General features: G+C 44.9%; 1 protein-coding gene across 3 annotated transcripts; it reads right to left on the reverse strand.

Moving 5' to 3' along the window:
* Window positions 1-24042: 24042 nt before the first annotated feature.
* LOC134338100 (1-phosphatidylinositol 4,5-bisphosphate phosphodiesterase delta-4-like) lies at window positions 24043-42499 on the reverse strand. 3 transcript variants are annotated; one of them, XM_063033642.1, is made up of 6 exons: window positions 42312-42499; window positions 40553-40761; window positions 35213-35271; window positions 27336-27465; window positions 25518-25816; window positions 24043-24256 (listed from the first exon to the last, which is right to left on the reverse strand). In XM_063033642.1, exons 1-4 carry the CDS (start codon window positions 42445-42447, stop codon window positions 27381-27383), a joined length of 489 nt encoding a protein of 162 aa, XP_062889712.1. In that variant the 5' UTR covers window positions 42448-42499; the 3' UTR covers window positions 24043-24256; window positions 25518-25816; window positions 27336-27380. The 3 variants fall into 3 exon arrangements, with proteins under 3 accessions (XP_062889712.1, XP_062889711.1, XP_062889710.1); XM_063033641.1 differs by having other exon boundaries at window positions 26451-27465; XM_063033640.1 differs by having other exon boundaries at window positions 25518-27465.
* Window positions 42500-72089: the final 29590 nt, after the last annotated feature.

Raw genomic sequence — 72089 nt, forward strand, 5'->3', positions numbered from 1 at the left:
ATTTGCCCACTCACCTAACCTATCCAAGTCACCCTGCATCCTCTTAGCATCCTCCTCACAGCTAACACTGCCACCCAGCTTCGTGTCATCTGCAAACTTGGAGATGCTGCATTTAATTCCCTCATCCAAGTCATTAATATATATTGTAAACAACTGGAGTCCCAGCACTGAGCCTTGCAGAACCCCACTAGTTACTGCCTGCCATTCTGAAAAGGTCCCGTTTATTCCCACTCTTTGCTTCCTGTCTGCCAACCAATTCTCTATCCACATCAATACCTTACCCCCAATACCATGTGCTTTAAGTTTGCATACTAATCTCCTGTGTGGGACCTTGTCAAAAGCCTTTTGAAAATCCAAATATACCACATCCACTGGTTCTCCCCTATCCACTCTACTAGATACATCTTCAAAAAATTCTATGAGATTCGTCAGACATGATTTTCCTTTCACAAATCCATGCTGACTTTGTCCGATGATTTCACCGCTTTCCAAATGTGCTGTTATCACATCTTTGATAACTGACTCCAGCAGTTTCCCCACCACCGATGTTAGGCTAACCGGTCTATAATTCCCCGGTTTCTCTCTCCCTCCTTTTTTAAAAAGTGAGGTTACATTAGCCACCCTCCAATCCTCAGGAACTAGTCCAGAATCTAAAGAGTTTTGAAAAATTATCACTAATACATCCATTATTTCTTGGGCTACTTTCTTAAGCACTCTAGGATGCAGACCATCTGGCCCTGGGAATTTATCTGCCTTTAATCCCTTCAATTTACCTAACACCACTTCCCTACTAACATGTATTTCCCTCAGTTCCTCCATCTCACTGGACCCTCTGTCCCCTACTATTTCCGGAAGATTATTTATGTCCTCCTTAGTGAAGACAGAACCAAAGTAATTATTCAATTGGTCTGCCATGTCCTTGCTCCCCATAATCAATTCACCTTTTTCTGTCTGTAGGGGACCTACATTTGTCTTAACCAATCTTTTTCTTTTCACATATCTATAAAAGCTTTTACAGTCAGTTTTTATGTTCCATGCCAGTTTTCTCTCATAATCTTTTTTCCCCTTCCTAATTAGACCCTTTGTCCTCCTCTGCTGAACTCTGAATTTCTCCCAGTCCTCAGGTGAGCCACTTTTTCTGACTAATTTGTATGCTTCTTCTTTGGAATTGATACTATCCCTAATTTCTCTTGTCAGCCACGGGTGCACTACCTTCCTTGATTTATTCTTTTGCCAAACTGGGATGAACAATTGTTGTAGTTCATCCATGCGATCTTTAAATGCTTGCCATTGCATATCCACCGTCAACCCTTTAAGTGTCATTTGCCAGTCTATCTGAGATAATTCATGTCTCATACCTTCAAAGTTACCCTTCTTTAAGTTCTGAACCTTTGTTTCTGAATTAACTATGTCACTCTCCATCCTAATGAAGAATTCCACCATATTCTGGTCATATCATATTCCACCATCTGATGAGCCCTTCACTCCTGAAGGAAGAGACTTCGGCCTTTGGTTGGAATTGTACTCGGCGTGACTCTTTCATTACCCCAGCTCTGTGACGATTGTAACAACACTTGAGAACAGGTTTGTGTCAGCATTCCCAACCACCTGCCTTAAATGCTGCTGTGGATCAGCAGACAAGCTCCACTGGGATAGTATAGCCTTGCCCAGTGGTATCCAGGAGACCCTTGTTTTACATATCACCATGACCACAAAACAATGAACAGCTTGCTCCCTCTCTTCACCCATTGAATAATTCTCCCCACCAGACTGGAACTGAGTTCTCAGAACACTGTCAGTGAAAACAAAATGCCAGAATTAGTCAGTTAGTCAGGACCTTGGGCCTAAACCGCCTCATTAATTCTCAGACTGCTGGCTCTTCCTGTGGTCCAGTCCCAGCACTCTCCCATCATTGCCACAGTAAACAACATCGTGGTCTCTGCTATCAGCCTTGGTGCCACAGTCCGAGTTCACAGATGGTGACCCTGCCTGGTTGGCTTTTTGCGGAAGGGGACTGTGACCAACAACTCACTGCGGAAAGCCACGATCACTGTTTTGGCTCAACATGACGCTAACTTGTTTGCGAAATTCCTCTGCCTTGGCTGGATGCCGCGGATCTACAGATGGGAGAATGCTGTGGGGCCTTAGGCACCTCATCAGGACTGTGCCCTCTCAGGCAGAGAGAGGCACAAATCAGAGTATAGCTGGTCTAACACCAATATATCTGGACAAAAGTATGTGGTCAGGAAGCTGATGATGGAAATAAACACTCCATGGCTCAGGAAAACTGGAAGGAGGGAATGAGTGAAGTGTATCCTGGACCAACATATCTTCTCCAATACAGAAATTGTACATTCCTCGAAAGTGAGCCCATCGCTGTAGAATTGGTTCAGTGTGGAGCTGAGTGAAGCTATTAACACTGGTACAAGAGCCTGATGGTTAAATGCTAATAACTGTTCCTGAACTTGGTGGTGTGGGACCTGGTCACATGGTGTAGCTTCTGTACCTCCTTCTTGATGGCAGCAGTGAGAAGAGAGCATGGCCTGAATGGTTGGGGTCCTTGACGATGGATGCTACTTGCTTGCGGTAGCGCTCCTTGAAGGTATGCTCAATGGTGAGGAGGCCTTTCCTGTGATGGACTGGGCTGCATCCACTACATTTGGTAGGCTTTTCAGTTCATGGGAATTGGGTTTTCCGTATTGTGGTCATGCAACCAGTCAGGATACTCTCCACTGTGCACCCATAGAAGTTAGTTAATGTTTTACATGCCATGCCAAATCTGCATGAACATCTCAGAAAGTGGAGGTGCTGCTATGCCTTCTTTGTAATGGCCCTTATGTTCCTGGTCCAGGACAGATCCTCTGAAATGATAATGACAAAGAATTTAAGGTTACTGACCCTCTCCAGCTCTGATCCTTTGATGAGGACTAACTCATGGACCTCTGGTTTGCTTCTTCTTTAATCACAAACAAGCTCTTTGGTTTTAATGACACTGAGAGAGAGAGAGTTGTTGTGGCACCATTCAACTGGATTTTCAATCTCTCTTCTATGTGCTGATTCATCACCACCATTGATTTGGCCAACAACAGCGGTGTCGTCAGCATACGTGAATATGGCATTGGAACTGCACAGCCTCACAGTCATAAGTAGAAAGTGAGTGGAGCTGGGGGCTAAGCACACAGCCTTGAGTGGACCTGTGTTGATGGCGATTGTGGAAGGATTATTGCTGCCAATCCAAACAGACTGGAATCTGCAAGTGAGGAAATCGAGGATCCAGTTAGACTAGGAGGTATCGAGGCTGAGGTCTTGGAGGTTATTGATGTTTCAACTGTTAAATTCTTAGCTGTAGTCAATGAAGAGCATTCTGAAACATGTATCTTTGCTGTTGGGATGCTCCAGAGCTGAGTGAAGAGCCAATGAAATGGTGTCTGCTGTTGGCCAGTGGTGATGGTTGACAAATTGGAGTGGATCCAAGTTGCGTCTCAGGTAGGAGTTCTGTGTTTCATAACCATCCTCTCAAAGCCTTCATCACAGTGGATGTAAGTTCTATTGGACAATAGTCACTGAGGCAGGCTACCATGTTCTTCTTGGGCACCAGTATGATTGCAACCTGTTTGAAGCAGGTAGGTACCTGACACTGCCAAAACAAGAGCTTGAAGATGTCACTGAACATTGTGGCCAGTTGATTAGCACAGATCTTCAATACTCAGCCAGGTACACCATCCTGGCCAAATACATTCCCTGGATTCATCCTCCTTAAGGATGCTCTGACTTTGGCCTCAGAGACTGAAATCATAGGGATAGGGTTGTTGTGGGCTGTGGGAGTTTATAAAGGTGTCTCCATGTTTGGTTGGTTAAAGAAACATAAAAAGCATTGAGATCATCTGGGAGCAGAAACTTATTGCACATATGTCGCTTGGTTTTACTTTGTAGGAGGTGATAGCATTCAAGCCCTACCACAGCTGTTGAACATGTTCTGTGATGCAAGTTTGGTCTGGATTTGCCACTTCATATGTGAGATAGCTTTCTGGAGATCATACCCTGACCTCTGGTACTTTCCTTCATCACCAGACCTGAAAGCCACCAACCTAGCCATCAGCAGACTGGAGATCCGTTGGTCCATCCAGGGCTTCTGTTTGAGGAAGACTGAGTGATTCTGTGGGGACACATTCATTGTCCACGAGTCTTTATACAGTCCAGGAACTGTGCTGTATTCATTCAGAATCTCTGATGAGTCCCTGAACACTGTCCAGTCCACTGACTCCAAGCAATCCTGTATTCACTCCTCTGCCTCCCGCAACCACCTCCTTGTTGATCTAATCTCTGGTGCTTTAGTCTTTAGCCTCTGCCTATATCCAGTTGTTCAGACTCCTGAAATGCAGTCAACAGTCAGCAGTCCCTGCTGGTAGTGTAGCAGTGGTCGAGTTGTTGGGACCCCTGAAGAGGCAGCTGGTACTGATGATAATTGGGCAGAAATTTTTATCAAACTAGCCTGACTGAAGTCCCTGGCAACAATGTGCAAGGTGTTGGGTTAGGCTGTGACCCAACAGATGTTTCTTGTTTGCTAATAATGGCTCTCAATATATGAAGTGCTTGATAACATTTGTCATGGGTGGGATGTAAACTGTGGTCATGATCACAGAAGAGTAGTACCATCGGCATTTAATCATTTGCTGTTCCAGGTCAGGATAACAAGAGTGCAACAAGACCACTACGTCCGAGCATCACAAAGTGTTGATTATGAAACACAGTCATCCACCTCTTGTCTTCTTCAAATCAGCAGTCGGTGGTCCATCCGGTGGATTCAGAATCCCAAGGGCTGGATCGCCATGTCCGGAATGAGCCATGGCTCAGTGAAACAGAAGGAAGCAATCCTTCATTTCCCTCCAATACAGCAATCTTGCCCTTAGGTTCTTTTCTATCTTCTTCTCCTCTAGTGACTGCACATTAGCCAACATTGTGCTTGAAGAGGTAGCCTCATACCTTGATGCCTTAACCTGGCTTGAAATCCACTATCTTCCATGATAGCTGACCTTCACCCACTTTAAGGTGCATAATATCAACACTAAAACATAACAAGAACAACATTTCTTTTTGGAGTTTGGGTCAGGAGAAAGAAGCCAGAGTTCTATGAAAATCCTGCAAAAAGCAGTGGATATGGCCCAGAGCATCACAGGTAAAGCCCTCCCGACATTGAGCACATCTGCACGAAGCATTGTCGCAGGAAAGCAGCTGCCATCATCAGGGTCCCCCACAAACCAAGATCTGCTCTCTTCTGATGCTGCCATCAGGAAGCTGGTACAGGGAGCCTCAGGACTCACACCACCAGGTTCAGGAACAGTTATTACTCCTCAACCATCAGCCTCCTGGGGATAACATCACTTGCCCCATCAATGAAATGTTCCCACAACCAGTGACTCTTCATCTCATGTTCTCAAAATTTAATGCTTATTTATTATTATTTCTTCCTTTTTGTATTTGCACAGTTTGTCTTTTGTACACTGATTGAATGCCCAATTTGCTGCGTTCTTTCATCGTATCTATTATAGTAATTATTCTATTATGGATTTATTGAGTATGCCCACAAGAAAATGAATCTCAGGGTTGTATATGGTGACATATATGAACTTTGATTAGATTATGAGGACACTCAGTCCTCGTTTGTGTGGGCACGTGGTCAAGTGGTTAAGGCATTGGACTAGCTACCTGAAGGTCGTGGGTTCGAGCCCCAGCCGAGGGAATGTGTTATGTCCTTGAGCAAGGCACTAAATCACACATTGCTCTTCGACGACACTGGTGCCAAGCTGTATGGGTCCTAATGCCCTTCCCTTGGACAACATTGGTGTCGTGGAGAGGGGAGACTTGCAGCATGGGCAACTGCTGATCTTCCATACAACCTTGCCCAGGCCTACGCCCTGGAGAGTGAAGACTTTCCAGGCACAGATCCATGGTCTCGCAAGACTAACAGATACCAGTCCTCGTTTATTATCATTTAGAAATGCATGCATTAAAAAATGATACAACGTTCCTCCAGAGAGATATCACGGAAACACAGGACAAACCAAGACTAAAACTGACAAAACCACATAACTATAACATATAGTTACAACAGTGCAAAGCAATACCGTAATTTGAAAAAGAGCAGACCATGGGTACGGTAAAAGTCTGAAGTCCTGATAGCTCCATCATCTCACGCAGACGGTAGAAGGGAGAAACTCTCCCTGCCATGAACTCCAAGCGTCACAAACTTGCTGATGCATTGGAAGCACCCAACCGCAGCCGACTCTGGGTCCCTCTATACCATATAAAAAATGTTCATGTACTCATTATGACATTTAGAATTCAGTCAGATTAACTGGAAAATAAATATTAATCATTCTAACTTCCAATGGGGAAACTTTCTGCTGGAAGTCAGTCTGTCCAGGGTCTTTGGGTCTGGGTGCATCCTGTCTAATTTATTTGCCCTGCACTGACTCCAATCTGCAGCATAACAGGAGAAGAGATTTTAATTCTTGTTTTTTGTTTGGTTCACTTTGTGGACTTGTTTTCTTAATTTTTCTTATTACTGGGAAAATCAACAAATTACTAGATGGACTACATTGTGGTATTGAGGATTACCCCAGTACTGGATGGACTGCTGTACTCTACACCTCTGTAGTATTGGTCCACATTAGTGGTCACCAACCTTTTTAAGCCCAAGATCCCCTACCTCGACCTTAGTGAAAGGCAAGGTCTACCTACTAAATCGTTTAGAGAAAAAACAGCTCAGATTGTACTTCCAATTTGAGGCCTTTTATTTGGGCTAATTGTATTTGAATTACACAAAATACTTTTGTCAAACTTTCAAATTAATTCAAACAAGAAAACACTGTAACTAGCATATCAAACAGGCCATAGCTGTCTTTCATTAAGAATATTACAATATTTCACACCTTTAATTCTAAGTTTCATTATTTAATTTTATTTCAACACGAAAAATAAATGAATAAAAATTGACTGTTACACTCAGTGTGATGACTGGGGCTGAATACTTTCTGTTAGTTCCCTGAAATTTGGTTCATAACTACAGCCAGTCAGTTTGAGACAGTCTGTGAGGTGTCTGTCAGTAAGACAGCTCCTGTACTTAGATGTAATAATTTTCATCTGTGAAAAAGCAATTTCACATTGATAAGTTGACCCGAAGTAGGTACTGACTTTTTTTTTAGTGCTATAAAGCCAACGCGCACAACGCGCAGTGCTGGGACCCCATCAGTAATACTTGCCACCAGTTTATGAATGGGGATGTCATTTTCACGGACATATTTTTAAAACTCATTGTAAATATCCTCACCTCTCATTCTCTCCTTTAATTGCAAAAGAGTGAGGAAGTCCTCCTTTGTTGTAAAATCCTGGAAAGCCATTCTGACAAATACAACAAGCTGAGCTGTTTGCATTACATCCATGGATTCATCGAACTGTAAAAGGCTTCTGGTGTTTAGCCAAAAGGTAACTTACATGTAATGATGCTTCAATAGCAGTCTTATTTTAAGCAGCATGTTTTGTGAAAAACGATTGCTGGGCCTTCAACCCAGATTTTAGCTCCTCAACTTTCCTGGCACGAATTGCACTCTTTGGGGGTGGGGGGGGTAAGTGTCTTTAAATTTCTGGTGGTTGGTGCCGCTCCAGATTCCCTCTTTTAGTCAGTGCTTGTGTTTGGTGGCACAACATACATACACACTTGTCTTTCACCAAGGTAAATAGAAATTCCTCTTCCCACTCTGGATGGAATTTGTACGTTTTCGCCTTCTTTCGTGGAGCCTCCGCCATGCTATCAGGATATCACGAGCGAGTGCCGTATATTGATGTTTGCGACAGTCTGTACTCTTATCTAATCTATTTGGTCACTTTGATGCAGCACAAGCTATGCTGAAAACGCAGCGCATGGTGGGGAGCTACACACATACACACTGGGCACGGAACTAAATCCCCACAACCCAGAAACAATCTCTCTTTGCAAACAGCTTTCAGTAGCAAAAGTATTGCTACATTACCATTATCCTAATTAGTATTACTTATTTTTCTAATGCTCACATTACAACACTATTTGTGTATTTATTTTTGATTTTTTTCAGGATCTACTGGGAAAGTCTCAAAGATCGACCGGTTGATCGCGATCGACAGGTTGGCGACCATTAGTCTACACTGCAGCATTGGAAAAAATGTTGAAAATAAATTGACCAATGCCACAAATAGAGCTGGATTACAAAGCACTGTACAAGTATATATCTAAAGATATTAGCATGATTGAAAAAAAGGGGGAAAATACAGCCAAATGTGAGACCGGATTTACAACGGTTGGGGCAGACTGCTCTCAAAATATAAAACACAACAAGTTGAAATAAAGAAATCCATTTTATGTAAATGTATATAAAATTTAGACCAAGTTTAGAAAACGGAACTACAATTCAAATGGTTAGAGTTTATAGACAAGTTATTACAGCCTTGGTAAGACAACACAATGAGTACCATGAATATAGTAATCACCACATCCAAGGAAAGATGCAATGACTTTGGAGGAAGTATAGTACAGATTGACAGAATGAAATGTGACTTGAGTTCCAAGGATACACTAATTAAGATGAAGACAATTTAAAATTTATATTGTGATTCTGGAGCTGTTTGGGTGTACCTGACAGGCCTTTCTCCATTACTGGGAATTTCTTAAACTTAGTGGGATTTTTAAAAAACAAGATATTAAAAGTTCAGCACATGCAGAACAGGAATGGAGCATTAAAACAAAAATATTCAATAGAAATAATTTCCTCAACTTGGGAATGTACGCTTAGTCCCATTTATAGAATTCAGCTGACGTTTGTGCGATCTGACAGTTTATTCCGTTACAGCTATCACTCTCCACTTGAACCCAATAGACAATGCATTGCTCAGAGTAATTTACTATTTCTGTTATCAGTCCTTGTTTTGTTCATTTTCTTTTCAGATTAGACACAAAATGATAACACATACCATCCCCCTGCAAGAGATCAGCTTTAGTCAATGTGCATCATTTTCCACATTAACGACTGGCAATTATTCACATAGCTCATCGGTAAAGGCATGTGCAAGGAAGTCCTGAACATGCCACAACTCCAAATATCTGTTCCTTCTATCATACTTGATCAGTTACTACTGATTAGTTTCAAGTCATGGTTAGTCACTCTTCAAAATGAATGATTAATATTCTGGATCTGCTATACTCCCTGAATAAAAGGCATCTTTTAACTTTTCTTCAACACTGTTGCAAGTTAGTAGTAGAGCTGGTGAGAAAATGTTTCTTGAGTGAATGGCAAGGCTGGAGATGGGAGATGTTAGAAAATCTCCAGGAATACATCCAGCCACCTTTAGCAAGCCAATATCAATTATCTCCAACTTTCAAAAGAAAATTATGCAATATTTACCCAAAATTTGATCCACCAGGAAGCTTCAGGAATTACAACCCAGAATATCAAGACCAAATTTGGTGTTGATTACAAGTACAGACGGAGGAATGGCCGCACAGTACGTCCTTTGATACCGGAGTCATTCTGCATTCAGTCTCTAGTAGGTAAGAGCTTCCGGCTGGATACTGCTCCAGACCATTCATACCGATTGATTCACACCCTGGCCAAGTTCCTGCCATCCAACTGCAGATTGGAAACAACCTCTACACTTCTTGTGCAGTGTTTACAGAGTCAGAGGAAGTGTGTGTGTTTAATTGCGCCTCCGCCCTCCTCTTCCTCTTCAAGTGGTACTGATGATTCTTGGATTTCAGGTGAGCTGCAAGTAAACATTCAGAGTTCATTGAACAATCTGTTACCCAGCTAGTTCCTCATCCTTGGGTCCCCAACCTTCCTTCACTGAGTTTCATCATGCATGTCAGGTAATTCTTCTTACCCTTCCATTCCTGATCACCAAGGATGATTTTGTCACACAATTCACAGACTCGACGATTCCTCTTCCCATCATTCTGGTCCTGAGCCATGGTTAGCGGCAGTGCTACAGGTTTCTCTCCCTGTGGTTACGGAGAGCAGCTGTCAAACACCATTCATTGTGCCAACACAAATTAGATGACCAGTAACAAAGAGGAGATTGGGATCAGCACACCAAATTAAATAATTGGCTTTCAGTCACTGGAGATATCAATACATTTTGAAGAGTCCTCTGGAGCAAAGCATGCTTGACTTCTCTGCCACCATTTTTACTGAGGATTTAGCAATTCCTCATTTAAGGAATTTACGATCAGCATTTTAGGGTGTCCTAATTTCACTACACCACTAGCATAACAAGGCAGAAAAGCCAGCAGAGTGACAAACTGCAGAAGCATAAAAGACCAGATTAATGATTCTGGATGTAAGATTGTTTGAGCAGGACATCGGTGCACACTGTTTTATCTGAAGAGCACCACCGGATCATTTGCATCAGTCTTAGAAAGCAGTGTTGTATCAAATTACTGAAGAGTTCAATGTAAATTTACAGCACTGTGTCCGTATGCTCAGGAACAACAAGTAACAGCAGCCAACGTTTAACTTTAAGCAATGCAGCCAGAAATGATTAGTAAGAAAGAGAATGACTTATGCAGCCAAGCTCATAGAAATAATGGGAAATGTGAGGCAAGGACAAGCACAGGACTAGAAAGAAAGCAGGGATTTTGATGATAAAGAACTACCAGCCAGGCCACAGAGCCAACTGTTCTTTATAGTATTTCCTGCTGTTACACCTCATCAAATCATATCACTATTTACTATATTTACTAATAGACCATTTCTGTGCTGTAGTACTCTGACACCCGTTCCTTTGTTCTCATGTTCATTCCCTTAGAAACGTTTATATTCTTCACATCTACCACTCGATGTGGGAGCAAATTTCCACAATTTTTTGTGAACACCAAAGTAGCCCATTAGATTGGAAGAAATGCAAGTGAATGTACCAAATGTAGATTGGGTGATCACCTTGCATAACACTTATGTTCTGCCTGCAAAGCTGACCATAAAACCATAAGATATAGGAGCAGAATAGGGCCATTTGGCCCATCGAGTCTGCTCTACCATTTCAACATGGCTGATTCATCTCCCTCTCAACCCCATTCCCCTTCTTTCTCCCCTTAACCTTTCACACCCTGACTGATCGAGAACCTATCAAACTGCCTTTAACACACCCAATGTCCTGCCCTACACAGCCAACTTTAGGAACAAGTTCCACAGACTCACCACCTTCTGGTAAAGTAACTCTTCCTGATCTCTGTTCTGAATAGATGACCCTCTATTCTGAGGCTGTGCTCTCTGGTTCTAGACTTGCCCACTATTGGAAACATCCTTCTCACATTCACTCTACCCAGGCCTTTCAACATTCAATAGGTTTCAATGACATACCACCTTATTCTTCTAAACTCCTGTGAGTACAGGCCCAGAACCATCAAATGCTCCTCATACGATAACCCTTTCATTCCTGGAATCATTCTCGTGAACCTCCTCTGAACCCTTGCTACTACTGTTGCCTGTCACTTTTAATTCCCAACCCACTTTCACCTTTTGTCTGTGCTCTCTTACACTGTGACAGTGAGACCAAACTCAAGCCTGAGGCACAACACTGCATCTTCCACCTTCGCATACTGCAGCCTTCTGGACTCAAAACTGAATTCTATGCCTTTGGGAAAGTTGGTTTCTGCCTGTATCAGACATCTGTCTATAACATGGGCTCAGCTTACTTTTTCTTCCTTTTGTTTTCTCTCTGGCAATGGAGCTCATGCCTACCCTGAATTGCTGGGCATGTCCTCCTGCTCTACATTTTTTAACTCCTTCATTCTTTTGTCTATATTCTTGCTCTCTATCTGCTCCCACTCACACAGAGACCAGGTAACCTTCCCCCATTTTTAACCTATCGAAGACATTCTCATCCCTTGCTCCCTCCCACCAAAGCTTCTTATGTTTCCTTTTCAGCTCTTACGAAGGGTATCAAACTGAAGCTTTGACAATTTCCCCTTCTATTTCCTGCCTGGCCTACTCGGTATTCCCAGTATTTTCTCTTTATAGTTTAGATTCCCAGCTCCTATTGATTTTCATTCCAAGTTGCACTGTAGAAAAATATTACCTTGTCACCCCAGATTTTATGAATTACCATGAATGCTACTTCTAGTTACCAACCGCTCTGCCATTAGACAAAACCTCTTCTGTACTCTACTGTACAGTTTATACATTCTTTGATAATAAATCTAAATTTGAATATTTGATTACTTTGATTTTGGTCACCTGATAAATATCTTGAAACTTCACTGCCTAAAAAATCTTCCAACAGAGGGGAAGAGCCTGCAGCTTTTAAAAAAAGTTTTTAAAAATCGTATTCGCTGTGTATGGCGATCTGCCAATAACAGGCAAGGTAAAGTGGAGTGGCCATTTTGGAGTGGTCATTCTGACAGTGGCCAGTGTAAAGATTGGAAGCTGAGGCTTTGACTCAAGAGGCTTCATCAAGAAGGGACAGGTGAGTAACAGGTAAGAACCACTAAGGTCTTAATTTTTGTGCTGACTTGTGGTCTTTGATTTAGCATAAAGAGAATGGCAGTCAGGGCAGTGGAATGCTCCTCCTGCAAAATGTGGGAAGTCAGAGAATCTCATGGTCTCTCGAGTAACTACATCGGTGGGAAGTGCACCCAACCGCAGCTTGTGACAGATCAGGTCAAGGAGCTGGAGGGCTAGATGGATGTACTCAGGATCATCAGGAAGGTGGAGGGGATCATAAATGAGAGGTTTAATGAGGGACAGGCTACAGATAGAGTGATCACCAGGAGAAGTAAGGGGACTGGGCAGACAGTGCAAGATCCCCCGTTGCTATTCCCCTCACTGACAAGTATACATACCTCTTGGTTATTGTTTGGTGGGGGGGGGGGATGACCTTACAGATGGCAGCAGCAGCAGTCACCCGGTTAGCAGCACCATTCCTGGCTCTGAGGCAGAGGAGGGAAGGGCAGACTGTCAGGGGATTCAATAGGAAGGGGTGCTGATAGCTGTTTCTGTGGCTGCAATCGAGACTCTAGGCTGGTGCATTGTCTCCTCGATTCCAGGTCAAGAATGTCGCAGTGGGTACAGGACATTTGGAGAGGGGAGGAGGTGCAGCCAGAGGTCATGGTCCATATTGGTGCCAATGACAGGCAGGTATTTTAGAGACTTAGGTAAAATATTTCAAAAGTAGGACTTCCAGGGTTGCAATCTCATGATTACTACCCATGCCACGTGCAAGTGAGTGAGCAACAGTTCAATATATGGCGAAGGAGCTGGTGCAGAAGGGAGTGCTTCAGATTTATGGATCATTGGGCTCTCTTCCAGGGCAGATAAGACCTGTACAAACAAGAATGTTTCCATCTGAACTGGATGGGAACCAATATCCTCACCAGGAGATTTGCTGGTGGTACATGAGAGGGTTTAAACAATACCAGCAGGGAGACAGGAACCAAAACAGCAGGGCAACAGGTGGTAGGATTGAGGGCAAGAAAGATGGTGTGACAAGCAAGACGGAAAGGAAGGACAAGGAGAAGATTGGATTGCTGAGCTGGAAAGCGTTTATATCAATGTTCGAAGTACTATGAGTAAGGAGGGTGAACTTGGAGCCTGGATCTGTACATGGAATGACAATGTCATTGCTGTTACAGAGACCAACGTTCTGTAACAAGCATCCTGAACCAATCTGGATAAATTCACTCACCTCAACACTGAACTGACTCCACAACCTAGAGATCCACTTTCAAGGATTCTACACTCCCCTTCTCAGCATCCTGGTTCAGATTTGGATGTGGCTATTTCACTTTGGCAGCTCTTTAAGAGCAGTCTGTTGTGCTTTCAGCTTGTTTGTGTCTGAGCTGAGATAAGGGGCTTGTTATTCAATTTAGAAATGTACTGTCAGCTCCAACCTGTGCACAATTGACTCTTTAAGTATAATGGGCCCTTTTTGTTGTTTTCTTTCATTTTCCTCCGAAACACTTTAAGTTACTATTCCTAAATGTACTTTGACTGTACGCAGTGTGCGATCTGTCATTTCCTGTAACAGGGCATCAAATCACACAGCAGCCACACAAACTGGAGCTTGGGTGGGAGAGACATCCCAATCTCACAGATTTGGCAGCACTGGAGGGTGGAAACACCAGACTTATGAGGCCGGAGAACAGCGGCTTTCTCGGCTCTGCGCTGGAAGGCTGCCAGCGTGGGATAACCAGCCGCTTCCTGGAACCTGCACAGGTTACAACAGTTTTATTGTGTGCCCATCTTTTGCATATAGGTTGTTTATCAGTGTTTGGTATTTATAGTTTTTAATTGATTCTGTTGTAGGGAGGAGAAGATGGCGGCACGACGGGTCCGAAATGATATCTTATTTGTTAAGTAGGTACCGTGCACAATCCTGATTTGATGGAGACAGACGTGAGAAGCACGGAGGAACGTCTGGAGAAACATCTGAAATGCCTGCTTCGCTGCAGTTGCTACTGTGTGATCGAGAATCTCAGGAGGGGAAGGCCCCACATCCTTGGCTTTACCTATTGCCTGTTGCCGGGGCCGGGGTCGAAGCGCTCGGCAGAGATGGTGCTCGGTGCTCGGTGTCAGAGGGCTGGTCGGAGGCTCGAAGTTTTCTGACGGACTCAAGAGTCGGCTGTGGTCGGGTGCTTCCAGGGTGCTGCATCGGCAAGTTTGCGGCGCTGGAGGTTCATGGCAGGAAGAGTTTCTCTTCTTCTACCGTCCGCGTGAGATGATGGGACTTTCGAGAGACTTTGAGACTTTTTTTTTATCGTGCCCATGGTCTGTTCTTTATCAAATTACGGTACTGCTTTGCACTGTTGTAAGTATATGTTATAATTATGTGGCTTTTGTCAGTTTTTTTAGTCTTGGTTTGTCTTGTGTTTCTGTGATATCATACTGGAGGAACATTGTATCATTTCTTAATGCATGCATTACTAAATGACAATAAAAGAGGATGGTGTGTCCCCATAATCTAATCTAATCTAATCTAATTTCTTTATTTTCCTGTAAACGCCTGCAAGAAAATGAATCTCAAGGTGACATATACAAACTGGGCAGTGTGAGATGTTGCTCTTTGGGAGGTCACATGAAAGGAGAAAGTATAATTTCTCTTTTACTATAATGGTAGACTCTTTAATAGCAATGAGATACAGCGGTACCTTGGGGTTCAGGGCCATAGTTCACTGAAGGTGGCTAAGGTGGTAAAGGCAGCACATGGTACACTTGCCTTCATTGGGAGGGACATTGAGTATAAGAGTGAGGAAGTATTTCTGCAGCTGTACAAAACTTCCGTGAGACCGCACTTGGAATACTGCGTGCAGTTCTGGTTGATCCATTGTGGAAGGATTGGAGAGGGTGCAGAAGAGGTTTACCAGGATGCTGACTGGATTAGAGTGTATAAACTACAAGGAAAGGTTGGATAAACTTGGGTTGTTCTCTCCAAGCATCAGAGGAACAGGTGAGACTTGACAGAGGTTTTTATAATTCAGAGACACATAGATAGTGTAGACAGTTAGAATCTTTTCTCCAAGGGTGGAAATGTCAAACACCAGAGGACATTCCTTTATGGTTTGAGGGGGTGGGGAGATTTAGGGGGATGGCATTTTATTTTAAACAAAGAGAGTGGTAGGTACCTGGAGTAGACTATCAGGAGTAGTAGTGAAAGGAAGCTGTCTGGTTGAGTAAGAGTCTTTAAATAGACACGTGAATGAGGGAATTAGGGAGATGTGGATGAGAAACTGGAGGATGTTTAGCATTAATTGGCATTCATTGGCACAACATCGTGGGTGAAATGGCCTGTCCAGTGCTGTACTGTTCTGTGTTCGAAGAAAACAACCTGAGCTTCTCCAATCTACACAAATAACTCAAGTCTTTCACCTTGACACTGTCCAAGTCTGGCCCAATGTGACACTTGAATGAACAGCGCACTCCAGCTGAAGCTTGACCAGCATTTGAAAAACATAGAAACATAGAAAACATACAGCACAATACAGGTCCTTCCGCCCACAAAGCTGTGCCGAACATGACCCTACCTTAGAACTACCAAAGCTTTAGCCACAGGCCACTATTTTTCTAAGCTCCACGTACCCATCCAGGAGTCTCTTAAAAGACCCTATCATTTCCACCTCCACCACCAACGCTGCTGGCAGCCCATCCCATGCACTCACCACTCTCTGTGTCAAAATAAAACAAAACAAAGCAACTTACCCCTGACATCTCATCTGTACCTACTTCCAAGCACCTTAAAACAATGCCCTCTCGTGCTAGCCACTTCAGCCCTGGGGAAAAGCCTCTGACTATCCACAGGATCAATGCCTCTCATTACCTTGTACACCTCTATCTAGTCACCTCTCATCCTCCATCGCTCCAAGGAGAAAAGGCCGAGTTCACTCTACCTATTCTCATAAGTCATGCTCCCCAATCCAGGCAACATCCTTGAAAATCTCCTCTGCACCCTTTCTATGGTTTCCACGTCCTTCCTATAGGCGACCAGAATTGATCACAGTACTCCACGTGGGGTCTGACAAGGGTCCTATATAGCTGCAACATTACCTCTCGACTCTTAAACTCAATCCCACGATTGATGAAGGCCAATGCACCGTATGCCTTCTTAACCACAGAGCCATTAAAGGTTTAATGAAACCATACTTTTCTATATTGCTCTACTGACAGTACCAAGGATTACATATTCTTACAAATAAAGTCACTATTTCCATAGAAGTATTTGGAAACACTTTGTTCAGGGTTTCTAAAGTCCAGTTGTTGATGGCTTGAATAGAAACTGACCCAATAATTCAGGACAATTTTGCTTTAAGTAAATTCTCATATCTATGATATACAACAAGAGGATATTCAGCCATTGGGTTTTTACCAGGTCTCAGAACAATCCTATCAATATACTTACCCCTCTCAATAAAAAATAATTAAAATTAAATATTTCCTTGCCACCTGTTCTCTCGTTCGCCCATGAGCTCTTGTCAAATCTCCCACCACCCACCCACACTGCAGATGATTAACAGAATCCAGCTAAGTTACCCTGTGTTTTTGGGACACAGTAGAAAACCATAAGACCATAAGACCATAAGACAAAGGAGCAGAAGTCGGCTATTTGGCCCATCGAGTCTGCTCCGCCATTTTATCATGAGCTGATTCATTCTCCCATTTAGTCCCACTCCTCTGCCTCCTCACCATAACCTTTGATGCCCTGGCTACTCAGATACCTATCAATCTCTGCCTTAAATACACCCAATGACTTGACCTCCACTGCCGCCCGTGGCAACAAATTCCATAGATTCACCAACCTCTGACCAAAAAAATTTCTTCGCATTTCTGTTCTGAATGGGCGCCCTCCAATCCTTAAGTCATGCCCTCTCATACTAGACTCCCCCATCATAGGAAACAACTTTGCCACATCCACTCTGTCCACACCTTTCAACATTTGAAATGTTTCTATGAGGTCTCCCCTCATTCTTCTAAACTCCAAGGAATACAGGCCAAGAGCAGACAAATGGTCCTCATATGTTAACCCTCTCATTCCCAGAATCATTCTAGTGAATCTTCTCTGTACCCACTCCAATGTCAGCACATCCTTTCTTAAATAAGGAGACCAAAGCTGCCCGCAGTACTCCAAGTGAGGTCTTACCAGCGCCTTATAGAGCCTCAACATCACATCCCTGCTCCTATACTCTATTCCTCTAGAAATGAATGCCAGCATTGCATTCGCCTTCTTCAGTACTGATTCAACCTGGAGGTTAACCTTAAGAGTATCCTGTACGAGGACTCCCAGGTCCCGTTGCATCTCTGAACTTTGAATTCTTTCCCCATTTAAATAATAGTCTGCCCGTTTATTATTTCTGCCAAAGTGCATAACCATACACTTTCCAACATTGTACTTCATTTGCCACTTCTCTGCCCATTCTTCCAATCTATCCAAGTCTCTCTGCAGACTCTCTGTTTCCTGAGCACTACCGGCCCCTACACCTATCTTCATATCATCAACAAACTTAGCCACAAAGCCATCTATTCCATAATCCAAATCGTTGACGTACAATGTAAAAAGAAGCAGCCCCAACACGGACCCTTGTGGAACACCACTGGTAACCGGCAGCCAACCAGAATAGGATCCCTTTATTCCCACTCTCTGTTTCCTGCCAATCAGCCAACGCTCTATCCACGTATGTAACATTCCCGTAATTCCATGGGCTCTTATCTTGTTAAGTAGCCTCATGTGTGGCACCTTGTCAAAGGCCTTCTGAAAATCCAAATATACAACATCCACTGCCTCTCCCTTGTCTAGACAACTGGTAATTTCCAGAAAAAATTGTAATAGGTTTGTCAGGCAGGATTTTCCTTTAAGGAATCCATGCTGAGTTCTGCCTATCTTGTCATATGCCTCCAGGTACTCTGTAACCTCATCCTTGACAATCGACTCCAACAACTTCCCAACCACCGATGTCAAGCTAACAGGTCTATAATTCCCTTTTTGCTTCCTTGCCCCCTTCTTAAATAGCAGAGTGACATTTCCAATCTTCCAGTCCTCCGGAACCATGCCAGAATCTATCGACTTTTGAAAGATCATCGCTAATGCCTTCGCAATCTCCACAGCTACTTCCTTCAGAACACGCGGGTGCATTCCATCTGGTCCGGGAGATTTATCTACCTGTAGACTATTCAGCTTCCTGAGTACTTTCTCTGTCGTAATTGTGACTGTGCACACTTCTCTCCCCTGCCACCTCTTGAGTGTCCGGTATACTGCTGATGTCTTCATCAGTGAAGACTGATGCAAAATACTCATTCAGTGCCTCTGCCATCTCCTTATCTCCTATTACAATTTCTCCAGCATCATTTTCTATCGGTCCTATATCCATTCTCACCTGTCTTTTACTCTTTGTATATTTGAAAAAGCTTTTAGTATCCTCTTTGATATTATTTGCTAGCTTCCTTTCATAGTTAATCGTTTTCCTCTTAATGACCTTCTTGGTTTCCTTTTGTAAGGTTTTAAAAACTTCCCAATCCTCTGTCTTCCCACTAATTTTTGCTTCCTGGTACGCCCTCTCCTTTGCTTTAACTTTGGCTTTGACTTCTCCTGTCAACCACGGTTGCATCCTTTTTCCATTCGAAAATTTCTTCATTTTTGGAATATACCTGTCTTGCACCTTCCTCACTTCTCACATAAACTCCAGCCACTGCTGCTCTGCCGTCTTTTCCGCCAGTGTCCCTTTCCAGTCAACTTTGGCCAGTTCCTCTCTCATGCCACTGTAATTTCCTTTACTCCATTGAAATACTGACACATCAGATTTCGGCTTCTCTTTTTCAAATTTCACAGTGAACTCAATCATGTTATGATCACTGCCTCCTAAGGGTTCCTTCACCTCAATCTCTCTAATCACCTCCGGTTCATTACACAATACCCAATCCAGTACAGCCGATCCCCAGTGGGCTCAACAACAAGCTGTTCTAAAAAGCCATCTTGTAGACATTCTACAAATTCTCGCTCTTGAGATCCAGTGCCGACCTGATTTTCCCAATCCACTCGCATGTTAAAATCCCCCACAATTATCATAACACTGCCCTTCTGACAAGCCTTTTCTATTTCCTGTTGTAATTTGCAGTCCACATCCCTGCAGCTGTTTGGAGGCCTATAAATAACTGCCATCAGGGTCCTTTTACCCCTGCAATTTCTTAGCTCAACCCATAAAGATCCTGCACCTTCTGATCCTGTATCACCTCTTACTGATGATTTAATGTCATTTCTTACCAATAAAGCCACGCCTCCCCCCTGCCTACCTTCCTATCCCTCTGATACACCGTGTATCCTTGGACGTTCTGCTCCAGAGACATGCATCCTTTAGTCACGTCTCAGTGATGGCCACAGTATCATACTTGCCAATCTATAGCTGTACAACAAGATCATCCACCTTATTCCTTATGCTGCGTGCATTTAAGTATAACACCTTAAGACCAGTATTTGGTACTTTTCGCTTTGATTTCACTGCAACTTTATTGCACTGCAACTCATCCCAATGGCTACAAATTTGCCTCATCACCTGCCTGTCTTTCCTGACATCTTTACTGCCCACTATCTTAGATTTATTTCTGTTTTCCCCTTCCTCCGCTCTGTCATTCTGGTTCCCATCCCCTGCCAAATTAGTTTAAACCCTCCCTAACAGCTCTATTAAACTTTCCCGCCAGGATATTGGTCCCCTTCGGGTTCAGGTGTAACCTGCCCTTTTTGAACAGGTCATACTTTCCCCAGAAGAGATCCCAATTATCCAAGAATCTGAAGCCCTGCTCCCTGCACCAGCCTCTCAGCCACGCATTCATCTGCCTGATCCTACTATTCTTGCCCTTGCTAGCACATGGCACAAGTAGCAATCCCGAGATTACTACCCTGGAGGTCCTGCATCTCAGCTTCCTCCCTAACTCCTGGAAATCTCTCTTCAGGACCTCCTCCTTTGTCCTATCTATGTCATTGGTACCAACATGCACCAAGACAACTGGCTGCTCACCCTCCCCCTTCAGAATATTCAGGACCCGATCCGGGACATCCCGTACCCTGGCACCTGGGAGGCAACACACCATGCGGGTATCTCTATCAGGCTCGCAGAATCTCCTGTCCATTCCCCTGACTATGGAATCCCCTACGACTACCGCATTTCTCTTCTCTCTCCTTCTCTCCTGCACAACAGCGCCAGGCTCAGTGCCAGAGACCCGGTCACTGTGAGCGTCCCCTGTCAGGTCATCCCCCTCAACAGCATCCAGAACAAGATATTTGTTGCTGAGGGGGACAGCCACAGGTGTGCTCTCCACTATCTGGGCATCCACAGGAGAAGTGTGCAAACTCCTGGCAGACAACACCCAAGGTCAGGATTACACCTGGGACGCTGGACCTGAAGCAGTGGCTCTGCTTGTCGTGCTACTAACTGCAGAACACGTGTCACAAGTTGCCAAAATTCAATGCAAATGTGGTCTCTGAGTGAAGCCTGATTCCCTCCTTGTTTCCTTCTGATCAGATGCTGAGTTTTGTTTTCCTGCTGCACTGTGTTTTGCTGCTGATGGCTACAGTCTGTACAGCTTGTCAGTGTCTATGTCACAGTGATATACACCTCACATCTCCCTCATTAAACACTAACACAGCGTTCCATGCCTTTAAGAAGCTCAACGATCTGGAGTGCAGGTTGGGACACCATCTCCTTCCACTGATGACAACAGTCACATCCACACTGATGGAACGTTCATGCCTGGCCCTTTTGAAATCAAATCATACAGGACGATGGTCATAAAAAGTCTGTCATTACTTTACTGAGAGTTGACTAAGGATGGATTCTTTATGCCTGCATATTTATTGAGGAAATGTTATTGTTAGTTGACACTGTGGTGGGCACGTGGCCAAGTGGTTAAGGCATTGGACTAGCGACCTGAAGTTCATGAGTTTGAGTCCCAGCCGAGGCAACATGTGTTATGTCCTTGAGCAAGGCACTTAATCACACATTGTTCTTCGACGACACTGGTGCCAAGCTGTATGGGTCCTAATGCCCTTCCTTTGGCCAACATTGGTGTCCTGGAGAGGGAAGACATGCAGCGTGGGCAACTGCTGGTCTTCCGTACAACCTTGCCCAGGCCTGCGCCCTGGAGAGTGAAGACTTTCCAGGCTCAGATCCATGGTCTCACAAGACTAACAGATGCCTTTATTATCATTATTAGTTGACATTGCTATCTTGACACAACAGCCTTTCTTCCCATCTCCCATGTTGTGTCAATTCTCCCATTTTATTTCCTAATCCCATTTCTTCCAATAAAATATTTCCAGTTCTCTGCATGAACACTTCAAATGCAGACAACCATGCAAAGGATTTTAATTGTGTTAGTAGCAAATTCTGTTTGGAAAAAGTAACATGAAGTTTTAGTTTATAATTCATGTCAAACTATTATTCTGCTTCGTCCCATTTGAACAATAACCCTCCATCCACTCCCATCCATGTATTATCCAAAATTATCTTAAATGTTGTAATCAAACCCATATTCACCACTTCCACTGGTAGCTCGTTCCGCACTTACTCCACTGAGTGAAGGAATGGCCCTGTAGGTTCCCCTTAAATATTTCACCTTTGATCCTTAACCTATGACTTCTAATTCTCATCTCACCTAACCTCGGTGGAAAAAGCCTGCTTTCATTTACCCTCTCTACACCCCCAATTATTTTATATACCTCTATCAAATCTTCCCTCATTCGTCTCCGCTCCAAAGAATAAAGTCCTAACCTCTTCAACCCTTCCCCATAAATCATGTCCTCAAGTCCTGGCAATATCCTTGTAAATGTCTCTGTACTCTTTAAACTTTATTGATATCTTTCTTGTGAGTATAGAAACAGAACTACACACAATACTCAAAATTCTTTCAGCAAAATCTCAAACAACTTCCAAATAATATACCAACTCCTGCACTGGTGACTCTGATTTATAAAGGCCAATATGCCAGAAGCTTTCCTTAATATCCAATCTACCTGTCATGTCACCCAGGAATTATGGATCTGTTTTCACAGATCCTTTTGTTTACCCGCACTCCTCGGTGCCCTACCATTATCTGTGTTTATCCTACCCTGGTTTGTCCTCCCAAAGTGCATCACCTCATACTTGTCTGCATTAGGTTCCAACTACAAATTTTCAGCTATTTTTCCAGCCTGTTGGTTTCTGTTGTTTTAATCTGAAGTTTTCTGAGCTCAATGTAAAATTCATTCGAGCATATTGAACTTGCGTATAAAAACTAATAGGATAGAGCAAGTAATTAAAGCAAGAAAATAACGATTAAACAATTTAATCTAAGAATTAAACAATCCAGAAGAGCAGATTTCTGAGTCCTGTGTTTTGCTCCTGACCTGCCTGTCGGTAGCACTAGCAAATTAAATCAGGTGTGGGGGGGGTGGTTGGTGAATTCTTGTGTGATCAAGTATTTTGTGTTTTATATTTGTAATTAATTGAGATCACTTTGTTGAGATCTGTTTTCCCTTTGACATGAGAGTCTTTTTCTATTTATCTGTATCAAAAAAGCCAAATAAGATCCACTGTGATTCAATGTTGTAAAACAATAAAACATGAAAACTTCTAAGGTGGGTGAATACTTTTTATATGAGCTGCAGGTGAATAAACCTGACCTCAGTGGTTGGGAAGATATTGGAGACGATTATGGATGTGGTTTCGGGATACTTGGAGGTACATGATAACAAAGGCCAAAATTAACATGCTTTTCTTTGGGGAAAATCGTGCCAGGCAAATCTGTTAGAATATTTTGAGGAAATAACAAGCAGAAAAGACAAAGGAGAAGATAGGAGAAAGATTCTGGTAATGAAAGGCATATGGTATGAGAAGTGATTGATGGCGCTGGGCCGTTACTTGCTGGAATCTCCAAGAATGAGCGGGGATCTCATTTAAAAAAAACTATCGACTGAGGAAAGACCTTGATAGTGAATGTTGAGAGGATATTTTCTATCATGGGGATCCAGGACTAACGGGCTCGCTCTCAAAGTAGAGGCATGGCCACTTAGAACGGAGGAGAGGTCTGATGGAATTTTTCAGTGCAGTCACTTCTTCCTTGTAATGTGCAGACTGGAACAGTGTCCAGTCCCCAAGCTATGATGTACACAGTGCTCTACACAATTCCAGAATAATCCCTTCTCCATTTTCATCTCCCTATCTCTGTCTCCCCAAAAAGACGAGAACAAGTGGTGACTGTTGTAAAATTATTTTTATTGAACATGTAGAGAGTTTTTCACAATGCTTGCAATCTATCAGTTCCTGACTTGGTGAGTAATCTCTTCTCTGTCCTCTGACCAGTGTTAAATGTGAATAGATGTGGATAATGAAAGGTCCAGGAAGTACATTTGACCAAGACATGCAGCAGCATTGAAAACTCCCTTCTCCCCAGCCCCCCAGAAACAACGTACACCTCCCCCATCTATATATGAATCTCTATCCCCCCCACTCCCCTTCCCTCTTATCTCCCAATATCTCTTTCACCCTCCCCCTCCCACCTCCCTCCTCTTTCTTTCAATCGACCCCAACCCATTCCCACTGTCCCTCTGTCCATCTCCGTCTGGTCAAGGTGGTTCTCTGTTCCAGCTCCTGGTAAGTCAGGAATCCCAGCGGAGGAGATGATGACGACGAGGATTCATTCGATCATGATGTGGGTGGAGAGCGAGGCAGAGGGCAGGAGTTCACCGTTTGCAGACAGATGGTGGATGTGGTGGTATCCTGCGGGTAGAACAGAGTGAGAGAGGCCATCACACAACAACTCAAACACCCAGCATCCCTTGGTTATGAGAAGAGTTGGCTCTCCCCAACATCCCTCTCCACCCAGCTCAACTCTCTCTCCCCACTACGTCCATCACCCTTCTCCAATGACTGTCCACACTCCCCCACCACAGCTTCTTTACCCCTTGTCTACTCCCCACGTCTCATCGCTCTCCACCACATCACTCTACATCCTTCCCCAACGGACACACCCAACCATCAGTCTCTCTTCAACACACCGTCTGGAATGTGCCTTAACAAGGCAACACACATCATCAAAGGTCCCCAGCATCCGGGCCGTGCCATCTTCATGCAGCTACCATCGGGCAGGAGGTGTACAAGCCTGAAGTCCCACACCACCAGGTTCAAGAACAGCTACTTCCCTTCAGCCATTCAGTCCTTAACCAACCGGGAAAACCCTAATCACTGTCACAGTAATAGCAACACAGTTACCAGTTTGTACTGAGAACACTGAACAGTTTCCACAATCTTCCTATAACGAGGTGATCAGAACTGAACACAATATTCCAAGTGTGGTCTAACCAGGGTTTTAATAGAGCTGCAACATTCCCTCACTGATCTTGAACTCAATCCTCTGACTAATGAAGGCCAACACACCAGATACCTTCTTAACCACCCAAATCAACTTGTGTGGTACATTTGAGGGATCTATGAATGTGCACCCCAGGATCCCTCTGTTTCTCCACACTGCTGAGAATCCTGCCATTAACATGTACCCTAAGATGACTCTGTTTTCAGTGCTTTTGCAGATCCTGCCAGTTCCTTCTGAGCCTTCTCCCTTCACTGCTTTCTCCCTGCACTTTGCTCCTGCCTGAACAGGGACCAAAGCATTGTTGAGGATCTCTACCACCCATCCCACAATCTCTCTAACCCACTAGCATCAGGAAGAAAGTACAGACGCACCAGGACTAGGACTGCCAGACTGGATACCGCTTCTTCCCTCAGATTGAGAGACTACTGAATACCCTGTCTCATACTTTCATGAACATATCAGACCCCCCTCAGCCTCCAGCGTCCAGGAAAAAGCACCCAAAGTTCGTCCAACTTCTCTTTATCATGCATGCCCTCCAATCCAGGCACTGTCCCAGTGAACCCTGTCTGCACCCTCTCTAAAGCCTCCACGTCCTTCCTGTGATGGGCCAGTCTTACTTGATGGGCTGAAGGGACTGTTTCCAACCTGCTCAACGTTTCCTGCTCTTACCTTCACGTGCAGCTTCTTTCAGTTCAGCCAGGGTCCCATCTGGATGATCTTTGGGTCAAATGTGAGCTTTCTCTGTCGCAGGAACTTTGTCTTCAGGTTCTCACCAGCGAAACCATTGTCACAATTTACCGTGGTACATGTCTATCTCCTGCCCAACATTGAGGGCCACTGCAGGCATTGTGGTGGGAGGGCAGGAGGAAGAGGGTGGGGAGGAGAAACAGTGGGACTGTGAGAGGGAGAACAAAGAGTGGGAGTCGGGGAAGAAGAGGAAGGATGGGCAATGGGATGAAAGTGTGTGTCTGTGTGTCACAGAGAGAGAGACAAAATGAGAAACTATTTTAAAGCTTATTTCATTATCATTACATATCAGCAAGTAATGAGAGTGTTAGTATCTGCGGTGATTACAAGGCACTGAAACGGTTAATGGGGTTACTGTTCTGTGTGGTACCAGACACGTTTGGTTTAGGACAACCTCCTTCAAAGGCGCTTTGAAGTTGTAGATACAAATGTATCAGGAACTACATTGGTGTTAGGCAAGGAGGGTTGGGGAGAGATGGAGATTGTGCAGGTGAACTGTGGGTGGGTATCCAGGGGATTAGGGCTGATAAGAGTCTGGTTTACAACCAGCGATTGGAGTGTTACTGCCTTACAGAAGCCTCCCTTCCCTGTGAATTGGAGATGGAGGGACGATGTGAAATGTGGCAGGGTTGGGAGGAGAGTCAGGGACTCAGATGCAACCTCTTACCCATTACTGGGTGTGCTTTGTGTGTAATGAGTGTCTGTATGTGTGTATCTCTGTTGGGGGCTGTGTGTGTGTGCGAGAGCGGGTGGAGATGGAGTGAGGGAAGGTGGTCCTCAGAGAGAAAGGAATGATCAAGATCAGGGACCAAGGTAGTGGGACAGCCAGTTAGGAATGTGACAGCCAGTACTTACAGTCAATGCCTTGGCTATGAAGACAAGCAAAATGACTTCTTCACCATCCTCTCCACTTGCGTGAGGGAGTACTGGACTTGCACCTCATCGTCCCTCTGTACGTCAACACTCCTGAGGTCTGTGCCATTTACGCTGTAAATTCTGTCATAACTTGGACTACAAAATGCATTACCTCACACTTGTCTGTCCCCTTAGGCAGCAGGATGCGTGAGACGGGAAGGATCACTGAAAAAGGCTCCAGGAGCGTCCACCCTGAATTTGGTGGATTCATCTGACCTCTAACCCCAGCAATGATCAAGATCAGGGACCAAGGTCCACACCATCCAGGCCACCCTCTGTTCTCAATGCTGCCATCAAGCAGGAGGTAACATTGGTGTTAGGCAAGGACGGTTGGGGAGGGATGGGGAATGTGCAGGTGAACTGTGGGCAGGTATCCAGGGGATTAGGGCTGGTAAGAGTCCCATCCATAACCAGCGACTGGGGGTGTTGTTACTTAACAGAAGCCTCCCTTCCCTGTGAGTTGGTGATAGTGGGAAGGTGTGAGGTAGTACATGGTATGTTTATATGTACTTTGATGATAAAATTACTTTGATTTAATTCACCTATAACTTTACCTTTATATAGCACATACCTACGTTTCCCTCATCAAACTTTGTGGTTATTTCACTGTAATGTTTGACTTTAACAAATGTACACCATAACACCACGTTTCCAAGCAACTTCAAATTCCATCCCAGATCTCCATTTCTAGAACTCACCCAACTATCAAGTTCAGACAGAGTGCTCTGTCGTTGTTGGCCCTTTTACTGAGAAACTTTATGGAACAGCTTTTGTATTGACAGAGTGAAGACTTTGAACTTTGATATATTTCCAGTCTCCAATTACCTGAGTCCTGCACCAGTTTATCGAACGTAGTTTCCACGAAGGATACTATCTCATCCAGGAGCTGGTTGCTGGTGGCACCTTCAAACCTGCTGCAATGGGTGATCTTGCAGCACGTGAGCAGTCCAGACAGCTTGAAGGAAGGGATAACAGACACACAGGTTAGCCTGCCACAGTTCATTGAGTAACCTTCCATATCAGCAAGGCCAAGAAAGTGATGGTGGACTTCAGGAATGGGAAATTGAGGGAACACACACCAGTCCTCTCCTTGAGGTCAGCAGTGTTTCAAGAAGGTGGAATCCATCATTAAGAACCCCTGCCACACAGTGATCATAAACCCGATTCCCGTTCTGAGCAAATCAATCTTGTGGCCAACTGAGTCCCTCATCAAGATGGCCAGTGATGCCTGTCTTGGGGGTTTAGCCTGTTACAAGATCTTCTGAGGCTTCCTCAACTCTCCCATGATCTCCACACACCTCCAGTTCTGGCCAAACTTTGAACTACTTCTGGGAACAGTTGAACAGCAGGGAAACAGGCCTTTTGGCCCATCTTGTCCAAGATAGTCTTATCTGTCTCTGTTTGACCTATGGCCCTCGAGATCTCTCCTTTCTATGTATTTATCACAACGCTTTTAAATGATGCTAATGCCCCTTCTCAATCACAATCTTGGTTAGCTCATTCTGAATACACACCACTCATTGCATGAAAAAGATGCCCCTGATGTCCTTTATAAATCTCTCAGCTCTGATCTTAAACCTATGCCCTCTTGTTGCAGCACTATCTCCTTGGGGGGAAAAATGGTCTTTTTTTTTGTCTACACCACTTATGTTCTTCAACTCTTCCATCCGGTCGTCCCTTGATCTCATACATTCCAGTGAATAAAATCTATTTATACAATCTCTCATCGTGGCTCCGGCCCCTAAGTCTGAGCAGAATACTGGTAAATCTCTTCTGCAAACTTTTCAGGCATCAATTCCTTCATGGAGGTCATTGATGTATGAAGTTTAAAAAAAGTGGTTCCAACACAGATTTCTGTGGAACACCACGAGCCACCGGCAGCCAACCAGAAAGGCTCGCTTTATTTCCACTCTTTGTCTCCTGCCAGTCTGATAAAGATACTGCCTTATCCATGCTAGTATCTTTCTTGTTATACCATGGGCTCTTAACTTGTTTAGCAGCCTCATCTCATGTGTGGCACCTTGTTAAAGGTCGTTTGAAAATCCAAATGCACGGGGCACTAGTGAGATGCGTGCAGTATAGACGTGTTTTTCAAGCTCCTCATTGCACACCAAACTTTACGAGTTAAAATTGCCTTTTTGAACGCTTGACTCTCAATTTTTGTTGCAAGAACTCCGTTGTTTGTTTCTCTCTTATGCCATGAACATGAACATGCCCAGTAAAACAGCACGAGGCGGGAAGGAAGCCGCTCTCCCGCTACCCGATGCTGTAGCTAACGTTAGCCATGACCAAGCTAGCAAGAACCCTCCAGGCATGTCGTCAGCCGAAGAGGAAGACGAGCTTCCTCTTATTTGGAAGAAAATATCAAACAAGCTCTTGCAGTCCTTCAACGAGCGGTTTGACAAGTTTGAGCACAGTTTCCAGAGTCTGTTGTCCATCCAGCAATCACTCACTGAGAGACTGTCGAGCACCGAAAATCAGACCGCCGACCACGAGCAGCGAATCCACGCCATGGAAACTTCAGTCGCAGAGCTGCAGCAAGAAAATAAAAGGCTGTGGGCCAAACTTTCAGATCTGCAAGGGAGATCCAGACGCAATAACATAAAGATTGTTGGCGTCCCAGAAGGCGAGGAGAAAGGGAGGCTGACTGAATTTGTCGCTAACCTGATCCCCAATCTGCTGGGGGATGACAACTTCACCAAGCCGGTCGTTATCGATAGAGCGCACCGCACACAACAGCCTAAACCACCGAAAGGCTCAAGGCCCCGCACAATCATTGCACGAGTGCATTTCGCACATGAGAAAGAAAAGATTCTGCGGCTCGGGAGGCAACTCTCGATGGATTACAGAGGTCATCGAATCTTAATCTTCCCCGATTACACCGCGGAAGTTATGGAGCAACAGCCGAGTTTCCGTGAGGTGCTGCAACTGCTGAGGGAGAAGGAGGTCCGGCATTCGCTACGTTTCCCGGCCAGGTGCCGTGTTCATCACCAAGGGCAAGTAAAAGTATTCAGCATCCCGGGTGAAGCCAAGACTTTTGCAGACCAAAAACTTTGAAAGGCTATTTTTCACAACATAAATGAAGAGAGTGCTGTGAGCGGACTTTAATCATGGTAGTTCTTTTTTCTATCCTCAATTTGTTCTTTATTATGTGTGCCAATGAGGGGCTGTTAGTTGGAGGTGTTTTTCTCCGCTTTTGTTCGGCGGTCCCAGATTAGGATGAGGGCAACTCTGCTTCGTTTGGGGAAGCAATGGGAGGGGGTTTTGTTCACAAAGTTATTAACTGTTCATGTTTTTTTTTTTTTGGTTTTTGCTGGCTGCCAGACTGAATGTTAAGTTTGTTTTTCATTACAATGCAAAAGGTACCACAAATGAATAATACTCTTGACTAAATGTCCTTGGTCTCTTGGAATGTGCGCGGTTACGGTCACCCAATAAAGCGAGGTAAAGTTTTCGCACATTTGAAGTCATTGAAATCTGACATTATATTCTTACAAGAAACTCATGTTAAAGCCACTCAGTATTGGAAACTCAAGGATCATTGGATTTCACAGGTCTATCAGGCACCTTTTACATACAAAGCCAGAGGCGTTGCCATTCTCTACCGTAAGACTGCCTTTTCGTTTTCACTCATCCACAATTGATCCAAATGGCAGGTTTATAATTTTAACTTGGCATATCAATTTACTTCCCATTACACTGGTAAACATTTATGGGCCGAACTCGGACGATCCAGGTTTTTTTCCGTAAGGTGATCCCAGATAACGATTCCAGCCACATATTGATCGGGGGTGACTTTAATAGCTACCTGGACCCGTATTTGGATAGGTTCTCCTCTGCTCCCCCACCCAATATTCTTGCTGTGCAAACTCTTAACAATTTGATGAAGTCGAAGAAGGTGGTGGATATTTGGAGACTACAACACCCATCTGACGGTGATTATTCTTTTTATTCCCATGTACACAGATCATATACACGGATGGATTCTTTTTTAGTCGACTCCAGATTAATCTCTAATATTGACCACACCAAATATCACAGCAGAATAATATCTGACCATAGTCCTGTCAGTCTCAATCTTCAATCGTCTCTCCCTATAACTGGCACTTTAATCCCTTTTTGCTCAAGGATCAGGCATTTAAAGAATACATTATGACACACATCTCGCAGTTCCTTGAGACCAACAACAATGGTGAGGTCAATTACTCAACACTGTGGGAAACACTTAAGGTGTATATCAGAGGACAAATTATTTCTTATGAAGCAACTCTGAAAAGGGCTAAACGAGGTCGATTGGAAGTGATTGAGGAAGAATTACTAGTGGCTGAACAGGCTTCAAAAACAAGAGGCTCCCACCCTCTCTCAGTGAAGCAAATATCTGTGTTTTATTAAAAAAAGATAAAGATGAAACGGACCCTGGAAGCTATAGGCTAAGTTATGATCTGAAAATAATTACAAAAGTGTTAGCAAATTGGCTCGGTAAGCATATAGAAAATATCATTCATCGGTACTCCTTCTGTAATGTCCGTAAAATTCTCAATATTTTGTATGCCGATTATGGGAAAGATAGAGCTGCTATACTGTCTCTAGATGCCCACAAGGCATTCGATATGATAGAGTGGCCCTATCTAATTGCAACACTCAAGAAGTTTGGATTCGGCGACACTTTTATAAAATGGGTCAAAATATTATATACTAATCCAACATCCTTCATTCTCACAAATGGGGATAAATCCAATCCGTTCTCTCTGCAATGTGGTATTCGCCATGGGGACCCATTGTCCCCACTGCTGTTTAACACAGCGCTGGACCTCCTGGCAATTGGCATTAGGGGCCACACACACATTAAAGGTATCAAGTTGGGCAATATTGAGACCCGCGTGACTCTGTACGCAGAGGATCTCCTTGTCTGTCTAGCCGACCCAGCGGTCTCTATTCCCATCCTACGAGAATATATAAATTCCTTCGGGAGTATTTCTGTCTATACCATAAATGGGGGAAAGAACGAATTCATGCCCTTAGTGGATTAATTTACAGAAGACTCCCTGAGAAATTTGCCTTTTAGAGTAGGGAAGGACTGTTTCACCTACTTGGGGATTAAACTGACTAGGAACCCAAAGCATCTTTTCAAATTTAATTTTATAGAATCATTAGAAAAACTCAGAACAAATATCGAGTCCTGGAGGACACTGCCCTTATCCATGATTGGACGGGTAAATATGATTAAAATGGTGAGCCTACCCAGGTTTCTATATATTTTTCAAAACCTGCCTATATATTTAAGTGCATCCTTTTTCAAGAAACTTGACTCTATCATATTGCCCTTTGTGTGGGGCTACAAATCACACAGGATATCCAAGGCTCACCTACACAAACCTCTTAAGAAGGGCGGTCTTGGTCTGCCAAATTTCAAACATTACTACTGGGCAGCTAACTCCAGGGCTCTTACATACTGGAAATGTGCAGGTGCTGAGACCCAAGATAAACCTTTATGGCCAGAGCTGGAAGCCTCTGTTGTTAAATATTCTTCACTTCCCACTTTCTTAGATCTGTACATCGACGGCCAGTTTGCATCATTCACACAATTAAGCGCTAGGCTTAACTTTCCAAATTCACATTTTTTTTGCTATCTCCAAGTCAGACACTACGTTAAGGAAAAGTGCCCACACTTCGAGCCTATTTCCACCACCCATTCCTTTCTTGAAAACCTCTTGCTCCCTCCAGACTCCAAACAGTTAATATCAAAATTTGTGAGTTGCTTTACTCCTTAGGTTTCTACAGATTTTATTAGGGAAGCCTGGGCCAGGGACTTGAACTCAGAGATATCAGAGGAACTTTGGGAGGAGGCAATGTCCCGGGTTCACTGTGGTTCTATTAATTCACGCTACAGGTTAATCCAGTACAATGTGATGCATAGATTGCATTATTCAAAAACAAAACTGAATCGCATCTTCCCATCTGTGTCTCCTGAATGTGATAAGTGCCACTCTGCTGAGGGCTGACTAGCACATCTTTTCTGGTTTTGCCCTACGTTATACAACTTTTGGACTGCAATTTTTGAGTGGCTGTCAAAAGTCTGTTCGAGAGACATTCAGCCCAATCACGAGCTCGCCATCTTTGGATGCTCTGCAGAGGCTCTTGAGTTGCCGCACGACATGCAGATTACTCTGCATCTCGGAATGGTGGTGGCTAAGAAACTTATTCTTCTGACCTGGAAGTCTAATACTCCACCCACCTTCACACACTGACTCAAGCAGATGTTGTCTATTATACAAATGGAAAGACTGCGTCTGCACAAACCCAGTACACAGAATACATTTGAGAGAATATGGAGACCCTTTCTGGCTCATGTCATATTACCTCACATACATCGTGACCTTGACCCGTCTAGTCTCATGAGTGGGTGTGGTGCCTAACCGGATTCTTTATTCATTTTACTTTACATTGCTTCCGTGATATCACTATTGTGTTAACTCTTTCTCTGAAAGTTTATTTAGGTAATCTTGGAAATAGTCTGGCAGCCTTTTTGTTTTGTGTTTTTTTTCAGTCTTGGTTTGTTTTGTCTGTGCTCCACTTGGAGCTGTATTTCTTTTGTATTGTTTTGAATGTCTTTATTTTGTCTTTGTAAAACTGAAAATTGTAAATAAAGTATTTTAAAAAAAAGAAAATCCAAATGCACAACATCAACTGATTTCCCTTTGTCAAACCTGCTTGTTACTTCTTCAAAGAATTCCAGCAGTTTTGTCAGGCAAGATTTTCCCTTGTGGAAACCATGCTGACTACGACCTCTCTTATCATGTGCCTCCAAGTGACCTGAAACCACATCCTTAACAGTCAACTCCAACATCTTCACAACCTCTGAGGTCAGACTAAATGGCCTATAATTTCCTTACTTCTTCCTTTCTCCCTTCTTGAAGAGTTGAGTGATGTTTGCAAATTTCCAGTCTTCTGGAAAATCTTAAAAGCATTGGAATCTGCATCTGCACTTCGCCTCAGGGTGGTGTAGCAGTTCATGCAATCACTTTGCAGCATCAGCTCTAAGGTCAGAGTTCAATTTCTGCTGCTGTTTGTCAGGAGTTAACGTGTAGAAGGGCCTGTTTCTGTGGTGCATGTTGCTATGAACATGGTGTGTAATCAAAGGCTTCTGCAAATTCATACAGATGTACAGTGGAGAATATTCCAGCTTGTTGCATTGCTGTCTGCTATGGAGCAGCCATTACCCAGGATCAGAAAAAACTGCAGAAAGTTGTAAACTCAGCCAGCTCTGTCACGGGCACTGTCCTCCCCAGCATCGAGCACATCTTCAGGTGAAAAATCGGTGACAGTCTCCTCGTTAACCAGTTGCCAAACCCTCACCGTCAGTTCCAAACACACCTTCCAACTGAAAAGAAAACCGAATCTACAACAGTAGGTCTGCATGGAGCAGTGTCAGCTTGCTGTAAAGGTCGAATTATTTATAACTTCCATGACGTCCTTGAGGCCTCCATTTTTATTTCACATTTAAATGTGTCCTAAATGTCGCTAATGTACCTGCCTCTACTCAACCACACAATCCCTGGAAGGGGTTCTGACATGCTCCCCACTCCCCAAATATACATTCCTCCAGTCATCTGAGAGTTCTGTCCATCATATTTATGCACTGGGAAAAGTCTCGGGTTGTGGACTCTGTCTCTGCCTCTTATCAGGGGTCTCAGAACAGATCACTGTGGAACATCACTGGTCACCGACTTACAGGCAGTTTACGATCCAACGACAACCAGCCTCTGCATTCTTTGAGCAATTCAACTGAGAATCCATAAAGCCAAGTTTCCCTGGATCCCACGCCTCCTGACTTTCTGAGTTGACCATGGGAAATCTTATCAAACCTAACTAAACTCAATAAAGACTTAGCAATGGCACAGAGTTATCGAGTCACACCACACAGAAACAGGCCCTTCGATCCAATGGTCCATGCTGACCAAGACTGCAATCTAATCTACTCCCATTTGTCATCGTTTGATCCATATCTCCCTTAAACTTTCCTGTCTGTGTAGCTGTACGAGTGGTTAATGTACTGTACTTACTTTAAACATTTCCTTTGTCAGCTCATTCCTTATACAGACCACTCTCCAGTTGAAAATTATGCCCTTTGTATATATATTAAATCTCTGTCCCATCACCTTAAACCTATGTCCTTGAGATCTTGATTTCCCAACCTTCAAGAAAAGACTGTGTGCATTTACTGTAACTATGCTTCTCATGATTTTATACACCTCTCCAGGATCACCCTTCAGTTTCCTGTGTTCTAAGGAAAAAAGTCCCAGCTTGTCCAACCTATAACTCAGACTTTTGAGTCCTGAGAACATCTTTGTAAATCTCCTCCGCGTTCTGTGCAACTTAATTTCATTATTTCCGCAGCAGGGTGACCAAGATTGGTGACCACAATAGCCCATGTGCAAACTCAGCAAGGGTGAAACATAACGTCACAACCTTTGTACTGAGTGAGTTACTGATGAATAGCAGCCGGCCAAATGCCTCCTGTCTACCCCTGACTTCACTTTGGGACCAGTAACAGCTTCTTCCCCAGTACTGAGAGACTTCTGAACACTCTGCTACCACACAGAGCACACTATTTATGACAGCGTCAGCAGCCTTATACTGCTGTATGTTTAACTATATATTGTATATGCACTTTATGTCATCTGCAGAATTGGCACCAGTACCTGTCGTAGGCCTTGACTCTGTTGGGACCCTCCAGCTGATATCTGACCATGTAGCTGTTCTGAGAAAAAGAAATATAGTTTTGATTCAGTGGCTTCGTCATGACTGGGTAAACCTTGTTGTGTTCTTGGTTGAAAATGTTCCCTCCCGGTGACATCAGGATGAACGGAAAGACATCCTCGGTCATGACGAAATCACGCTTCACAAACAACAAAAACAGTATTTATCCACACAGTATTTAAGATGATGGTTTCTTTAGATTAGTTTTATTTTTCACAAGGATATCGAAATACGGAAATATGCGGTGAAATGTGTTATTTTCAGTCGATGACCAGCATTATCTGAGAATGTGCCGAGGGCAGCCCACAAGTTTCGCCATGCTTCTGGCATGAACATAGCATGATCACAACTCACTAACCCTAACCCACCTGTGTTTGGAATGTGGGAGGAAACCAGAGCACCCGGAGGAAATGTACGCAGTCACAGGGAGAAGGTACAGATTCCCTACAGAAAACGGTGGGATTTGAACCCCGATGGGTGATCGCTGGTGCTGATTACTACCGTGACTGCTTATTTATGATAAGGTTGTGATAAGAATGGGTTAAAATCTTTATGACTGACCTTCAGTCTACAGGATTTGAGGGGATTAAAAGTATTTTCCAGTTGATATAGGAAGAGAATTCAGTCATTTGGTCCATCAAATCTGCTACATCTTCAATCATGGCTGATTTATTATTCCCTCTCAATTCCATTCTCCCTCCTTCTCCCTGTAATCTTTGTATTTTGGATATTCTTGTACCTCTGGCCCTGCTAAATCCCAACACCTTGATTTGTGTGCAATTCTGATTGCCCCGTTACAGGGAGGATGTGGAGACTTTAGGGAGTGGTTGAGCTTTAAGCCGGAAAATTCCAGGTGTCTGGCGTTAAAGAAAGGTAGACTCATGGAAAAGTTCCATTTCTCCTTGGATGGTATTGCTATCCCATTCACCTCTGAAAAACCAGACAAGAGTCTCTGACTGCAGCCTTAGAGATGCGGCTGCTGTCCAAACCCAGACGGTGGGGTACAGTCCCATCCAAAACCAAACAGTGGCATAGCTGAGAACATAGAACATAGAATAGTACAGCACAGTACAGGCCCTTCGGCCCACAATGTTGTGCCGAACCTCAAACCCTGCCTCCCATATAAGCCCCCACCTTAAATTCCTCCATATACCTGTCTAGTAGTCTCTTAAACTTCACAAGTGTATCTGCCTGCACCACTGACTCAGGCAGTGCATTCCACGCACCAACCACTCTCTGAGTGAAAAACTTTCCTCTAATATCCCCCTTGAACTTCCCACCCCTTACCTTGAAGCCATGTCCTGTTGCATTGAGCAGTGGTGCCCTGGGGAAGAGGCGCTGGCTATCCACTCTATCTAGTCCTCTTATTATCTTGTACACCTCTATCATGTCTCCTCTCATCCTCCTTCTCTCCAAAGAGTAAAGCCCTTGCTTCCTTAATCTCTGATCATAATCTATACTCTGTAAACCAGGCAGCATCCTGGTAAGTCTCCTCTGTACCATTTCCAATGCTTCCACGTCCTTCCTATAGTGAGGTGACCAGAACAGGACACAGTACTCCAAGTGTGGCCTAACCAGAGTTTTATAGAGCTGCATCATTACATCGCGACTCTTAAACTCTATCCCTTGACTTATGAAAGTTAACACCCCAAAAGCTTTCTTAGCTACCCTATCTTCCTGTGAGGGAATGTTCAGGGATCTGTGGACGTGTACCCCCAGATCCCTCTGCTCCTCCACACTAGCAAGTATCCTGCCATTTACTTTGTACTCTGACTTGCAGTTTGTCCTTCCAAAGCGAACCACCTCACACTTCTCCAGGTTGAACTCCATCTGCCACTACTCAGCCCACTTCTGCATCCTATCAGTGTCTCTCGGCAATCTTCGACAATCCTCTACACTATCTACAACACCACCAAACTTTGTGTCATCTGCAAATTTGCCAACCCAGTCTTCTACCCCCACATCCAGGTCATTAATAAAAATCAGGAAAAGTAGAGGTCCCAGAACAGATCCTTGTGGGACACCATTAGTCACAATCCTCCAATCTGAATGTACTCCCTCCACCACCACCCTCTGCCTTCTGCAGGCAAGCCAATTCTGAATCCACCTGGCCAAACTTCCCTAGATCCCATGCCTTCTGACTTTCTGAATAAGTCTATGGTGTAGAACCTTGTCAAATGCCTTAAATCAATATAGATCACATCCACTGCACTACCCTCATCTATATGCCTGGTCACCTCCTCAAAGAACTCTATCAGGCTTGTTAGACACGACCTGCCCTTCAGAAAGCCATGCTGACTGTCCCTGATCAGACCATGATTCTCTAATTGCCCATACAACCTATCCCTAAAAATCTTTTCCAACAGCTTTCCCAACACAGACGTAAGGCTCACTGGTCTATAATTTCCTCGACTATCCCTACTACCTTTTTTGAACAAGGGGACAACATTCACTTCCCTCCAATCATCCGGTACCATTCCCATGTACAACGAGGACATAAAGATCCTAGCCAGAGGCTCAGCAACCTCTTCCCTCGCTTCTTGGAGCTGCCTGGGGAATATTCCGTCAGGCCCCGGGGACTTATCCATCCTACTGTATTTTAACAACTCCAACACCTCCTCTCCCTTAATATCAACATGATCCAGAACATCAACCTCACTCATATTGTCCTCACCATCATCAAGTTCCCTCTCATTGGTGAATACCGAAGAGAAGTATTCATTGAGGACCTCGCTCACTTCCACAGCCTCCAGGCACATCATCCCACCTTTATCTCTAATCATTCCCACCTTCAATCCTGTCATCCTTTTTTTCTTCACATAATTGAAGAATGCCTTGTGGTTTTCCTTTACCCTAGTCGCCAAGGCCTTCTCATGCCCCCTTCTTGCTCTTCTCAGCCCCTTCTTAAGCTCCTTTCTTGCTTCCCTATATTCCTCAATAGACCCATCTGATCTTTGCTTCCCAAACCTCATGTATGCTGCCTTCTTCCACCTGACTAGATTTTCCACCTCACTTGTCATACATGTCTTCACCCTACCATTCTTTATCCTTCTCACCGGGACAAATTTATCCCTAACATCCTGCAAGAGATCTCTAACCATTGACCATATGTCCATAGTACATTTCCCTGCAAAAACGTCATCCCAATTCACACCCGCAAGTTCTAGCCTTATAATTTGCCCTTCCCCAATTAAAAATTTTCCTGTCCTCCCTGATGTGAAAAAGACTAAAGAGCTGGTGGTAGACCTGAGGAGAGCTAGGTACCGGTGACCCCTGTTTCCATCCAGGGGGTCAGTGTGGACATGGTGGAGGATTACAAATACCTGGGGCTACGAATTGGCAATAAACTGGACTGGTCTAAGAACATGAGGCTGTCTACAAGAAGAGTCAGAGCCGTCTCTATTTCCTGAGGAGACTGAGGTCCTTTAACATCTGCCAGACGATGCTGAGGATGTTCTACGAGTCTGTGGTGTCCAGTTCTATCACGTTTGCTGTTGTGTGCTGGGGCAGCAGGCTGAGGGTAGCAGACACCAACAGAATCAACAAACTCATTCGTAAGGCCAGTGATGTTGTTGGGAGGGAACTGGACTCTCTCACGGTGGTGTCTGAAAAGAGGATGCTGTCTAAGTTGCATGCCATCTTGGTCAATGTCTCCCATCCACTACATAATGTACTGGGTGGGCACAGGAGTACATTCAGCCGGAGTCTCATTCCTCCGAGATGCAGCACAGACTGTCATAGGAAGTCATTCCTGGCCGTGACCATCAAACTTTACAACTCCTCCCTTGGAGGGTCAGACACCCTGGGCCGAAAGGCTGGTCCTGGACTTCTTTCATAATTTACTGGCATAATTTACATATTACTATTTAACTTCTTTAACTATTTCTCTATTACTATTCTATTACTATTTATTATTTCCATGACTATTACTATTTACTAATAGTGTTATTACTATTACTATTTCTATTACTATTTATTATTTATGGTGCAACTGTAATGAAAACCAAATTCCCTCGGGATCAATAAAGTATGACTATGACTATGATTCTATCCTTTTCCATGATAATGCTAAAGGCCAGGGAGCAGTGGTCACTGTCCCCCAGATGCTCACCTACTGAGAGATCTGTGACCTGACCCGGTTCATTACCTAATACTAGACCTGCAAGGATATTACTCCCCTTCGAGTTCAGGTGCAACCCATCCAATCTGTGCAGGTCCCACCTTCCCCAGAAGAGATCCCAATGATCCAAAAATTTAAAACCCTGCTCCCTGCACCAACACCTCAGCCACGCATTCAATTGCCATCTCCTCCAATTCTTACCATCACTGTCACGTAGCACTGGCAGCAATCCTGAGAACACCACCCTTGAGCTCCTGTTCTTCAGCCTTCTGCCTAGTTCCCGAAACTCACACTTCAGGACCTCATCCCTCTTCCTGCCTATGTCGTTGGTCCCTACATGTATCACGACTTCTGGTTGCTTTCCCTCTCGTACTAGGATGTCGTGCACCCAGTCAGAGACATCCCAGACCCTGGAACCCGGGAGGCAACAAACCATGCGGGTGTCCTTCTCACATCCACAAAATCTCCTGTCTGCTCCCCTGACTATAGAGTCTCCAATGACGACAGCTCTCCTCTTCTCCATCCCACCCTTCTGCACCACCAAGTCAGTCTCAGTGCCAGAGGCCCTGCCACCGTGCCTCACACCTGTTTGGTCGTCCCCGCCAACAGTATCCAGGACGGTAAACTTATTATTCAGGGGAATGGCTACAGGGGTGCTCTGCACTACCTGTCTGCTCACCTTCACTTTCCCCCCTCTGACTGTCACCCAATGAACTGCTTCCGACAGCCTAGGTATGACTACCTCCCTGTAGCCGTTCGGTCCCATCCACATCCAATCAGTGGGATATGGTCCCATCCAAACCCAAACAGTGGGATACGGTCCCATCCAAACCCAAACAGTGGGATAGGGTCCCATCCAAACCCAAACAGTGGGATATGGTCCCATCCAAACCCAAACGGTGGGATATGGTCCCATCCAAACCCAAACGGTGGGATACGGTCCCATCCAAACCCAAACAGTGGGATAGGGTCCCATCCAAACCCAAACAGTGGGATATGGTCCCATCCAAACCCAAACAGTGGGATAGGGTCCCATCCAAACCCAAACAGTGGGATACGGTCCCATCCAAACCCAAACAGTGGGATAGGGTCCCATCCAAACCCAAACAGTGGGATACAGTCCCATCCAAACCCAAATAGTGGGATACAGCCCCATCCAGACCTGCTCTCTCCGTTCCCTTCTGGTGTAGTACATCTTCAGATTATTAAGGCCATCAATCCAGTACTGAGCTTCCATGGCACTGTTGGCCACCAGGTCCAAGTTCTTTTCCCTTCCTTTAAAGATGATGCTGAAGTTGTAATCACTGCGATTCTCCGAGGTCACCTCTGAATGGTGACCTGCCCTCACCTCCTCGATGTCATAAATCGAGACTGCAGGGGGTCGGGTGGGTCGGGGTGGGTTTGAGGTAGAACAGCAGCAGAGATCAGAATGAGATATTCAGATTCAGATTAATAAACACAAGAGATTCTGTAGTTGCTGGAAACATACAGTCTACTCAAAGACCACCCTCATCCCAGACATGCACGCATCTCCCCTCTCCCATCAAAATAAACAAGACTGAAAACAGGAACCACCAGGCTCAAGGATAGCTTCTATCCCACGGACACAGTTCAGCTGCCTTATTATAGGAAGCTTTGGAGAGGGAGCAGAGATTTACCCGGATACTGCCTAGACCAGAGAGCATGTCTATGAAGACAGGTTGAGCAAACCATAGATGAAGTGAGTAAAGTTGATATTACCAAGAAGAAGGTACTTGGGAAACTGAAAGGTCTGAGGTGGATAAGTTCAATGAACCAGGAGAGACAAAAGAGTCAGTGGATGTTATTTACTTGGATTTTCTTGAGTCATTTGACAAGGTGCTGAACATGAAGCTGTTTAAGAAGCTAAGAGCCCACTAGCATAGACAGAAGATTGTCTGAGTAGTGTGAGATTGGGGAAAAAGGAGGCCTATTCTGGTTGGCTGCCAGTGATCAGTGTTGTTCCAAAGGGGACAGAATTGGAACTGTTCCTTTTCGCGTTGAATGTCAATGATTTGGATGATGTACCAGATGGTTTTGTGGCCAAGTTTGCAGACAATAATGCAAAGATAGGCAGAGGGGCTGGTAGAATTGAGGAAGCAGAGAGTCTGCAGAAAGAGTTAGACAGATGAGGAGAATGGGTAAAGAAGTGGCAGATGGAATATTGGGTAGGGACTGGTATGCTCATGCACTTTGGTTAAAGGAGTAAAGGCACAGGCTATTTTGTAAACAGGAAAAAAATGCAAAGTCCAATTTAGTGTAAAGTGATCAAGAAAACAAGGTTTCACACTACATCTCGTTACGTGTGACAGTAAAAAAAATATTAAATAGTCAGAGGAAACTGAAGCTCCCAGGGCAAACACATGCGTTCAGAGGGAGAACGTGCAAACTCCACACAGACAGCACAGAGATCAATGGGCATCTCTCTCACGTAGCAGTTACCAGGATGCTATTACAGCTCGGGGCGTCGGAGTTCAGATTTCAATTCTGACACTGTCTGTAATGGGTTTACACGTACTCCCTGTGACCAAGTGGGTTCCCTCTGGGTGGTGCGCTTTCCTCCACGGTCCAAAGTCGTACCGGTTAGTTGGTGAATTAGTCATTGGGCTATTGTAAAATAGGTGGGTGTTGGGACGGAAAGGCTTCTACTGTGCTGTATCTCAAAATAAAATAAAATAAATTGTATTTTCTTTATTCTGCTGCTTTTCTCCAGATCACAGCTTCCTTGGGGCAGCAAATCTACTGGATTCAACGGCAGCAAATCTACTGGATTCAACATGGTGTGGTACGATGAATCAAGGTCTAATCACTGGCATTGTGGCCCCTTGGACAAATACGTTTCTCAACTTTCTTTAAGTGCACTTCCTATCCCACCATCCCTCCAAGTCTCGCACAACACTCACAGGTTTGGTTCCTGGCCCACTTGCAGATCTTTTCTGAGCTGTACCACACTGTCTGATAGTCCTTCTGCAGCTTGTACAAGCGGAATCTCATCCATGAGGGAGACCTGACCTTCAGCAGATGACTCCCTCTGCGCATGGCTCTAATACCTTCATCCACGAACAAGTCTTGTGAGGAAAACAGAGAGGACACATCAGTCAGAGAGTTGCTGGAAGGGAAGTGGAGGGTGGGAGGGTAATGAAGGGGCAGAGGGAGGGAGGGTGGAATGGGACGGGCAAGTGGAGAGTGAAGTAGGGGTAAACGGTTGGGAGTTAGGAAGCCAGGGAACAGGTGCCTAGGGCAGGGAAAGGATGTTAATGTGCAGGAAAGGGCATGAAACTACAAGAAATGAGAACGAACACTAAACCACAGTACGGGCCTTTTGGTGGAGAATGTTGTGCTAAAAGTTTAACTCACTCTAATAACTATTGAGATTTCACTCCCAGATGAACTAGAGGCACTATTATGGACTCCCACAGCCCCTGATGACCCATGATTTCAGTCTCTGAGACTGACGTGAAAGCATCCTTCAGGAAGGTGAACCCAGGGAAATCAACCAGTCCAGACAGTGTACTTGGCCGAATACTAAAGACCTGTGTGGATCAGCTGGCTGGTACTTACTGTTATCTTTAACCTTTTGCTGTGTCAGTCTAAGGTACCCACCAGCTTCAAGAAGGGATGGGTCAAACTGGTGTCCAAGAAGAACGAGGTAACCTGATTCAATGATTATCATTCAGTGGACCATACTTCATCTGGTGTTGGAACATATCAACTCCTGCCTGAGGTGTGACTTGCATCCACTCCAGTCTGCCCACCATCACAACAGGTCACAGCAGATGCTGTTTCATTGGCTCTTCACTCAGCCTGAGAACATCTGGACTGGGAAGATGCACACAGCAGGATGCTCTTCATTGACTACAGCTCAGTGTTCAACACTATCATTGCATCAAAACTAATCAATAAATTCCAACACCTCCTTGTGCAAATGGGTCCACAATTTCCTCACTAATAGACCCCAGTCAGTTCAGAATGGCAACAGCATCCCTTCCACAATCGCCATCAGCACAGGTGCACCACGAGGCGGTGTGCTTCATCCCCTGCTTTACTCGCTTTATACTTATGACTGTGAGGCCAAGGATCGCTCCAATGCTGTATTCCAGTTTGCTGACAACACCGCTGTTGTTGTCTGAATCAAAGCTGGTGGGAAATCAATTTACAGGGAGATTGAAAATCTAGATGAATGGTGCCATAACAACAACTTCTCATTCAACGTCAGCAAAACCAAAGAGCTCTGTATGTACAAAACATTAAGTTTCCCTTTCGGAAACCCAGATTCCAAATAAAGATGCTTTCACAATAACAGTTTTTAACTAACTAACAGTTCTAAAGTTTCAGTCTTTTGGGTATCTCTCTATTTCTTTCAGGGTAGCGCCTCTGGACCTATGGAGTGACATTGGGTTTCGTAGCTGTCTTGTTTGCTACAACATTCTCGGTTTCCAGTGTCACCTTGCTGTCAGTGACATGGTCATCACTGAGAGGTAAGTCCGGTGACTGTAATGTGACCGTCTTGTTGGATGCAATCGACTCAGGTGTGCTCTTGGCTGGCGTGACAGACTGGAACAGTCCCTGTGAGTGATATTGTGAGGAACTTCCTGCTTGACTGCTCAATCTCCATCTGCAGATAGGCTTGTGACAAGTCAACCTCTGACAACCTCTTCCCGCCTGCCAAAGATGCAAAAATGTCTTCTATTTGTGGCAGGGGATACTGCACAGTACGCAACACAGGGTTGATGCTCACCTTGAAATCCCCACATCGTGAACAGTTGCCATTGTCTGTTGATGTCACACTGAGAGCTTTGATTGAGTGCCAGTCTAGTTGGATTTTTCTCAACCATTCACATTCAGAAAGCGCTGGCCATCCACTTTTCAATACATAAAGCTCTAACTGCTGTGTTTGGCCTCCACAGACTACCTTCACTTTTAGTTTGTCTTGCGGGACATTTTTTCGCCTGTGTAGGTCTTTAGCATCACTGAGGTCTTCTCTAAAGGCATCTTAGAAAACAGTTAGTTGTAGTCAGACTCTGGTATCAGTCTTCACTCTGGAAGACACTAGCAGTATGCCTGATGTGGTGTGTGAAGGAAGAGAAGTGGGTGCAGTTACTATTACAAGAGAGAAGGTGCTCAGAAAGTTAAAAAACCTGAAGGTGCACAAGTCACACAGTCCAGATGAACTGCACCCTGGGGTTCTGAAAGAGGTAGCATTAGGGATTGTGGTGACATTAGGAATGATCTTTCAAAAATCACTGGACTCTGGCATGGTGCCAGAGAACTGGAAAATTCCAAATGTCACTCCACACTTTAAGAAAGGAGGAAGTCAGCAGACAGGAAATTACAGACCCGTGAGTCTGACGTCAGTGGTTGGGAAGATGTTAAAGTCAATTGTTAAGGATGAGGTGTCATAGTCCGGTCTGTGAAATCTGCATTCCGGTTCATGGTCTGGTTCATCGATCCTTATTCCCGGTTTTTCAGTTTTCCCTTGTTTCATTGGGTGCCTTAATTGAGGCACATGATTTTCGTTTTGGGCTGCATTTAAATACCTCTGAAAACCAAGGATTCTCTGCTGGACTGTTCCCTTCCCCTCCCTTCCATATCCCCAACGGTTACCTCGCCTGCAACTTTCGTCTGCCACTTCATCAAGGATCCTCGGCAGTGACCACGCCAAGTATCCTCGGCACTTCCCTCGACAAGTACTCTCGGCAGTCATGCCGGCCCTACGTCCTAGAACGGGTCCCAGCCCTGCATCCTGTAAAGGGTTCCGGCCCGTACCCAAGGGCCTAACTGAGCCGAGACCAAGAGCCGAACCTAGCCTAGTCCAAGAGCCAGGTCCTGCCCTGGAGTTCCACGTCCTGCCCAGGAGTACCTCGCCCAGCCTGGTGCTGGGGATCCCTCGTCCAGTCCAGGAGCCTCGTCCTGTGCAGGAGTTCCAAGTCCAGTCCTGTAGCCACATCTTGTCCGCGCCTAGATCCGGGGTCCGATCCCGAGTCAAGACCCAGGTTCCGGGTCCCTATCCAGTCTCTGGCTCGGAGTCCTAGCCCAGGCTTCTAATTCCAAGTTCCTTGTCCTGTTCCTAGTACTTCAGTGTCTGTGTCTTGCATTTGGGTCCACTCCCAATGCCCCCTTATAACTTGAGGCGATGGAGTAGTTGGTGACAGAGGACAAGATTGGATAAAGTCATCAAAGTTTGTTTAAGGGAAAATCCTGCTGTTGGAATTCTTTGAGGAGATGACAAGTAGGATACATAAAGGGGATGTCATGGATGTTGTATATTTGGACTTTCAGAAGACCTTTGACAAGGTGCCACACATGAGGCACCTGAGATACAAAGGGATTTCGGAGCCCTTGTGCAAAACACCCCAAAGCTTAACGCAGGTTGAGTCGATGATGAGGAAGCAAATGCAAAGTTCACATTCATTTCAAGAGGTCTAGAATGCAAGAGCAGGAATGTGATGCTGTGGATTTATAAGGCACTGGTGAGGCCTCACCTTGAGTATAGTGAACAGTTTAGGGCTCCTCATCTTAGAAGAGATGTGCTGGCATTGGAGAGAATCCAGGGGAGGTTCACAAGGATAATTCCCAGATTGAAAGGGTTATCATACAAAGAACGTTTGATGTCTCTGGGTCTGTACTCACTGAAATTTAGTAATATGAAGTGGGATCTCCTTGAAAGCTATCAAATGCTGAAAGACTGAGACAGAGTAGATGTGATGAGGATCTTCCCCATGGTAGGGGAGTCTAGAACAAGCGGGCACAACTTCAGGATTGGAGGATGTCCATTAAGAACAGAGATGTGGAGAAATAACTTATGTCAGATGGTTGTAAGTCTGTGGAATTTGTTGCCACGAGCTGCTGTGGAGGTCAAGTCATTGGGTGCATTTAGGGCAGAGATAGATTGCTTCTTGATTAGCTAGGGCATGACAGGGAATGGGGAGAATGCAGGGGAGTTGGGATGACTGGAAGAATTGATCAGCCATGATTGAATGGCGGAGCAGACATGATGGGCTGAATGGCCCACTTCTGGTTCTATATCTTATGGTCTAATGACAATGGCATCAAAGATTACGGGGACTGGGGTTGAGGAGGAGAGAAAAAAAGATCAGCCATGATTGACGAAGCAGAGTCGATGGGCCAAATGGCATAATTCTTCTCCTACGTCTTATGATCATATGGTCTAAGTAAGAGCTCAGACCTCAATCCACGTGAGAATTTGTGTCTGGACTTGAAAATCACTGTTTACTCACGATCCCCATGTGATAAAAAAGAATGTGGAGAAATCACAGTCTACAGATGCAAAGCTGATGGAGATCTGTCCACACAGACTCAAGGCTGTAATTGCTGCCAAAGGTGATCAGTGTCAAAAAGTCAAATTAAACCCTCTATGATTCAACATTGTAAAACAAAAAAGTGTGAAAACTTCCAGAGGGGGTGAACATGTTTTATTGGCTCTGTAGATTATCTTTGATTCTATTGTACTGTGGTGAGCATTCGGTTCACAATGGCAGACGAGAGAAGCTCGTTTATCTCAGATGCTGTTTTTATTGCGACAGGCACAATAATGGACAGAGTGCAACAGCTCGGTGAGAACTAACTCAGTCACATACAGACGGGGAGGTGATTATCACACACCTCGGTTAATTTCAGGGTGACACACAAACACACAAGTGAACAACTGTGTAACCCCAGCTAAAATGTAACAATACATGAACTTGGACATCTCACCATAATTTTACTGAACACACACACCATGGACATATCTTAAAAACAAGAACGCTGGCTGATAGGAATTCTGGGTCGAGCTGTCGACCACACCTCGGGAGCCCTACACTATTATTAGTTCTACTGTGAATGCCTGCAAGAAAATGATTCTCAAGCTGGAATGTATGGATTTTGATAATAAATTTACTGTGAACTTTAAACTTTGCAAAATGAATCTTAAATTAACCATTAAATCTCTTCCCTTTCACCTGAAATATGTACTCTCCAGTTCTTGATCCACCACTGCTTGGAAAAAGACTGAGTACATTCACCCCATCTGTGCCCCTCATGATTTTATACACCTCTATAAGGTCACCCTTCAGTTTGCTACAGTCCAAGGAGTAAAGTCCCAGACTGTCCAAGTTGGGATAGATGCAGACATACAGCTCGTCTTTACATCTGTCTTTATCCAGCGTTTCACCGTGACTCAGGATTCTTGATTCCACTCTGCTGTTTTGTGCTCATCACTGTATTTATTGCTGGAATCATTGACATGGTCTCAATAAACAAGGAAACAAGAACCAATTCCTTGAAGAGTACCAGTCAGGTCAGTGGAAGAAACCAATCCCTCTGCAGGAGCGTAGCGGTTTACACAATCACTTGACAGCCCCAGCAATTACGGATCAGGGTACGATTCCCACAGCTGTCAGTATGGTGCTTCTTCGTTCTCCCTGTGGCTGTGTGGGTTTCCTTTGGGTTCTCCAGTTTCCTGCCAAGTTCCAAGTATGTTCGGCTTCAGGGCAGTGAGCTGTGGGCATGCAATGTTGGTGATGGATGCGTGCCAACACTTTCAGTTGCAGGCGAGGTAACCGTCGGGGATATGGAAGGGAGGGGAAGGGAACAGTCCAGCAGAGAATCCTTGGTTTTCAGAGGTATTTCAATGCAGCCCAGAACGAAAATCATGTGCCTCAATTAAGTCATTGACATAGGATAAGCTCCTTTCTTGCTTCCCTATATTCCTCAATAGACCCATTTGATCCTTGCTTCCTAAACCTCATGTATGCTGCCTTCTTCCACCTGACTAGATTTTCCACCTCACTTGTCACCCATGGTTCCTTCACCCTATCATTCTTTATCTTCCTCACCGGGACAAATTTATCCCTAACATCCTGCAAGAGATCTCTAACCATCGACCACATGTCCATAGAACATTTCCTTGCAAAACATCATCCCAATTCACACCCGCAAGTTCTAGCCTTATAGCCTCATAATTTGCCCTTCCCCAATTAAAAATGTTCCTGTCCTCTCTGATTATATCCTTTTCCTTGATAATGCTAACGGTCACTGTCCCTCAGATGCTCACCCACTGAGAGATCTGTGACCTGGGCCAGTTCATTACCTTGTACTAGAACTAGTATGACATTCCCCCTGGTAGGCCTGTCCACATACTGTGACAGGAATCCATCCTGGACACACTTAACAAACTCTGCCCCATCTAAACCCTTGGAACTAATCAGGTGCCAATCAATATTGGGGAAGTTAAAGTCACCCGTGATAACAACCCGGTTATTTTTGTACTTTTCCAAAATCTGCCTCCCAATCTGCCCCTCTGTATCTCTGCTGCTACCAGGGGGCCTATAGAATACCCCCAATAGAGTAACTGCTCCCTTCCTGTTCCTGACTTCCACCCATACTGACTCAAAAGAGGATCCTGCTACATTACCCACCCTTTCTGTAGCTGTAGAACATAGAACATAGAACATAGAAATCCATAGCGCATTACAGGCACTTTGGCCCACAATGTAGTGCCAACCAAGTAACTTACTCTAGAAACTGCCTAGAATTACCCTATGATGTAGCCCTCTATTTTTCTTAACTCCATGTACCTATCCAAGAGTCTCTTAAAAGATCCTATTGTATCCGCCTCCACCATTGTTGCCAGCAGTGCATTCCACCCACCCACCACTCTCTGTGTGTGAATACATTTTTGAATGTGAATATCAAAGAAATTGTGTTGGAAAAAAAGGTAAAATGTAGTGTTGAACAAAATATTGGTAATAATATGAGGTATAATGCACAAGTGAATCAGTGACAGCAAAGCATTACAATGAATATTTAATTATGTTATTTAAATAACATTTAATCTACTGAGCTATTCGGTGTTTTTAAATAATCTCTAAGGACTATCAGTTCACTCTCAGCCCTTTCCTTCTTAGTTTTTCTTTCCAAGTTTGTTCTTGCATTAATATTTTGTCTCAAATTGGAACAGTGGTATTATAATGCTGCTATTTTAGTCCCTTGGTTAACTTTCCACTCTTCTTGCGTCCAATAACTTCTCTCACCTAACTGCTGGGGAGACTCCAAATAAAAACTCCCAATACCAAGTCCACTCACTGAAAGTTCCTGATCCAGATCAGAACCCATAGCACTACTACCACTATATTTTCTTCTACTACGTATATGCTTCTCTGAGACAATTCTCCAAGAAGTTTGTTTTCTCAGATTTTCATACAAGAGTAGCTATTCTTTGTGTGAGAACTGAAATATAATTAGAACACAATTCAACCATAGGAAGCACCATACCTTCATAGACCTCAGACACACAATATTTAGCAGGAGGTATTGGCTAGTAAATAGGAGCAGGAATTATCAAACATTGAAGCTTCTTTTGTGGACGGGGGTTGTTATCCTATTCTCTTTGAGATGTCCTGCACTCCAAATGAATTGTCCTATGCCTACTAGCAATAGTATCCCTGACCAGCAATGCCACCCCTTCTCCCCTCCCCCCGATCCCTTTTAAAGCACTGAAATCCAGGAATATTGAGAATCCATTCTTGCCCTGGTGCCAGCGAAGTCTCTGTAATGGCCACTACATCATAATTCCATAATTTCACTGAATGTGTGATAGATAAAGCTAAACTTTAAAAGGCTGGCTCAGATTACTTCTTTTAGAGAGTTCAAAAAGGGAGGAGGGCAAGTGAGTGGGAGCAAAAAAGAAAGATTATGCAAAACGGCCATTTATTTGGCAGCAATTCAATGCATAAAAGCACACAGACATGTTCAAAAAGTTCAGTTGTTGTTCAGACCAAATATTAGAATGGGGAAGAAATGTGATCTAAGTAACTTTGACCACAGAATGATTGTTGGTGCCATGTGGAGTGCTTTCTGTTTTTCAGAAACTAATGATCTCCAGGAAATTTTAAGCACAACAGTCTCTGTACCTCCATCTGTAGTTGGATCCTCGACCTCCTAACCAGAAGACCACAATCTGTGCAGATTGGTGATAACATATCCTTCTCGCTGGCAATCAACACTGGTGCACCTCAGGGGTGTGTGCTTAGCCCACTGCTCTACTCTCTATGTACACATGACTGTGTGGCTAGGCATAGCTCAAATACCATCTATAAATTTGCTGATGACACAACCATTGTTGGTAGAATCTCAGGGGTTGACGAGAGGACGTACAGGAACGAGATATGCCACATAGTGGAATGCTGCCGCAGCAACAACCTGGTACTCAACATTAGTAAGACGAAAGAGCTGATTGTGGACTTCAGGAAGGGTAAGAGGTAGGGTTAGGCTCCATACCAATCCTCATAGAGGGATCAGAAGCAGAGAGATGAGCAGTTTCAAGATCTCTGAGGATCTAACCTGGTCCCAACATATCGATGCAGTTATAAAAAAGGCAAGACAGCGGCTATACTTTATGAGGAGTATTTCTGTTTTTGCACTTTATAAAAATCTATTCAATATACATATACAGTAATTGATTTGCTTATGTATTACTATTTTAAAATTTTATTTATAATTATTTCTTTTCGCTGCTAGATTATGTATTGCATTGAACTGCTGCTGCTAAGTTAATAAATTTCACGTCACATGCTGGTGATAATAAACCTGATTCTCATTCTGATTCTTGAGATTTCAGAAAATGGTGCAAAATAAAACAAAATCATCCAGTGAGTGGCAGTTGTGTGTGCAAAAACACCTTGTTAAATAAAAGGGTCAGTGGAGAATAGCCAGACTAGTTCAAGCTGAGAGGAAGACACCAGTAACAATAATAACCATGTGTTACAACAGTGGTGTGTAGAACAAGACATTGAATGCACAACACATCGAACCTTAAAGTGGATGGGTGACAGCAGCAGATGACCAAGAAAATACACTATTTTATATAAAAACTTGATACAGCAATTATGCATTTATATTTATTCTCTTAAACTCTCTCTATCTCTGTCTCTCTTTCTCACACACACACACTCACACACACACACACACACACACACACACACACACACACACACACACACACACACACACACACACACACACACACACACACACACACACACACACACACACACACACACACACACACACACACACACACACACACACACACACACACACACACACACACTTATATGATAACTTTTACCTTCAGCTTTAATGAAAGAATTTGGATTCGAAACTTTTGTGTCGTTTGTGACAGCTACCGACTCCTCTTTCCCGAATTTTGATCGTAGTGTCATATCTTCAGCCACCGGTTTATAAATTGTGAAATCCACTTCCTCATCTCTGCGTTCTGGCTGTCCACATCTCTGCCAATCTGTATTGAATTTTTGACCTCTTGGTGGATCTCCTCTCTTGTTCAGTTTCTTCCTGTGCTCCACCGATCTCACCTCCATGGACCTTCTTTGTTCAAATATCGGCTTTTCTCCTACAGATTCAAGACTTCTGCTCAACGGCACTCTTCTCTCTCCCATCAGCACCATTGGAGCGTCACCTGTTCCACAATCTGGGCTCTCTTCATCGTTCTTCACTTGTTCTTCGCCACCCACTTCTTGATCCTCACTGTCACATCTCACTTTCTCTTCTTTGACAATTACATTGTCTTTGTTTTCATTTTCCACTTTCTCCTCTGCAACCATTCCTTCATTGTGGTTTTCATTTATCATGTTCTTATCACCGGTATCCTTATTTTCACCCACTTGGGTCATTGTTGGGCTGGCCACATCTGGAAGAAAATTCCTGAGGGCTGACTCGGGACCTGGCTTTCCACCTGGCTGTTCTTGAGGACTAATTCCATGCTGCTTTCCTTTGTCCCTTTCTTCCATATTATCAGCCATATTCTGGCTCCCTGTTTCTATATTCAGATTCCCAGTGCTGAGCTCTGAATAACCTGCCTGTAAATACAGATTATTCTCACCTGGACACAGATCTCCCATTTCATCTTCCGACTCACTAAACTCTGGATCTGAGCTTCCATACTCCAGATCTGTCTCGAGTATGACTGCGAGACCAGAGCATCTCCCGCTTTCAGGCTCCACTTGCTCAACACTGGGCACCGTTCCCCAAACTTCCTGCTGGGCCGCCTCTGCTCCCAGTTCAGCTTCCCCTCTGAGAGGGCCCTTCCTGGCATTCTTCCTGCGGGCCCACAGGCTGAAGGCAACTGCAGCCCCACCAGCCGACAGGCCGAGGAGCAGCAGTGCTGAAAGTTTACAGCGGTTCATTAGGATGTTCCATGGGAAAACAATAGAATTTCAAACAATACTGTAGACACAAAGTAAGAAGGTACTCCCCTCTTCAACAGAGACGAGCACAGACCTTGGACTGTGTAGTGGACAACTCCCGTCCGGCAGTTATCAAAATATTTAACAGTCCCCAAGAAAAATAAGATGCACTGATGACATCACAATCTGCCTCATTATGACCTTGTGCGTGACGACAAGAAAATGCACGAGTGTTGTGGAAATGGCTCAGATCGTCATGGAAACCACCCCCCCGTACCATAAGATGCACTGATGACATCACAATCGACCGCATTATGACCTTGTGCGTGACGACAAGAAAATGCACGAGTGTTGTGGAAATGGCTCAGATCGTCATGGAAACCACCCCCCCCCCATACCATAAGATGCACTGATGACATCACAATCTACCTCATTATGATCTTGTACTTTATTGTTTACCTGCACTGCACTCTCTCTGGGCCTGATACACTTTATCCTGCCTTCTGTTATTGTTTTACCTTCTTGTACCTCAAAGCACTGTGTAATCTGTCTGAACAAAATGCAAGACAAGCTTTTCACTGGATCTCGGTACATGGAAGAATATTAAACTTATCCCAATCCCAAAACCAAATACTGGAAATAAAGAAAGAAGCCTGAGGCCTGTTGCAGGAAGGGTAGGCGTCCATTTTAATGCAGATTTGGATATTTTGTGCCCATGTCCCCAACATTTCCTGTGGGCACTCCCACCCCTCACTGTCTCTTGACCATGACACTGAGGCTGAGACAATGCTGATACTTGAAGACCCTGTATTACTGGAGACACAAGAGATGGCAGATTGGGGTCAGAGCGTCATCCCACGCACAAACAAGCCCTCAGATCCAAATGGTCCATGCAAACCCAGATGTCTGTCCAAGCTCGTCCCATTTGCCTGCATTCGGACCACATCCCTCTAATCTTTCCAAACCATGTTCCAGTCCAACTGTCATTTAAATGTGATGGTACACACCTCTACCACTTCCTCCGGCAGCTTGACTGAAATAGAGACATAGAAACGTAGAAAACCTACAGCACAATACAGGCCCTTCGGCCCACATAACTGTGCCAAACATGTCCTTACCTTAGAACTACCTAGGTTGACCTATATCCTTTATTTTGCCAAGCCCCATGTTCCTGTCCAGGAGTCTTTTAAAAGACCCTATCATTTCCGTCTCCACGACCGCAGCTGTCAGGCCATTGCACGCACTCACCACTCTCGGCGTAAAAAACTTACCCCTGACATCTCCTCTCTACCTACTTCTAAGCACCGTAAAAGCTTGCCCTCTCGTGGTAGCCATTTCAGCCCTGGGAAAAAGCCTCTGACTATCCACACGATCAATGCCTCTCATCATCTTATACTCCTGTATCAGGTCAGTTCTCATCCTTCATTGCTCCGAGAACGAAAGGCCAAGTTCACTCAACCTATTCTCATAAGGCATGCTCCCCAATCAAGGCAACATCGTTATAAATGTCCTCTGCACCATTTCTATGGTTTCCACATCCGTCCTGTAGTGAGGCAAGCAGAACTCAGTACAGTATTCCAAGTGGTCAGGACCAGGGTCCTATATAGCTGCAACATTACCACTTGGCTGCTAAACTCAATCCCATGGTTGATGAAAGCCAGTGCACCGTATGCTTTCTTAGCCACAGAGTCAACCTGCGTAGCAGCTTTGAGTGTCCTATGGACTCGGACCCCAAGATCCCTCTGATCCTCCACACTGCCAAGAGTCTTGCCATTAATACTATATTCTGCCATCGTATTTGACCTACCAAAATGAACCACCTCACACTTATCTGGGTTGAACTCCATCTGCCACTTCTCAGCCCAGTTTTGCATCCTATCAATGTCTTGCTGTAACCTCTGACAGCCCTCCACACTATCCACATCAGCAAATTTACTAACCCATCCCTCCACTTCCTCATCTTGGTCATTGATAAAAATCACGAAGAGTAGGGGTCCCAGAACAGATCCTTGAGGCACACCACTGGTCACTGACCTCCATGCAGAATATGACCCATCTAAACCCACTCTTTGCCTTCTGTGGGCAAGCTAGTTCACTGTGGGCAAAGCAGTGTCCACTTGTATCCCATGCCTCCTTACTTTCTCAATGAGCCTTGCATGGGGTACCTTATCAGATGTCTTGCTGAAATCCTTATACACTGCATATTTCATCAATGTGTTTCGTTACATCCTCAAGAAATGCAATTAGGCTCCTAAGGCACGACCTGCCTTTGACAAAACCAAGCTGACTATTCCTAATCATATTATAGCTCTCCAAATGTTCATAAATTCTGCCTCTCAGGATCTTCTCCATCAACTTACCAACCACTGAAGTAAGACTCAGTGGTCTATAATTTCCTGGGCTATCTCTAATCCATTTCTTGAATATGGGAACAACATCCGCAATCCTCCAGTCCTCCGGAATCTCTCCCGCCCCCATTGATGATGCAAAGATTATCGCCAGAGGCTCAGCAATCTCCTCCCTCACTTCCCACAGTATCCTGGGGTACATCCCGTCCAGTCCCGGTGACTTATCCAACTTGATGCTTTCCAAAATCTCCAGCTCATCCTCTTTCTTAATATCTACATGCTCAAGCTTTTCAGTCTGCTGCAAATCATCCCTACAACCAACAAGATCCTTTTCCATAGTGAATACTGAAGTAAAGTATTCATTAAGTACCTCTACTGTCTCCTCCGGATCCATACTTGATTGGTAGTATTCTCTCACACCTTATCCTCTTGTTCTTCATATACTTGTAGAAGGCCTTGGGGTTTTCCTTAATCCTCTCCACCAAGGCTTTCTCATGGCCCCTTCTGGCTCCCCTAATTTCATCCTTAAGCTCATTCCTGCTAGCCTTATAATCTTCTAGATCTCTATCATTACCGAGTTTTTTGAACTTTCGTAAACTCTTCTTTTCTTCTTGACTAGATTTACAACAGCCTTTATACACCATGCTTCCTGTACCCTGACATCATTTCCCTGTCTCATTGGAACGCACCTATGCAGAAACCCATGCAAATATCCCCTGAACATTTGCCATATTTCTTCCTTCCATTTCCCTGAGAATATCTGTTTCCAACTTATGCTTCCATGTTCCTGCCTGATAGCATCATATTTCCCCTTACTCCAGTTAAGAGTTTCCCTAACTTGTCTGTTCCTATCCCTCTCCAATGCTATGGTAAAGGAGATAGAATTGTGAATGGTAAATGTGATATGAAGAGTTTACTTCCGATAACCATTCCATACGTGTCTTTCTTCTCTTAGCTGCTTGAGTGGTCTCAGTGGTCATTTTACTGTAGGTTTTTGTAAATAAAACAGCAGAGGAGTTTTATGTTTGAGGAAACTGTAACATCTCCTTTCTTGTCAACCAAACACAGGACATACTTCATGTCATTATGTCATCACGTCAGACCAGCCTCTTAACGTGAACCCCAACTCAATGTGGGTGGTTGTGAATTATGCCAATGTTTTCACCCTTTACTTTACCCGACACAGCACCCCACCCACCGGAATTCCCCAAAACCGGCATTGTGAGCCTGTCTGGAGCTCAAACGAGCCACCCGGCTCGGATCCTACGTTCCATGGGTGGAGTAAGAGTCGATGACACTGGCTTGTCCAGAGGTATGTTCATACATTTATGTTCATGTCATGATGCAGGGTGTATGGTAGTGGAATCCCTCAACTCCTGGTGGGATGGTTTAAGGTGATCTACTGAACTACATTTAGATTTCTCCTCCTACCTGGAATAAGGAACCTTGGTTCTCAAGGGATATTGCAACTCTGATAAAGGAGAAGAGGGAGTTGTATGACATGTATAGGAAGCACAGAGTAAATAAGGTGCTTGAGGAGTATAAGTAGTGCAAGAAATTACTAAGAAAGAAATCAGGAGGGCTAAAAGAAGACATGAAGTTGACTTGGCAGTCAAAGTGAAGGATAATCCAAAGAGCATTTACAAATATATTAAGAGCAAAAGGATTGTAAGGGATAAAATTGGTCCTCTTGAAGATCAGTGTGGTCGTTTATGTGTGGAACCAAAGGAAATAGGGGAGATCTTAAATAGGTTTTTTGCGTCTGTGTTTACTAAGGAAACTGGCATGCAGTCTATGGAATTAAGGGAAACAAGTAGTGAGATCATGTAAACTGTACAGATTGAAAAGGAGGAGGTGCTTGCTGTCTTGAGGAAAATTAAAATGGATAAATCCCCGGAACCTGACAGAGTGTTCCCTCGAACCTTGAAGGAGACTAGTGTTGAAATTGCAGGGGCCTGGCAGAAATATTTAAAATGTCGCTGTCTACAAGTGAGGTGCCGGAGGATTGGAGAGTGGCTCATGTTGTTCCGTTGTTTAAAAAAGGATCAAAAAGTAACCCGGGAAATTATAGGCCAGTAAGTTTAATGTCGGTAGTAGGTAAGTTATTAGAGGGAGTACTAAGAGACAGAATCTACAAGCATTTGGATAGACAGGGACTTATCAGGGAGAGTCAACATGGCTTTGTGCGTGGTAGGTCACGTTTGACCAATCTATTGGAGTTTTTCGAGGAGGTTACCAGGAAAGTGGATGAAGGGAAGGCAGTGGATATTGCCTACATGGATTTCAGTAAGGCCTTTGACAAGGTCCCGCATGGGAGGTTAGTTAGGAAAATTCAGTCACTAGGTACACATGGAGAGGTGGGAAATTGGATTAGACATTGGCTCAATGGAAGAAGCCAAAGAGTGGTAGGAGAGAATTGCATCTCCGAGTGGAGGCCTGTGACCAGTGTTGTGCCACAGGGATCAGTGCTGGGTCCATTGTTATTTGTCATCTATATCAGTGATCTGGATGATAATGTGGTAAATTGGTTCAGCAAATTTTCTGATGATATAAAGATTGGAGTTGTAGTAGACAGTGAGAAAGGTTTTCAGAGCCTGCAGAGGGACTTGGACCAGCTGGAAAAATGGGCTGAAAAATGGCAGGTGGAGTTTAATACAGACAAGTGTGAGGTATTGCACGTTGGAAGGACAAACCAAGGTAGAACATACAGGGTTAATGGTAAGGCACTGAGGAGTGCAGTGGAACAGAGGGATCTGGGAATACAGATACAAAATTCCCTAAAAGTAGCGTCACAGGTAGATAGGGTGGTAAAGAGAGCTTTTGGTACATTGGCCTTTATTAATCAAAGTATTGAGTATCAGAGCTGTAATGTTATGATGAGGTTGTATAAGGCATTGGTGAGGCCGAATCTGGAGTATTGTGTTCACTTTTGGTCACCAAATTACAGGAAGGATATAAATAAGGTTGAAAGAGTGCAGAGAAGGTTTACAAGGATGTTGCTGGGACGTGAGAAACTCAGTTACAGAGAAAGGTTGAATAGGTTAGGACTTTATTCCCTGGAGCGTAGAAGAATGAGGGGAGATTTGATAGAGGTATATAAAATTATGATAGGTATAGATAGAGTGAATGCAAGCAGGCTTTTTCCACTGAGGCAAGGGGAGAAAAACACCAGAGGACATGGGTTAAGGGTGAGGGGGGAAAAGTTGAAAGGGAACATTAGGGGGGGCTTCTTCACACAGAGAGTGGTGGGAGTATGGAATGAGCTGCCAGACGAGGTGGTAAATGCGGGTTCTTTTTTAACATTTAAGAATAAATTGGACAGATACATGGATGGGAGGTTAATGGAGGGATATGGTCTGTGTGCAGGTCAGTGGGACTAGGCAGAAAATGGTTCGGCCTGTTTCCGTGCTATAGTTTCTATGGTACCTATGGTAAACATCTTTTCTCACCAGTCCAATACTCAGAATGGGCCATCGTAGACGTGTCCAAGGGGATATTGGTGTCTATCATGGTGGAGAAAAATGAACGAGATGGTGTGTAGGTCAACAGGAACCCAAGAATGCTGTATGTCACGATGGGAGGGAGGAATTGGTGCAAAGGAGGGTGGAACACGGCTGATAAGCCGACCGGGCGGTCATGGCATCAGAAATAAAATCACCCAGCCCTCGTAACAACTGCCCAGAAACCAGCTCAGTTACTGACAACTGCAGGTCCTCCTTTGGAGCAATGAACCCCAGCAGCACCCATGGGTGATGAACATACCATCTCTCATCTGTCAGGGAAGCCTTTAAGGAGCAGTGAAACCACTCACATTGGACTGAGGATATCACATCATGCTGTGATGGAGCCTAACACGAGGGGTCTGGTGTGGATTGGGGACCACAGTCAGAGGAAATATCAGACGGGTGCCAAACCGAGCAACCAAGGCAGTAATGAAAGCCCAAACCACGTCTGTGACTTGAATTAAATTGACTTTACGACTTCCATACTTCAAACACGGGAGGAGTAAAAAAATCTTTATGTTACATCTCCGTTCCAATGTGCAATGCAATTATAGTAATTTATAATAAATGTTCTGTGCAACAGGTTAGTCAATATACGAGGGGTGATTGATAAGTTCGTGGCCTAAGGTAGAAAGAGTCAATTTTAGAAAACCTGGCACATTTATTTTTCCACATAGTCCCCTCCTACATTTACACACTTAGTCCAGCAGTCATGGAGCATACGGATCCCTTCTTTGTAGAAGTCGGCGTCTTAGACCTCCAGAAAGTGGTCCACAGCAGAGGTGATTGATAAGTTCGTGGTCTGAGGTGGAAGGAGATGAGTTATTAACTTCAAACTTTCTGCATAATCACTCGAGGAGTTGAGCTGCACATGCACTTAATGAGAACTGTATAACTCATCTCCTTCTACCGCAGGCCACCAATTTGTCATTATTATTTGGGATTAGGCCAATCAGTATAGTGTTGTCAGCAAATTTAATTAGCAGATTGGAGCTGTGGGTGGTGACAGTCATGGGGATACAGAGGGTAAAGGAGGGTGGCCATCGTCGAAGCGAGAGGAATGACCTTTGGCCACCTGGTGGTATGTTCCTCCAAGGTAGGGAGGTGTGTGAAACTACGGGAGGGGGGAAGAGGACAAACCAGCTCCACATTAACATGGTCAGGGGTCTCAAAAGCTCCCAGTGGGGCCCAAACATGATGGTTAATTTTCACCCACTGGTGCTACTTATTGTTCCTGTTTTAAAATGTGTATGTGGTTTGTGTGTTCAGTAAAATTATGGTGAGATGATCAAGTTCATTTACTGTTACATTTTAGCTCGGTTTACACAGTTGTTCACTTGTGTGTTTGTGTGTCACCCTGAATGTAACCGAGGTGTGTGATAATCACCTCCCCGTCCGTATGTGACTGAGTTAGTTCTCACCGAGCTGTTGCACTCTGTCTGTTATTGTGCTTGTTGAAATAAAAACAACAGTTGAGATAAACGAGCTTTTCTCATCTGTCACCATCGACTGAATGCTCACCACACTGGTGTCAGGAGTGGGGTTAGAAATTGATGGTTTAACTGAAGAGCTACAATGTCAGATGGAGTGCCATAAACCCAGGGAGTCAGTGAAGGGACCAAGGGACCGAGCAGTGAGCCTCACCCGTACCACGGGGCCGGGCTCCTGAACATGGGACACCAACCTGCAGGGAGAACCTAGGAACCGAGCATCGTACCTTTCAAGGAAACCCGATGGGGCAAGTGTGGACAGGCTCCCCGACCCTGAGTACACGGTGAGTGCATCACCCGTCTCCCCGGCGGCCCGAGCCAGGGAACCCAAGAAGCCGCAGCCATGGGAGTACGGGCAATGCAGCAGACACCACCAACGCCGCAGGAGAAAGAGGAGGACCAACAGCCCCAGTAATTAACGTCACAATGTCCACCCAGAATCTCTATGGATACAATGATTCCAGCCGCCTGGAGCCTTTCCTGGCACAAGTGTAACTGGCCGCACCACACAACGGTGGAGCCCCACTGAGACGGTGGTGCTCCTTGCCCTAGCACTGATGGGGGATTCCTACGGGCCTTCCTCGACCTAACGCTGGCTGAGCAGCCTGACGACAGGGCCCTCCTCAACCGATCGTTTCCAGCATAGGCCTCTGGAGGAAGAAATGAGGGAAGAACTGGGCAGTAGGTGGCATTGGTTGGGAGAAAGCCTGGGACCGTTTGTGACAGATCTCCGCCGCTGTGCTCGGCATTGCTGCCCCCAGTTCCCTCCCACAACCCAGGAAGAGCTTGCCCTCCACGCCTTTGTCGGAGCCTTAGACAGCACTTTCAGCTGACATCACCGTCATCGCTGGCCGAGGCGTTGGCAGAGGTGGAGAGGGCAGAAGCAGTTTCAGTCCTCGAAGGCGTTCCAGTGTCACCATGTACACCGCCAGCCTGGGCTTGTGTCACCGAGGCAGAGGAGGAAACTGACGAGGAGGAGCTCGATAGTCACGTTCAACCAGCACCGCGCTGGCCCCACCGCGTTCCATGGAGCGATCTCTGATACCAGTGTGGCGACGCGGGCCATGTGGTCACTGTGACTGTGTGGCGATGAGAGGGAAGAGGCGGCTGCGTATCGCAGTGGGGAGAACAGAGTACGAGGTGTGGCTAGCCGATATCCGGGATTCCTGCATCATTGGCCTGGACCTGCTGTCCCGCTGGGGAGGCCCGTGTGGATGTGCCGGGGGCCACACCCTACCTCGGCACTACCCTATTCCTTCTTCATCTTTCCTGCCTATCACCTCCCTGCTTCCTCTCCCCCACCCCTTTATCTTTCCCCTTACTGGTTTTTCACCAGGCACCTACCAGCCTTCTCCTTCCCACCTTCCCCCCACCTTCTCTATAGGGCCTCGGCCCCTTCCCTCTTCAGTCCTCACGAAGGGTTCCGGCCCGAAACGTCGACTCATCGTTTCCACGGATGCTGCCCAACCTGCTGAGTTCCTCCAGCATGTTGAGTGTTGCTTTGACCCGAGCATCTGCAGAGTATTTTGTGTTTACCTTCCAATGCATGACACATTGAGAATGGTGTCCATGTTTCGGATGCTGGCACATTGCGTGCCGGAGACTGGGACTCAGGGCCCAGCTCTTTACCGCAGTCTCATCAGCCTCCACACATTGCTGGGTGTGAGGCATCTCCAGTGGCCTGGGATGCCGGCTGGGAGAGTTATTGGATATGAAGTTTAGCCTCGGGTGGTGCAGTGAGGACAATTTAATCAAATCAGATCATCTGTTGCAGTGGACAAGACTGCACATTTGGGTAGAAAGGTTCCTGTGGTCTGGAAGACGTCCTGCCTCGTCCCTGTGCCGAAGATGTCGCGCCCAGCGGCCTCAATGACTACAGACCGGTGGCATTGACCTCCCACATCATGAAGACCCTGGAGAGACTTGTTCTGGAGTGGCTCCGGCCTATGGTCAGGCCACACTTAGATCCCCTCCAGTTCACCTACCAGCCCCAACTAGGAGTTCAGGATGCCATCGTCTACCTGCTGAACCGTGTCTACGCCCACCTGGACAAGCCAGCGAGCACTGTGAGGGTCATCTTTTTTGACTTCTCCAGTGCATTCAACATCATCCGCCCTGCTCTGCTGGGGGAGAAGCTGACAGCGATGCAGGTGGATGCTTTCCTGGTGTCATGGATTCTTGATTACCTGACTGGCAGACCACAGTACGTGTGCTTGCAACACTGTGTGTCCGACAGAGTGATCAGCAGCACTGGGGCTCCACAGGGGACTGTCTTGTCTCCTTTTCTCTTCACCATTTACACCTCGGACTTCAACTACTGCACAGAGTCCTGTCATCTTCGGAAGTTTTCTGATGACTTTGCCACAGTTGGATGCATCAGCAAGGGAGATGAGGCTGAGTACAGGGCTACGGTAGGAAACTTTGTCACATGATGTGAGCAGAATTATCTGCAGCTTAATGTGAAAAAGACTAAGGAGCTGGTGGTAGACCTGAGGAGAGCTAAGGTACTGGTAACCCCTGTTTCCATCCAGGGGGTCAGTGTGGACATGGTGGAGGATTACAAATACCTGGAGATACGAATTGACAATAAACTGGACTGGTCAAAGAACACTGAGGCTGTCTACAAGAAGGGTCAGAGCCGTCTCTATTTCCTGAGGAGACTGAGGTCCTTTAACATCTGTCGGACAAAGCTGAGGATGTTCTATGAGTCTGTGGTGGCCAGTGCGATTATGTTTGCTGTTGTGTGCTGGGGCAGCAGGCTGACGGCTGCAGACACCAACAGAATCAACAAACTAATTGGTAAGGTCAGTGATGTTGTGGGGATGGAACTGGACTCTCTGACGGTGGTGTCTGAAAAGAGGATGCTGTCCAAGTTGCATGCCATCTTGGACAATGTCTCCCATCCACTACGTAATGTACTGGTTGGGCACAGGAGTACATTCAGCCAGAGACTGATTCCACCGAGATGCAACACAAAGCGTCATAGGAAGTCATTCGTGCCTGTGGCCATCAAACTTTACAACTCCTCCCTTGGAGCCGATAGGCTGGTCCTGGACTTATTTCCTGGCATAATTTACATATTACTATTTAACTATTTGTGGTTTTACTACTATTTAATTATTTATGGTGCAACTGTAACAAAAACCAATTTCCCCCGGGATCAATAAAGTATGACTATGACTATGACTATGACTATGGAAATGTATTGTCTACCAGACTTTGATTGCTCGAAGCTTATAAAACTCTGGTTGGGCCACATCTGGACTATTGCCTGCAGTTCTGGTCGCCCCAGTATAGGAGGGATGTTGAGGCTTTGGAGAGGATGCAGAAGAAGTTTACCATGATGCTGCCTGGTTTAGAGGGAGTGTGCTATCACGAGAGGCTGGATAAATTTGGGTTGTTTTCTCTGGAGCGTCAGAAGCCGAGGGGAGATCTGATGAAGGCTTACAAGATTATGAGAGATATCGATAGGGTGACAGAGAGTATCTGTTTCCTAGGTTGAAATGTCTAATGCCAGTATTGAGGTGGGGGGGGGTTGATTCAAGGGGGATGTGAGGGGTAAGTTTTTTACTTCGAGGGTCATGGCTGCCTGGTATGGTGGTTGAGGCACACATACATATATTAGAGGCCTTTAAGAGACATTTGGATAGGTACATGGATGTAAGGAAGATGGAGGTAGGAGGAATTGGTGTTTGGATGGTTTTGATTTTTTTTAGCTGGTTTAACACAACATTGTGGGCCGAATGGCCTGTTCCTGTGCTGTTCGGTCCTGTGTTGTATTGGTAACGGTTGTGCATTAAATATCCCTCAGGAGTCCAGAGGTACAGTTCAGATGGAACTAGACTTCATTCAATTGATATGAACAGACAGAGTGGGTTTGGATGAGAATCTCCAAATATCTGTGAACACTAACTTGCTCACAACTGGAGACGGGCAATGATCAACAATGTCAGGCTGGTGTGACCATAAGTGAATATTGCTGATGGACAGGTAAATGTCCTGGCCCACTCCAGTCATCCTCCCTACGTTAACATGATTGAGATGATACTGAGACAGAAATACTTGTAACTCAACATACCATGTCTGCACAACTGATGATGTGCGTGTTATAACCAACCTCTTCATCGGTATCAACACGGACCAGGTCAAATTTCTGACCACTTTTACTGATTCTAAACCAGTCCCACTTCCTTTACAGGACCAATCCCGTATCACTCCTTCCCTGATCTTTGTCTTTGGCTGTCTACACTGATCCAACGATGGGCAACATAAAACAATTCCATGTACTGCCAGACCTGCTGGGTATTTCCAATATTCACCTTTGTTTCAGATTTCCAGTAACTCCTGTGTGCTGCATCACACAGTTCCAGCATGTTCTTTTGTTCTTTTTCTCTCTCTACTCATTCATCGATTCCCCAGACAAAACTGAAAGCAATCTTGTTACCCAGATAACCTCACTCTTTACCCAGTTACAGACATTCCCTTTCCACGTATCACTGCAGCTTAAACCAGCATGACTTCCCACTTTTTCCAGCTCTGATGCAGGGGCATTACCAAAAATTGACAAGATGGAGCCAGTGATCATTAGTGACTGTGGTAAACCATATATATGTTGTAACTGGGTTAACTGTCTGGAGACGCCCCTCTGCTGACTGGCCCTGTGGCTCCTCCCACAGATTCCTGTATAAAGGTGATTTCGCCTTGCTCCTTCCCCTCAGTCCGGGGGCAGATACTGAGCATGGAGGTTGGATTGTACAGCGAATAAAAGCCTTTCAGTATTTTACCCAACTTCAGTCTTTTGGAGTTAGTGAAGGTGCTTCAATTTTATTCGCTGTACATTTTAAAGCACGGAACATGCACTGAGACCCGACAAGTTAGGCCTCAATCCGCATACGCCTGAAGCTGGAAACGCTTTTGAACTCCGGCTGGCCTGCTTCGAAGCGTACCTAGAGGAGATTAAAGCGACCGACACCGTAGCGAAGCGTGGAGTTCTACTCTCCAGGGTCAGTCCACGGGTCTATTCGCTAATCAGAGACCAACCGAGCTATGTTGGCGCGATGAGCGCCCTCAAAGGACAATACCTGCGGCCATCTTCCCTGCATGTCGCCACAACGTGAGAGACATGGGGGTGGTCATCTTGGTCGGCACCCCCTCCCACCGCATATAACAGACATCTGGCGGGGGGGTTGTTTAGCGACGCTAGTGGTGCAGGGCACAGAATATCGAGACTTTACGTTACTGGTCGTGCCTCAACTGTGTGCCCCTGTGCTATTGGGGCTCGACTTCCAGAGCCACCTGAAAAACGTGACAATGGCGTATGACGGGCCTCTCACACCAATCACCGTCGTAAATCCCCAGTTTTGTAGGAATACGTCACATACCCCGCTACTGAGCACACACACACACACCGATCCGCACATCCCACCCAACACCATGCCAACTGCCGCACCAACGACGCCACTTGCGGCCTCTCCACCCTCAAGATCCCTTCCCCACCGCTGTTCGCCAACCTGACCCCCGACTGTAAACCTGTGGCAACTAAAAGCAGGAGGTACAGTGCGGGGGACAGAGCCTTCATTAAGTCGGGCGTGCAGTGGCTGCTCAGGGAGGGGCTCATTGAGGCAAGCACAAGTCCTTGGAGGGCGCAGGTGGTCGTTGTTCGGAACGGGGAGAAGAATAGGATGGTCGTGGACTATAGCCAGACCGTCAATGAGTTCACACAGCTCGACGCGTACCCTCTACCCCGCATCGCGGATATGGTCAATCAGATAGCACAGTACAAGTTGTACTCGACCATGGACCTAAAATCCGCTTACCATCAGCTCCCCTTCTGCCGCGAGGACCGCCCTTACACCATCTTCGAGACAGACGGCAGGCTTTATCAATTCCTGCGCGTCCCCTTCGGTATCATGAATGGTGTATCTGTCTTCCAGAGGGCAATGGACCGGATGGTGGACCAGTGCCAACTGAAGGCCACGTTCCCATATCTGGATAACATCATCATCTGCGGTCACGACCAGCCGGATCACGGCAAAAACCTCCAAAAATTACTCCAAGCGGCCAAAGCTTCAATCTCACCTATAACAAGGACAAGTGTGTATTTGGGACCACCCAGCTTGCAATCCTTGGGTGTGTCATGGAGAATGGAGTCATCGGCCCTGCCCCGACCGTATGTGCCCCCTGTTGGAACTCCCTCTTCCCAGCACCCTCAGAGCCCTCAAAAGGTGCCTGGGCTTCTTTTCATATTACGCCCAATGGGTCTCTAACCACGCAGACAAGGCCCGCTCCCTGGTCAAATCCACCACATTCCCCCTTCAGCCGAGGCCCGCGCGGCCTTCAGCCACATAAAAGGGGACATTGCCAAAGCAGCAATGCATGTGGTGGATGAGGCCATTTCCCTCCAAGTAGAGAGTGACGCCTCCGACTTTGCACTGGCTGCTACCCTCAACCAGGCAGGAAGACCAGTGGAGTTCTTCTCCCGTACTCTTCAAGGCCCTGAAATTCGGCACTCCGCAGTGGAGAAAGAGATCCAGGCCATAGAAAAACCATAGAAAACTATAGAAAAACTAATGCACAGAAACAGGCCTTTTGACCCTTCTTAGCTGTGCCGAACCATTTTCTGCCTAGTCCCACTGACCTGCACACGGACCATATCCCTCCATACACCTCCCATCCATGTATCTGTCCAATTTATTCTTAAATGTTAAAAAAGAACCCGCATTTACCACCTCGTCTGGCAGCTCATTCCACACTCCCACCACTCTCTGGGAGAAGCCCCCCCTAATGTTCCCTTTAAACTTTTCCCCCTTCACCCCTAACCCATGTCCTCTGGTTTTTTTCTCCCCTTACCTCAGTGGAAAAAGCCTGCTTGCATTTACTCTATCTATACCTATCATAATTTTATATATCTCTTTCAAATCTCCCCTCATTCTTCTACGCTCCAGGGAATAAAGTCCTAACCTATTCAACCTTTCTCTGTAACTGAGTTTCTCAAGACCCAGCAACATCCTTGTAAACCTTCTCTGCACTCTTTCAACCTTATTTATATCCTTCCCGTAATTTGGTGACCAAAACTGTTCAAAACTGAACACAATACTCCAGATTCGGCCTCACCAATCCCTTATACAAACTCATCATAACATTCCAGCTCTTATACTCAATACTTTGATTAATAAAGGCCAATGTACCAAAAGCTCTATTTACAGCCTTATCTACCTGTGATGCCACTTTTAGGGAATTTTGTATCTGTTTTTCCAGATCTCTCTGTTCCACTGCACTACTCAGTGCCTTACCATTAACCCTGTATGTTCTACCTTGGTTTGTCCTTCCAACATGCAATACCTCACACTTGTCAGTATTAAACTCCATCTGCCATTTTTTCAGCCCATTTTTCCAGCTGGTCCAAGTCCCTCTGCAGGCTCTGAAAACCATCCTCACTGTCCACTACACCTCCAATCTTTGTATCATCAGCAAATTTGCTGATCCAATTTACCACATTATCATCCAGATCATTGATATAGCTGACAAATAACAATGGACCCAGCACTGATCCCTGTGGCACACAACTAGTCACAGGCCTCCACTCGGAGAAGCAATTCTCTACTACCACTCTTTGGCTTCTTCCATTGAGCCAATGTCTAATCCAATTTACCACCTCTCCATGTATACCTAGCGACTGAATTTTCCTAACTAACCTCCCATGCGGGACCTTGTCAAAGGCCTTACTGAAGTCGATGTAGACAATATCCACTGCCTTCCCTTCATCAATTTCCTGGCAAGCTCCTCGAAAAACTCCAATAGATTGGTTAAACATGACCTACCACGCACAAAGCCATGTTGACTCTCCCTAATAAGTCCCCGTCTATCCAAATGCTTGTAGATTCTGTCTCTTAGTACTCCCTGCAATAGCTCACCTACTACCGACGTTAAACGTACTGGCCTATAATTTCCCGGATTATTTTTTGATCCTTTTTTTAAACAACGGAACAACATGAGCCACTCTCCAATCCTCACCTGTAGACAGTGACATTTTAAAAATTTCTGCCAGGGCCCCCGCAATTTCAACACTAGTCTCCTTCAAGGTCCGAGGGAATGCCCTGTCAGGTCCCAGGGATTTATCCACTTTAATTTTCCTCAAGACAGCAAGCACCTCCTCCTTTTCAATCTGTACAGTTATCATGATCTCATTACTTGTTTCCCTTAATTCCATACACTTCATGCCAGTTTCCTTAGTAAATACACAAAAAACCTATTTAAGATCTCCCCCATTTCCTTTGGTTCCGCACATAGCCGACCACACTGATCTTCAAGAGGACCAATTTTATCCCTTACAATCCTTTTGCTCTTAATATACCTGTAATAGCTCTTTGGATTATCCTTCACTTTGACTGCCAAGGCAACCTCAGGTCTTCTTTTAGCCCTCCTGATTTCTTTCTTAAGTATTTTCTTGCACTTCTTATACTCCTCAAGCACCTTATTTCCTCCCTATTTCCTATACATGTCATAAAACTCCCTCTTCTTCTTTATCAGAGTTACAATATCCCTTGAGAACCAAGATTCCTTATTCCTATTCACTTTGCCTTTAATCCTGACAGGAACATACAAACTCTGCACTCTCAAAATTTATCCTTTGAAGGCTTCCCACCTACCGATCACATCTTTGCCAGAGAACACGCAATCCATGCTTTTCAGAACCTTTCTCATTTCTTCAAATTTGGCCTTCTTCTAGTTCAGAACCTCAACCCTAGGACCAGATCTATCCTTGTCCATGAACAAGTTGAAACTAATGGTGTTACGATCATGGGAACCAAAGTGCTCCCCTGCACAGACTTCCGTCACTTGTCCTAACTCGTTTCCTAACTGGAGATCCAATATTGCATCTCCTCTAGTTGGTCCCTCTATATATTGATTTAGAAAACTTTCCTGAACACATTTTACAAACTCTACACCATCTGGACCCCTAACAGTATGGGAGTCCCAATCAATATATGGAAAATTAAAATCCCCTACCACCACAGCTTTACGTTTCCTGCAGTTGCCTGCTAACTCTCTGCAGATTTGCTCATCCAATTCTCGTTGACTATTGGGTGGTCTGTAATACAATCCCACTAATGTGGCCATACCTTTCCTGTTTCTCAGCTCCACCCATAAGGACTCAGTCAACAAGCCCTCTAACCTGTCCGGCCTGAGCACTGCTGTAATATTTTCCCTAACAAGCAATGCTACTCCCTAACCTTTCATTCCTCTGCCTCGATCACATCTGAAATATCGGAACCCTGGAATATTAAGCTGCCAGTCCTGCCCCTCCTGTATCCAAGTTTCACTAATTGCTATAACGTCATAATTCCACGTGTCAATCCACGCCCTCAACTCATCCGCCTTCCCCGCAATACTCCTAGCATTGAAATATATACACCTCAGAAGATATTTACCACCACTCACAACCTTTCTATTAGCGGATTTGCTTGAACTTTTAACATCATTTATATTCACCCCAGCCACACTGTCAGCGCTGGCACTCTGGTTCCCATCCCCCTGCAAATCCAGTTTAAAGCCTCCCCAATAGCACTAACAAACCTCCCTGAAAGGATATTGGTCCCCCTGTAGTTCACGTGTAACCCGTCTCTCTTGTGCAGGTCCCAGTGGAATCTATTTGGCACTGGAGGCACTATCTCGCTGGCAAAAGGTTCACCCTGCTAACTGACCAGAGCTCAGTCGCATTTATGTTTAATAACCAACAGCGGGGCAAAATCAAAAATGATAAAATTCTGAGGTGGAGAATCGAACTCTCCACCTACAACTATGACATCATGTACAGGCCTGGGAAGCTCAACGAGCCCTCCGATGCTCTATCCTGGGGAACGTGCGCCAGCGCGCAGATCGACCGGCTATACGCCCTACATGTAGATCTTTGCCACCCGGGGGTCACCCGGCTTTTCCACTAAGTGAAAGCCCGGAACCTGCCTTAATCCCGTGAGGAGATCAGGACGATGACCAGGGTCTGCCAAGTCTGCGCAGAGTGCAAACCGCACTTCTACTGACCTGACAGGCACAACTCATCAAGGCCACCCGCCCCTTTGAGCAACTGAGTGTTGACTTTAAGGGTCCCCTTCCCTCCACCGACCGTAATATGTACTTTCTTAACGTTATCGACGAGTATTCGCGGTTCCCCTTCGCCATCCCCTGCCCCGACACCACTACCACGTCAGTTATAAAAGCCCTGCGCAAGCTCTTCACTCTGTTCGGATACCCATGATTAAGCTAATCAGCATGGAAGCTTTCTTTTCCTCACCATGTCATCTGTGTTACAATACAGTTCAATCCTCTCAATATGCAATTACCAGTCCTCATAAGCTCTATCAAATTCGTCAACTTTCCCAGCTAAGCCCAGCATGTTATTTTCACTATAACTTTGCTAGTTGTGTGTTTCTCACTGTGTACCGTGCACTGTTACTCCTGCGTCCCCTTGTTTGCATTTGTGAAAACCATCTCCATACAGTTTAACTCTTGTCTCTCGCTGTCTCTCTCTTGCTTCCTCTGAATTCGGTCATCTTGTAGCTGGTGATATCTGCAGACATTCAGGTTTGTACTCCTCGCCAATTTGTTGTGTCTGCACAGTAACTGTCCATTAAATAAAAGCACACATGGGGAGGTGGCTTTAACTGGTTTATTCACATTGCAGAGAGGGAGAGAGAACAGCAGAATACACCTGCGTGGAAACCACAAATCAATGCCCATCGCTAAGTTATCAGTCCATCAGCAGTGCTAAGGGGAGTCATTGCTCGAAAAGAAATAGATCCATACAGTACAGAGTCCATTACTAACGATGATGTGTTTGGGTACTGGAAGGCACATAATAAAATAGGCCAGTATGGTTTTTTCAAGGGAAATCTTGCTGGCAAATTTCTTAAAATTCTCTCAGGAAATAATAAGCAAGATAGACAAAGGAGAATCAGGACATGTTGCTTACTTGGTGTTGTGTTCTGTAACACAAAACATTCAATTAATTGAAAGGAAGACACAGGGAGTCAGAAATACGGGTGTGACTTCGTCTTTACTTTAAACGAGGCGCGCATGTATCGCATGGTAGCATGATAATGTATGCAATTAAAATATTTTACATAGATCCCGTAATGAATTATTTAAATAAATAAAAATGCTTAATCAGCCAATATATATACAAGATTATTCACATATAACTAAAATATTAAATGCACAACACTCCTCCTGGTTAGCTATAAACTCCATCTCACTGCAGAGTGCATCTATATTATATATACAATATATTGTGTAACACAGCCAGTACATACAGACATCCACAGTGTAGTAAATTTTACATTGTCCTGTTCAGTTTTAAAGATTTAATCACAGTGGAGGATTTTTTACTCTTGTGGGATAACGTCTTTCCAGACAAGGAGGATCACTCTGCTTGGGACGTGAGACTTGTGGCTGTGAATACAATCTCAGGTTCTGGGACCTCCTCTGTGTTGGCTGTCAGAGTTGACTCAGACTGCAGGAAGTGGTTCTGTCAGCTCTGGACTCCTTTCTTCTCCTTTTCCCTCTCTGGATCTACTTTGATTCCTTTCTTTTTCTTTCTCACATTCCTTCTCTCCATCTCTTCCTTTTTCTTCTTTTTTGTGCACCTTGCTGTTGAGACGGTGCGTTTAGTTCCCTGGAATATTCTTTTATTAATCCTCCTACTTCTCCCTTTACGATCTGATCTCTCCTTCTGGTTTCCACATCCACAACATCTTCTGATGAATCCTCTGTTTTTGTATCTCCATTGACTCCTTTCTTTTTGGCCTTCCATTCATCCAGCTGGGCTTTGATCTTTGCATCTATTTTTACAAGAATCTTTTTGTCTTCCTCTTGAAGTTCATGCAATAAACTTAATGCACACAGAGGAGATTCTGGTTCTTTATACTGACAAAAGTCAAATGTTTGCAACTTTCCTGAAGCTTGTTGAACCCTCTTCCAGCCTAAAGCAAACCCCATTTCACATGTAACTGTCTGAGTGACACAACGGAAGCTTTCTCAGATATGTTGCTTACAAAAACTTTCTGTATTTGGACCAGTGCTTTTGTCACTTTGCTGCTTCCTCTGAGTTGCCAGGTCCTTCCTTGGTCCAACATGCTT

This window comes from Mobula hypostoma, chromosome 26 (genome assembly GCF_963921235.1).
Source record: "Mobula hypostoma chromosome 26, sMobHyp1.1, whole genome shotgun sequence".
Classification (NCBI taxonomy): Eukaryota; Metazoa; Chordata; class Chondrichthyes; order Myliobatiformes; family Myliobatidae; genus Mobula; species Mobula hypostoma.

What these genes read in the sequence shown, in the direction of transcription:
- LOC134338100 (XM_063033642.1), bottom strand. Translation starts at nt 42,447, where the DNA reads ATGCGCAGAGGGAGTCATCTGCTGAAGGTCAGGTCTCCCTCATGGATG. An exon ending in GAAGGGAACGGAGAGAGCAG is followed by an intron (nt 35,272 to 40,552) that starts GTCTGGATGGGG and finishes TCTTTTTCTCAG; the next exon opens with AACAGCTACATGGTCAGATA. An exon ending in AGAGTCAAGGCCTACGACAG is followed by an intron (nt 27,466 to 35,212) that starts GTACTGGTGCCA and finishes CCTTCCTTCAAG; the next exon opens with CTGTCTGGACTGCTCACGTG.